Here is a 72,089-nt window from a genome sequence, read left to right as displayed (position 1 = left end):
TGTTTCTGAGCATCAAATTGTGTGACATAAATAGCCATATTTTTAGTTGAATTGACTTAGAAGTTTAAAATTTTTCCACCACCAAGGGACCATAGACCTTAATAAGTTACATAAATTTGAACTTGATACATCTACTCGTTCCTGAGATAAAGGGCTCTTAACAGTCTGACACACAGAAAAACAGACAACAAATCGATCCTGTAATGATTCCATTTATACAGACTGATGCAAGGAATCCTAAAAAGGAAATCAACAAGTCCTACTTTTCCTAGACAATGCAATCTGCCACTAGAAAGTGAAGTTATTAAATATAAAATTGGCTTGATTCCCACCAGGTACAACCAGCCTCACACAACCCATGGACCAGAGGGTTATTTACACATCCAGGTCCCATTATAGATGGTTATTGATGCAGTGTCTTATTATTAGTGTTGAAGAAATCAAAAGTGCATTTGCTCTTGCAAGGTCAGTTTCTTTCATGGATGCAGTAAATTGTAATGGACTGACTTGGCAGTATGGAAAATAAAGCCCAAAACTGCCACCAAGCTCTTCAACAAAATTTGGTTTGAAGGAGACGAACAAGATGCTACTGTACTCTTCGAAGCTCAAAGAAATGCAGCAGCAATTGCTGAATTAATTCAAATGCAAAATATTTCATGTAGTCCAGATAACTACTTTCAAAATGATGACTTTCTGTTGACTCAGTCCAATTTTACTTCAGCAACAGATTCAATAGAAATCTACAACATAGACAATAACGAGGTAGAAAAAGGAAGAAGAGGGAGAAGAAGAAGAAAAAAAAGAAGAACAAAATGTTGTGCATAGCAAAATTAATACACCTAAAGTAGCAGCTGCGTGCATGAATTATGTCACACAACATGCAGCACACACAAATACTTCCAATAACTAATATGTATGTACAACAATATACAAATTTAAAGTTACAGAGAAATACAGGCATGCCGTGTTATGCCTCAGTTAGTGTAATGGGCCCAGTCCAATGTTCTGTTGAACAATATACAGTAATTGAATGTCTATATGGAAGAGTAAAGGTGAGTAAATATGTGCATAATTACAAATTTATCCTTTTGAGCAAAGTGCTGGACAAATTTTATAGCGTAGTGTGTTTTGTGTAACCTGAAAACTAGTGTAATTTGGATAATTTTTTTATTCCCATGTGGTTCCATTCTGAGCAAGTTTTATTTTTGTGCTCTATTACTAGTCTTCTTTATTACAATGTCCATTTGTTGGAATGCCCTCCACCCAAAATCAAATTCCATCTATGCCTATGTGCTACATCATTTTTTGTAAATATCTAATTAACTTTGCCCCTCTACCATCCCCCTCCCCATGAACCATGACGTTGCTATTGGTGGGAAGGCTTGCTTGCCTTAGCAATACAGACAGATAGACCTATATCTCTGACGTCGATCTGTTGTAAAATTTTAGAACACGTTTTTTGCTCGAGTATCATGTCGTTTTTGGAAACCCAGAATCTACTCTGTAGGAATCAACATGGATTCCGGAAACAGTGATTGTGTGAGACCCAACTCGCTTTATTTGTTCACGAGACCCAGAAAATATTAGATACCGGCTCCCAGGTAGATGCTATTTTTCTTGACTTCCGGAAGGCGTTCGATACAGTTCCGCATTCTCGCCTGATAAACAAAGTAAGAGCCTACGGAATATCAGACCAGCTGTGTGGCTGGATTGAAGAGTTTTTAGCAAACAGAACACAGCATGTTGTTATCAATGGAGAGACGTCTACAGACGTTAAAGTAGCCTCTGGCGTGCCACAGGGGAGTGTTATGGGACCATTGCTTTTCACAATATATGTAAATGACCTAGTAGATAGTGTCGGAAATTCCATGCGGCTTTTCGCGGATGATGCTGTAGTATACAGAGAAGTTGCAGCATTAGAAAATTGTAGCGAAATGCAGGAAGATCTGCAGTGGATAGGCACTTGGTGCAGGGAGTGGAAGTGGAAACTGTCCCTTAACATAGACAAATGTAATGTATTGCGAATACATAGAAAGAAGGATCCTTTATTGTATGATTATATGATAGCGGAACAAACACTGGTAGCAGTTACTTCTGTAAAATATCTGGGAGTATGCATGCGGAACGATTTGAAATGGAATGATCATATAAAATTAATTGTTGATAAGGCGGGTACCAGGTTGAGATTCATTGGGAGAGTGCTTAGAAAATGTAGTCCATCTACAAAGGAGGTGGCTTACAAAACACTCGTTCGACCTATACTTGAGTATTGCTCATCAGTGTGGGATCCGTACCAGATCGGGTTGACGGAGGAGATAGAGAAGATCCAAAGAAGAGCGGCGCGTTTCGTCACAGGGTTATTTGGTAACCGTGATAGCGTTACGGAGATGTTTAATACACTCAAGTGGCAGACTCTGCAAGAGAGGCGCTCTGCATCGCGGTGTAGCTTGCTCGCCAGGTTTCGAGAGGGTGCGTTTCTGGATGAGGTATCGAATATATTGCTTCCCCCTACTTATACCTCCCGAGGAGATCACGAATGTAAAATTAGAGAGATTAGAGCGCGCACGGAGGCTTTCAGACAGTCGTTCTTCCCGCGAACCATACGCGACTGGAACAGGAAAGGGAGGTAATGACAGTGGCACGTAAAGTGCTCTCCGTCACACACCGTTGGGTGGCTTGCGGAGTATAAATGTAGATGTAGATGTAGATAGGTGCAACTACAATCGAGGGGTATCTGTTAAAAGCCCACACAAACATGTCATTCCTGAAGAGAGGCAGCAGCCTTTTCAGTAGATGCAGGTTCACCAGTCTGGATGATTGGCTGAACTGGCCTTATATTATCAACCAAAATGACCCTGCTATGCTGATACTATGAACAGCTGAAAGCAAGGGGAAACTACAGCCATAATTTTTCCTGATGTCATGCAGCTCTACTGTATGGTTAAATGATAAAGACATCCTCTTCAGTAAAATATTGTGGAGGTAAAACAATCCCTCATTTGGAACCCGAGCAGAGACTACTCAGGAGGACGACATTATCAGGAGAAGCAAAACTGGCATCCTGTGGATTTGAATGTAGTTAAGGTAGTTAAGGGAGATGAAAATTTAATGGTCATGGAGAACTAGAATTCACCAGTAGGAGAAGGAAGAGATGGAGAAATAGTAGGTGAATATGCACTGGGGCTAAGGAATGGAAGAGGAAGCCACATTGTAGAATTTTGCACAGAGCATAACTTAATCATAGCTAACACCTGGTTTAAGTATAGTGAAGAAGGTTGTATATGTGGAAAAGACCTGGAGACACCAGAAGGTTGTAGACTGATTATATAATGGTAAGACAAAGATTTAGGAAGTAGGTTTTAAATTGTAAAACATTTCCAGGGACAGGTGTGGACTCTGGCCATAATTTATTAGTTATGAACTGTAGATTAAAACTGAAGAAACTACAAAAATATAGGAGTTTTGAGGAGATGGGACTTGGATAAACTGAGTTAACCAGAGATTGTAGAGAGTTTGAAATGGAGCAATGAGGATCAATTGACAAAAACAGGAGAAAGAAATACAGTAGAAGAAGAAAGGGTAGCTTTGAAAGATGAAATAGAAGACAGCAGAGGATCAAGTAGATAAAAAGATGAGGGCTAGTAGAAATCCTTGGGTAACACAAGAGATATTGAATTTAATTGATGGAAGGAGAAGATATAAAAATGCAGCAAATGCAGCAGCCAAAAAGGAATATAAACATCTCAAAATGAGATCGACAGAAAGTGCAAAATGGATATGCAGGAATGGCTTGAGGACAAATGTAAGGATGTAGACGCATATATCATTAGGGGTAAGATAGATGTAGCCTACAGGAAAACGAAAGAGACCTTTGGAGGAAAGAGATCCACCTGTATGACTATCAGGAGGTCAGATGGAGAACCAGTCCTAAGCAAAGAAGGGAAAGAAGAAAGGTGGAAGGAATACGTAGAGGGTTTATACAAGGGAAATGCACTTGAGGACAATATTATGGAAATGGAAAATTGCATATGTTACTGCATGAAGAATTTGACAGAGCACTGAAAGATCTAAATCAAAACAAGACCCCAGAAGTAGGCAACATTCTGTTAGAGGTACTGATAGCCTTAGGACAGCCAGCCAGGACGAAACTCTTCCATCTGGTGAGCAAGCTGCATGAGGTGGTGAAATAACCACACACTTAAAGAAGAATATAATTATTCTGATTCCAAAGAAAGGAGGTGCTGACAGGTGTGAAAACTACCAAACTACCAGTTTAATAAGTCACAGTTGCAAAATTCTAACACAAATTCTTTACACACAAATGGAAAAACTGGTAGAAGCTGACGTCAGGGAAGATGAGTCTGTATTCCAGAGAAATGAAGGAGCACATGAGGCAATGCTGACCCTATGACTTCTCATAGAAGATAGGTTAAGGAAAGCAAAACCCACATTTATAACATTTTTAGCCTTAGAGTAAGCTTTTGGCAATGCTGACTGGAATACTCTCTTCCAAATTCAGAAGCTGCAGGGGTAAAATACAGGGAGCAAAAGGCTATTTACAACCTGTACAGAAAGCAAATGGCAGTTATAAGAGTTGAGGGGCACAAAAGGAAGCAGTGGTTGAGAAGGGAGTGAAGCAAAGTTGTAGCCTATCCCAAATGTTATTCAATCTGTAAATTGAGCAAGCAAGCAGTCAAGGAAAAAAAAGAAAAATTTGGAATAGGAATTAAAATCCAGGGAGAATAAATAAAACCTATGAGGACTTCCATTGACATTGTAATTATGTCAGAGACATCAAAGGACTTGGAAGGGCAGCTGAATGGAATGGACAGTGTCTTCAAAGGAGGATTTAAGATGACCATCAACAAAAGCAAAATGAAGATAATGCAATGTAGTCAAATTAAATGAGATGATGCTGACAGAATTAGATTAGGAAATGAGACACTTAAAGTGGTCAATGAGTTTTGCTACTTGAGTAGCAAAATAACTGATGACAGTCAAAGTAGAGATGATATAAAATGTAGGCAGGCAATGGCAAGGAAAGTGTTTCTAAAGAAGAGATATTTGTTAACATCGTGTACAGACTGAAGTGTCAGGAAGTCTTTTCTGAAAGTATTTGTTTGGTGTGTAGCATTGTAAGGAAGCGAAACATGGACTATAAACAGTTTGGACAAGAAAAGTACAGAAGCCTTTGAAATATGGTGCCACAGAGGAATGCTGAAGGTTAGACGCGTAGATCATGTAACTAACGAGGAGGTGTTGTAGAACTGGTGAGAAGAGGAATCTGTGGAACAACTTGACTAGAAGAAGGGATTGGTTCGTAGAACACATTCTGAGGCATCAAGGGATCACCAATTTAGCACTGAAGGGAAGTGTGGAGGATAAAAATCATAGAGGGAAACCAAGTGATGAATACAGTAAGCAGATTCAGAAGGATGTAGGTTGTAGTAGTTACTCAGAGATGAAGACGCTTGCACATGACAGAGTAGCATGGAGAGCTGCATCAAACCAGTCTTTGGACTTAAGTTCACAACAGTAGTTATCTCTGATAACAATTCCAGTCTCACCATTTTGTATATTTTCTACACATCATGTTCTTCAGTGACAAATCTAAAAGTGGCAAAAATATCTATGGGAAAGTGGGGCAAACAAGATACCTTAACTTTGAATTGATTATTTTCAATCCCTTAACTTTGAATTCATGGGTGACTGGAATTCGAGTGTAGGAAAAGGGAGAGAAGGAAACATAGTCGGTGAATATGGATTGGGGCTAAGAAATGAAAGAGGAAGCCGCCTGGTAGAATTTTGCACAGAGCACAACATAATCATAGTTAACACTTGGTTTAAGAATCATGAAAGAAGGTTGTATACATGGAAGAACCCTGGAGATACTAAAAGGTATCAGATAGATTATATAATGGTAAGACAGAGATTTAGGAACCAGGTTTTAAATTGTAAGACATTTCCAGGGGCAGATGTGAAATTGCAAAAAGGTGGGAATTTAAGGAGATGGGAACTGGATAAACTGAAAGAACCAGAGGTTGTACAGAGTTTCAGGGAGAGCATAAGAGAGCAATTCACAGAAATGGGGGAAAGAAATACAGTAGAAGAAGAATGGGTAGCTTTGAGGGATGAAGTAGTGAAGGCAGAAGGGGATCAAGTAGGTAAAAAGATTAGGGCTAGTAGAAATCCTTGGGTAACAGAAGAAATATTGAATTTAATTGATGAAAGGAGAAAATATAAAAATGCAGTAAATGAAGCAGGCAAAAAGGAATACAAACGTCTCAAAAATGAGATCGACAGGAAGTGCAAAATGGCTAAGCAGTGATGGCTAGAGGACAAATGTAAGGATGTAGAGGCTTATCTCACTAGGGGTAAGATAGATACTGCCTACAGGAAAGTTAAAGAGACCTTTGGAGATAAGAGAACGACTTGTATGAATATCAAGAGCTCAGATGGAAACCCAGTTCTAAGCAAAGAAGGGAAAGCAGAAAGGTGGAAGGAGTATATAGAGGGTCTATACAAGGACAATGTGCTTGAGGACAATATTATGGAAATGGAAGAGGATGTAGATGAAGATGCAATGGGAGATACGATACTGCGTGAAGAGTTTGACAGAGCATTGAAAGACCTGAGTCGAAACAAGGCCCCCGGAGTAGACAACATTCCATTGGAACTACTGACGGCCTTGGGAGAGCCAGTCCTGACAAAACTCTACCATCTGGTGAGCAAGATGTATGAAACAGGCGAAATACCCTCAGACTTCAAGAAGAATATAATAATTCCAATCCCAAAGAAAGCAGGTGTTGACAGATGTGAAAATTACCGAACTATCAGTTTAATAAGTCACAGCTGCAAAATACTAACACGAATTCTTTACAGACGAATGGAAAAACTAGTAGAAGCCAACCTCAGGGAAGATCAGTTTGGATTCCGTCGAAACACTGGAACACGTGAGGCATTACTGACCTTACGACTTATCTTGAAAGATTAAGGAAAGGCAAACCTACGTTTCTAGCATTTGTAGACTTAGAGAAAGCTTTTGACAATGTTGACTGGAATACTCTCTTTCAAATTCTAAAGGTGGCAGGGGTAAAATACAGGGAGCGAAAGGCTATTTACAATTTGTACAGAAACCAGATGGCAGTTGTAAGAGTCGAGGGGCACGAAAGGGAAGCAGTGGTTGGGAAGGGAGTGAGACAGGGTTGTAGCCTATCCCCGATGTTATTCAATCTGTATATTGAGCAAGCAGTAAAGGAAACAAAAGAAAAATTCGGAGTAGGTATTAAAATCCATGGAGAAGAAATAAAAACTTTGTGGTTCGCCGATGACATTGTAATTCTGTCAGAGACAGCAAAGGACTTGGAAGAGCAGTTGAACGGAATGGACAGTGTCTTGAAAGGAGGATGTAAGATGAACATCAACAAAAGCAAAACGAAGATAATGGAATGTAGTCGAATTAAGTCGGATGATGCTGAGGGAATTAGATTAGGAAATGATACACTTAAAGTAGTAAAGGAGTTTTGCTATTTGGGGAGCAAAATAACTGATGATGGTCGAAGTAGAGAGGATATAAAATGTAGACTGGCAATGGCAAAGAAAACTTTTCTGAAGAAGACAAATTTGTTAACATCGAGTATAGATTTAAGTGTCAGGAATTCATTTCTGAAAGTGTATGTATGGAGTGTAGCCATGTATGGAAGTGAAACATGGACGATAAATAGTTTGGACAAGAAGAGAATAGAAGCATTCGAAATGTGGTGCTACAGAAGAATGCTGAAGATTAGATGGGTAGATCACATAACTAATGAGGAAGTATTGAATAGGATTGGGGAGAAGAGAAGTTTGTGGCACAACTTGACCAGAAGACGGGATCGGTTGGTAGGACATGTTCTGAGGCATCAAGGGATAACCAATTTAGTATTGGAGGGCAGCGTGGAGGGTAAAAATCGTAGAGGGAGACCAAGAGATGAATACACTAAGCAGATTCAGAAGGATGTAGATTGCAGTAGGTACTGGCAGATGAAGAAGCTTGCACAAGATAGAGTAGCATGGAGAGCTGCATCAAACCAGTCTCAGGACTGAAGACCACAACAACAACAACTTTGAATTCATTAATTTCAATCATCAGTAAGTTTGCAAATATTATTCAGATTTCTCTCATATTCAACATCATATAGTAGTCCAGTTTCAGTATAAAATAAACCATTTCAGCATAAAACATATTAACCTCAGTAGCTACTGAATAGCCAGTTTTGTCCTATTCATGTGGTAAAATTAGGTATGCATTTAAAAGAATAGGAGAAACCTGAAAACAAGAAATTTTTTTTGTTCTATTGTAAAAGACATATGCCTTGATACAGAAACCCTTAAATATACTATCAAGAGATGATATAAATCTGTTTTTGTTACCAAGACTGTTTATAGCTAAGAACGGTAACCTGGTCTCAGTTGCAGATCTAATGGCTTCCAAGGACAACAAAACTTTCATTTTCAGTATTTCATATAATCATTGCATGAATTTAAAAAGCTGTTATTAGCTACTCATTAAGAGATATAATCTTTCGTTACATGTTCAACACAGTAAGATAAGTATTACAGTTAGAAACTGTGGGTATGGCTTGAGGTAGCAGAACTCCCATCACACAAATACCCACACTACACTCATGCAATATTTCAGAATGAGAACACTTACTGTTGTGTCGATTCCCTAAGGTCTCGACACAATGAGTGGCTAGGTGCACGCGAAACTAACGCAGACGGGCGTAAATTCTGAAACAGGAGACTGGATGAAAACTATAAAGAAAAGAAGAGAGATTTTAATATACTTAACTTTAATGTAGTCTTGTTCTTGTTGAAATACATCTCTTGCATAGTAGTAAGCAATTAGCAATGATACACATGGCGCCTTGCTAGGTAGTAGCGATGGACTAGCTGAAGGCTATTTAATATGTCTCTCGGCAAATGAGAGGAAGACGTGATACGTGTGGTCGCAAGCTATGTCGTCCGTACAACTGGGGCGAGGTCATGTCCGTGTCTTGTGACCTGCCATGTGGTGGCGCTAGGTTTGCGATTACACAGTGGCGACACGCGGGTCCGACATGTACTACAGGACCGCGGCCGATTTAAGTTACCACCTAGCAAGTGTGGTGTCTAGCGGTGACACCACATTCCTCCCCCGCAAATCGGCGAACGGTCGTGAGATAAGGCTTCCGCCCGCCGTGGGGAGGACCCCATGTTGACGTATGCGATGAGGTGGGGAGCCTAACAACAGGCGAGGCTGTGCCACCCGCACCCGGCCATTCGGTCCGAGGGGAGCTAGGAAACGCCTGCAAACCTAGTCCAGGGTGCACGTCAACATGAGGTGTATGCGCACGTAATGAGACAGAAGGGTCGACCTCCATGTGGTCGGAGCACCCGACGGGCGAAGACGACATCTGGTCCGGAGCGGGCAAGAAGTCCATGGCGGAGGACGGCTGGTCACGGGAAGCAAGCGGCGGCGCGTGACCCAGGGAGGCGCCATGCGGTTGCAGCGAAGCGGCCGCTGCTGGCGGCGCCGGCGGCGGCTGCGGCGGCGCGACGCCATGAGGCAAAATGGACGGCATCGTCGGTAACACCTGGGGATGAGGCGAGCCAGTAGATGGGTCCCCAGGGCGCTGACCGGACGGCTCCGTCGCTGAAAGCAGACGGGGAGCGGCAGAACCCAGGCGACGACAGAGGCGCAGCTGATTGAGATGCCGACGCACCTCACCAGAGGCCCCCAAAACCAAATACATCGCGCGGCCGAGGCAGCGAAGAATGCGCCCTGCGAGCCAACGCTGTGAACCGCGATAGTTGCGATAATAGACAACGTCGCCAGGAGCAAAAGCAGGAGTCTGCCGCTGCACAGGAACCTGATGTGGCGGATGCAGCAAAGACATCAGAGTTCGATGAGATCGACCATGGAGCAACTCAGCCGGCGAGCGACCATCGCGGGGCTGAGAGCGATATGAAGACAAAAAGAGCAACAAAGCGTCCTCCCGAGAATGCGACTCTTTCAACTTCAACATCTGCGACTTGAAAGTCCGGACCAATCGTTCAGCGGCACCGTTTGACTGAGGCGAAAACGGCGCGGATGTCAGATGTTGAATACCATTGGCCTTGCAGAACGACTGAAATTCTGCGGACATGAATTGTGGGCCATTGTCGGAAACAATAGTCTGCGGAAGACCTTCAATGCAAAAGATAGCAGACAAGGCTTGGATTGTGGCAGAAGACGTCGTGGAAGACATCCTGACAACAAAAGGAAAATTACTGAAAGCATCGACCACAACCAACCATCGAGCATTCCAGAATGGACCAGCAAAATCGATGTGCAAGCGTTGCCAAGGGGAAGTGGCTTTCGGCCAAGCAAAGAATTTCCGCGGCGGTGCGGATTGTTGTTCGGCACACGCCACGCAAGAGGAGCACATATTCGTAATCGCAGCATCGATTCCGAACCAAGTACAATGCTGACGAGCAAGCTGTTTCGTTCGCACTATACCCCAATGTCCTTGGTGGAGAAGCTTTAAGACAGCTGACTGTAACGAACGTGGGACCACGACTCTGGACTGATCATTATCAGAACGCAACAACAAAACACCACGTCGTACAAAAAGTCTCTCCTTGTGAGCAAAAAAACGGCGAACCAAAGGATCCTCGATCCGTGACTTTGACAAGGGCCATTGCGTAGCAACAAAACGCAAAACGGAAGCAAGGACAGGGTCAGCAGCTGTGGCTGTAGCTACACGACGAAAATCAATCGGAAACGATTCGACCACGTCATCGGTTGCCGAATCAATGAACATGCAAGCAAGTTCGGAAGAATCGAATGCTTTATCCTCAGCAACAGGCAAACGGGACAACGCATCAGCGTTGCCGTGCTTAGCAGTGGACCGATACAAGATATCGTAGCGGTACTGCGAGAGAAAAAGTGACCAGCGAATGAATTTCTGCGCTGTACGTGGAGGTACAGGCTTGTTCGGATGAAAAAGCGATGTCAAAGGCTTGTGGTCCGTGATTATGGTAAAGGGACGACCATACAAGAAGTCATGGAACTTGGTAACACCAAACACGAGAGCTAAAGCTTCCTTCTCTATTTGTGAAGAATTTCTTTGCGCAGATGAGAGCAATTTTGACGCAAAGGCAATAGGGCGATCATGCGAGCCATCCGTGTGCGCAAGCACAGCACCGATCCCGAAATCCGATGCATCAACCATCAACAAAAGGGGTTTTCGGGGATCGAATGGCGTAAGGCAAGTATTGGAAAGTAACGCCGATTTCAACTGGCGAAAGGCGCGTTCGCATTCCGTCGTCCAGACGAACGGAACACCTTTACGGCGTAATCGATGAAGCGGAGCGGAAATGGAAGAAGCATTGCGCACAAACCTCTGATAATAATTTACCTTACCCAGCACACTCTGTAGCTGTTTTAAGTTCTGCGGTGACGGCAAGTCCTGAATGGCACGAAGGTGCTCTGGACTCGGATGTATACCTTGGGCATTTATGACATGCCCCAGGTACGGTAAGTCACGAGCAAAAAACACACATTTGTCCTTCCTCAAGCGAAGACCATTCTGACGCAAGACCTGAAATAATGTCCGGAGATTCTGCAAATGTTCGGCTTCTGTCTTCCCTGAGATCACAATATCGTCCAGATAGTTCGCAGCAGTAGGGACCGACGCACAAATAGTTTGTAAATATTGCTGAAACAAAGCAGGGGCGGATGCACACCCGAATGGCAGTCTTTTGAAGCGATACAAGCCAAGATGCGTGTTGACCACTAAGACGCGCTGGGATTCTTCGTCCACAGGTATTTGCAAGTACGCATCTGCTAGGTCCAATTTTGAAAAATATTTTCCCGGGCACAGTTTGTCAAAAAGATCTTCCGGGCGGGGCAAAGAAAAGTGGCAGTCACAAGGTGTGGATTCACAGTTGCCTTGAAGTCCACGCAAAGTCTCAGTTTTCCGGAAGGTTTTGGCAAAATGACTAAGGGTGAGGCCCAGAGAGAAGCCTGCACACGTTCAATTACACCTTGAGATTCTAATTCGGCTAATGTTCTTGCGACCTCATCACGCAATGCGTGGGGAACATTGCGCGCTCTGAAAAATTTCGGTTGCGCGTTGTCTTTCAGTTCCAAATGCGCTTCATAGTTCTTAGCGCAACCAAGGCCCGGTGCAAAAATGTCTGCAAATTCTTCACAAAGACTAGAAACACTGGCGGAAGGCACAGTCTGATTCACTGATAGGACCTGATTTACAATAGACATATTAAACAATTGAAACAAATCTAAACCAAACAAGTTCACTGCACTAGAGGAACGAAGAACATAAAATGACACAAGTTTTGTCTGTCCCTTGTATGTTGCAATAAGGCTGCACTGTCCTAACACAGGTATATGCTGTCCTGAGTAACTAGTTAACGTAACATTTGCGGCACGCAATGGCGGGGCGCCCAGTTGTTTGTACGTGTCGTGATTGAGCAATGAAACTGCAGCTCCGGTATCGAGCTGGAATGGTATCACTTTTCCTGCAAAGTCTAAGTCCACAAAAAGTTTATTGTCGTGTTGACGACAAGAGCGACTGTCTCGTGCAATTTGAACTGATACAGGTCCAGAAGCACTTGCAACTTTACGGGATTTCCGGCGACGTCGACGCACACTTTGGGTGGGACGAACACAGTCACTGGGAGCTAAAGTGTCACTGGACGGGTGGGAATGTACTACATGGATGTCCATGGGTGAAGGTCCACGAGCCTGATTGTCCTGGGTTCGATTCCGGCGCGAAGCAAAAGGCCTGGAATTTGTGCGATTGTCTGATCTTAACTTTTTCCGGCAAACACTTTGTACATGTCCTTTCTTGTGACAGTAAAAGCAAATAGCTTGGCGTGACGGGCAATTTTCACGCGAATGTCTAATTGCACACCGCGGGCAAGATTTCACTGCATTTGCTTGCTTACGCGGCGCACGTGGTTGCAAGCTAGGCGGCCGCTGCGAAGTCGGGCGCGAGGGCCGCTCAGCGTCCCGTGCAGCGGGCCGGGCGGGCCGATTAACGTGACACACTGCTGGCGAAGTTTCAAATGATGCCTGAGCAAAGTCAAGTGTGTCTTGCCTGTCCAATATGTCTATCACTTGTTGCAGGGAGGGATTAACTAGTTTCAAAATCTGTTCCCTTATGCGAACATCAGAAACGTTCTGTGCAATTGCATCACGCACCATAGTATCTGAATATGGGAGGCCACATTCACAGGCAAACGCGCAGTCTCTAGTCAGTCCTTGCAAAGTTGCTACCCACTCCCTGTTAGTCTGACCGGCCGTACGTTTTGTACGAAAAAACGTATACCGTTTGGCAACTACATTTACTGTTTCTTTGAAATAGGCATCTAAAGCCGACAAAATTTCCTCGTAGGTCAGAGTTGCTACGTCGCGTCGGGGAAACAATTTCACTATCACCCGGTAGGTAGACACACCGACACAAGAAAGCAAAAACGGCTGCCGCTCTTTACCTTGAATTCCATAAGCAGTGAGGTGGAAGTTGAACTGATCGGCCCACTCAGTCCAGCTTTCGGTTGTGGCCTCAAAGGGCCTAAATGGCGGTGCGACAGCGTTGTGTGGCTGCGGTAGCGAAGAAGCGGCTGCCGCCGCATCGGTTTGCAGCGCACGTTGACCCTGGACGAGCTGTCCAAGGGCTTCCAATAACGCCTGCGTCTGCTGATTCTGCAAGCGAAAAAATTCGGACAGTACATCTGGAGAATGCGGCGAAGCCATGACACAAGCAAATTAGAGCAAGTATAACACAAAGACTGCAACGTGGGCGCGGCATCCCATCCTCGTCGCCAAAATATTGTTGTGTCGATTCCCTAAGGTCTCGACACAATGAGTGGCTAGGTGCACGCGAAACTAACGCAGACGGGCGTAAATTCTGAAACAGGAGACTGGATGAAAACTATAAAGAAAAGAAGAGAGATTTTAATATACTTAACTTTAATGTAGTCTTGTTCTTGTTGAAATACATCTCTTGCATAGTAGTAAGCAATTAGCAATGATACACATGGCGCCTTGCTAGGTAGTAGCGATGGACTAGCTGAAGGCTATTTAATATGTCTCTCGGCAAATGAGAGGAAGACGTGATACGTGTGGTCGCAAGCTATGTCGTCCGTACAACTGGGGCGAGGTCATGTCCGTGTCTTGTGACCTGCCATGTGGTGGCGCTAGGTTTGCGATTACACAGTGGCGACACGCGGGTCCGACATGTACTACAGGACCGCGGCCGATTTAAGTTACCACCTAGCAAGTGTGGTGTCTAGCGGTGACACCACACTTACTATCTTCCAACATAATTAACAAACAATTTCAAATGTTTATGCAACTTTTTCTCACTGACAGTCCCTTAAAATGAAGAAAGAAAAAAGTTTCCCACTTGCTGCTCATGCAGTTAAACTTCAGTGTTAGGTATGTGTTTTAATTTATTACTTTTTTACTACCAATTCTATTCACAACACATTTTGCCACTGGCAATTTGTGCAAAATTTAATCAATGTGTTACAATGTGCTGGCATAGTCTTTTGACTTACAAGGTCAGTAATCATAACTAAGTTGTGTGTGTGTGTGTGTGTGTGTGTGTGTGTGTCTATATATACAGGGTGATTCAAAAATGCATGTAAATATTTTAAGGGTGTATTTGTGAGGTAAATATAAGACAAAAATGTTCTATAAATGTTTTTCCATAAACGTTTAATTCCAGAGTTATCGTTAAATACGAAAGTCATGTCCGTATCAAAACGACGGCAGTGCAAGCAGCAGGATGCCATATTCTGGTACGTAATTCACATACGTATCTCCCAACAGTTGATTCGAAACTGCATGAATAGTGTTTGTTTTTGTTTGCACGTGATGTTTACTCCTACTGTACGGAAGATGGCGCTGATGTTGTTGGTAACGGAAAAGTACGTCCTGTCGTTCATTCATCGTCGGAAGGCTAAAGGTTTCGTGCACATGATGTACTCAAACAGTGAGTATGCTGATATGCACCTTGTGTATGGTGCAGCAGATGGAAATGCACTTGCAGCAAGACGAAGGTACAGTGAGCTGTTTCCAGGAAGACGGTTACCAAGTCATCAGACGTTTGTATCTGTGGACAGACGTATGCGGGAGTATGGCATTCGTCCTGGGCCACATTCAGGTCGACCACTTGAGCATGCAGTGAACGTCGAGGAACATGTTTTGGACCTGGTAGACCAAGATCCATCTATCAGTACGAGACAAATTAGTGCAGCTGTACGACTTCCACAATCTACTGTATGGCGGCTGCTTCGGAGACAACAGTTGCATCCATTTCACCTGCAAAAAGTGCACGAATTGACACCTGAAGACTATCCTCGCCGTCAGCAATTCTGCCAGTGGTTACAAGAGCGTCATTTGAATGATCCAATGTTCATTCGGCGGATATTATTCACAGATGAGGCCATGTTTACTCGTGCGGGTGTAATCAATTCGCATAATATGCACCAGTGGGCTGTCGAGAATCCTGGCGCGAGAATTGTGCGTGGATATCAACATCAATTCTCCATAAACATTTGGTGTGGTATTGTGGGGAATTACTTACTCGGACCTCATGTTCTGCCTCCAAGGCTGAATGGGCATGCGTACTGCGAATTTTTGGAGGGAGAATTGCCTGGATTGTTACAGGATGTCCCTCTTGCAACACGAGCCACCATGTGGTTTATGCACAATGGTGCTCCCGCCCATTACAGCCGCAACGTAAGGGCGTACCTCAATTCTGCGTATCCACATCGATGGATAGGTCGCGGAGGACCAATTGCTTGGCCAGCCAGATCACCTGACCTGAACCCTTTAGACTTTTATTTATGGGGCCGACTAAAGACATTGGTGTATTCTTCTGCAGTACCGAACAGAGAAGTGCTACAACAAAGAATTGAAGGTGGTTGTGAAATTATTCGTGGAGAGTTGAACGGACTGTGTAATGTGCAGAGATCATTGATGCGACGAGCACGGGTCTGTCTGCAAGTTCAGGGACAGCATTTTGAACATGCATTGCATTAAGATTTGTGCAAATACAGTACAGTACAGTACAGTCTGTAAAATGCTTCAATTTTCCTTAGTTATTGTGCATTGCTGTAGTTCAATCAACAGGACCTAAATTAATACAGTGTTCGCGAGGAATTGTTTCAGTTTGTTACGTCACGTTTATTTATCAGTTTGCGTTGTTAGTCCAAATGCACTGTAATTAAACTGTGAACTCTGGGAATTAAATACCTTACGTTGTATTGAATGTATTATCCTGTTTTGTTCATAACTCTGTAATAAGCCAAGTATGGAAAAAATTGTATAGAACATTTTTGTCTTATATTTACCTCACAAATACACCCTTGAAATATTTACATGCATTTTTGAATCACCCTGTATATATAATTTGGTTATAATAGAGGGAAACATTCCACGTAGGAAAAATATATCTAAAAACAAAGATGATGTGACTTACCAAATGAAAGTGCTGGCAGGTCGACAGACACACAAACGAACACAAACATACACACAAAATTCAGGCTTTCGCAACAAACTGTTGCCTCATCAGGAAAGAGGGAAGGAGAGGGAAAGACGAAAGGATGTGGGTTTTAAGGGAGAAGGTAAGGAGTCATTCCAATCCCGGGAGCGGAAAGACTTACCTTAGGGGGAAAAAAGGACGGGTATACACTCGCACACACACACATATCCATCCACACATATACAGACACAAGCAGACATCTCACAAGCAGACATATTTAAAGACAAAGAGTTTGGGCAGAGATGTCAGTCTAACGAGAAGAGAGGATATATTGAAGAGCAAGTTCCCATCTCCGGAGCTCGGATAGGTTGGTGTTAGTGGGAAGTATCCAGATAACCCGGACGGTGAAACACTGCGCCAAGATGTGCTGGCCGTGCACCAAGGCATGTTTAGCCACAGGGTGATCCTCATTACCAACAAACACTGTCTGCCTGTGTCCATTCATGCGAATGGACAGTTTGTTGCTGGTCATTCCCACATAGAATGCATCACAGTGTAGGCAGGTCAGTTGGTAGATCACGTGGGTGCTTTCACACGTGGCTCTGCCTTTGATCGTGTACACCCTCCGGGTTACAGGACTGGAGTAGGTGGTGGTGGGAGGGTGCATGGGACAGGTCTTACACCGGGGGCGGTTACAAGGGTAGGTTTTCAAAGAGAAATGGAATAATTTTAGTGCAATATTTACAGATGCTGTAGCATATTACCTCATGGTAACTGGCCACAACAGCATTTTGTGAACAGTACCCCCATATACTATTAAATGTGCCTCCAAAATTATATCACTTTAAAACTCATAGTTTCCAGAGATACAACATCATTAATACTGAGATGCCTGAAAAACTAGATTCCTCTTAAAATGGTGTGCAAATTACTCAGACTATACTGATCCAGAGTTTGATAATTAGAGTACTTAGTGGCTTTTGTGTGTATGTTTGTGTTTGTTTGTGTGTCTGTCGACCTGCCAGCACTTTCATTTGGTAAGTCACATCATCTTTGTTTTTAGATATATATATATATATATATAATTTTATGTATATAAACTGAACTTTTTAAATATATTTAAATTGCACAATTAATCATTTGATATTGTGAGGAATAAAATAAAATGAATTAATAAGAAGATGGTAGCTGCAGGAATGTGAGCTGCCTAATCCCCAGTCAATGTACTTGTCGACTGAGCCACAGCACCATTTCCTCAAATGCTTCTAAAAAAATCTCTCATAATCTATGCTTGCACAATACTTTACACAGGCAAAATACTGACTTAGTGCTGTGAGCAGCATAGTATCCATAGTAACAGAAGGGATGACATCACATCAGAGCCTGCACAGTTGAAAACAGACAACTGCATCCCATCTCCAAGGTGATTGTAGTGTGGCTGATCATTGTTTCAGCACTCTAGACTAGTGGTCAGAGTGCTACAAAACATGTTTTCATCCAATTTATTTGCATACTAACATGCATTCAAAGAGAAATGGCATAATTTTAGTGCAATATTTACAGATGCTGTAGCATATTACCTCATGGTAACTGGCCACAACAGCATTTTGTGAACAGTACCCCCATATACTATTAAATGTGCCTCCAAAATTATATCACTTTAAAACTCATAGTTTCCAGAGATACAACATCATTAATACTGAGATGCCTGAAAAACTAGATTCCACTTAAAATGGTGTGCAAATTACTCAGACTATACTGATCCAGAGTTTGATAATTAGAGTACTTAGTGGCTTCCAACAAACTTTAAACCTAATTTCAAGCCTCTTACATTTTTTCTCTCTTAAATGCTCAACACCAAATATTTAACACATTAACTGACTTGTAAAGTAATTGTAATTATATGTTTATGCTGCTTTTTGCATGGGAGTTTGATTCTTTAAAGACAGAGGGTTTTACTTGTGTTAATACAAGCTAAGTTCAACATTATTAAAGGCAGGAATCACAGACAAAGTAGCTGTCTTCTTCCTTAGCATTGGAACATTGCTCATGAGCCTTGCAATGACCAGACACACACTGGATCCATCCTTCCTTCAATAATGAGTCTGAATACATTCCCTCAATAATGAGTCTTGAATACAGCCCATTACAAAATATGTAAGTTTTGTCAGTTCCCCCTCCTCCTCTCTCCACGGCCCCATTCCCCTACCCCCCCCCCCCCCCAACCCCACCTGCCCCACCTGACATAGTCTACAAATTTTGTTCCTTCAATTTATTTTCAGCCAGTCTTCTCTTTCCACCTATCTTTTTCTGCTTCTTCACTTTCTTTATGTCTTAGCCCTTTTGGTTCTTCACCATCAAAGTTTTATTTTGAATTTTTCTTTTTTCTTTCTCTTCTGGTTGCAACTCATTCTTACACAAATAGGTCAGTATTACTGTCTTTGCTCTTTCTCCTAATGGTGTTTTTCTTTGCACTTTCTACAACAACAACCTTTGGGAAGACTTTAGAAGCTTATGTAACACAAAGAATGAAGATGACATGCCAGTAGTTCCAGAAATTGCAGCCAACATGCACGATGTCATATCAGAAATCCCAGGAACAGCTATCAATCCATTTTCTGATTGTGGAAATTTTTCAGCTGTAGAAGACCGAGAAACTTTATCTTGGAAAACACTGGCTTGAGGGGCATTATCTTGAAACTAATTTTGATACTTTCCCTTGTGATGCTTTGCCTTGCATTTTTTTTTCCTCCCTTAAGTACAGGTCAAACATGGTTGGCCAATTATGCCCTATCTGGTGCACACAGTTTCACCCTACAGTGCAAAACTGAACAAAGAAAGTGGCGTTGGAAATTTTTCATTCACATTATGTGCAACATACAAGCACTGAAATGCACTGAAAACCCCACTCGGTCAAAATAATTATTTACTAATGTTTTATCAGGCAATGTTTTTCTTTGAAACTCAAGTGGAAACATCTTAGCAAATTTCAACAAAAAACGTTGAAAAAGCCTAGAGAGAAAAGGGACAGGCACCTGCTAATGACAGGTATCTACAACTTGCCAAAAGGGTGGCTGATGCTAGTTCCGAGCACTTTCAGACCAATGGCGGCGCTGGTCTCAGAGGACTGTTCGTACCCAGTTTGACCTGCATACTTGGTTTTACCCTATTCACCCCTACTTTATTTTCCATTAACTAATGTTCAGAGACACACTGCTACTACAAAAGTGTCCCAAGTCTAATAATTTGTTTATAATAGACCAAATATTAATTTGTAATACCGTGAGTAGTTAATCTCTCTTTTTATTTTTCTGGAGGACATTTGTTACTTGTTACAATTTCTAGTTCCAGGCATGTCATTGTCACGATATCAAAGCTGCATCCCTTGTCGTTAAACTATTTGTACCTGGAAGTGATGTACCTGACAGACTCGTTATCCCTGTGATGTGTATCACACAAACAATAATGATCTGTTAGTATCAGCAGTACTCATTAATAGTCTCACACTGAATGGAACACAGTGTTTAAAAATTCATTGGTGTCCAGCTTAAAATGAAGTCCCTAATCAAGAAGCTCACTTCAGTGTGTTATGCCCTAAGAAACATCTCACACTGTGCTGACCTAGAGATAAAGTTGAAATTTGTGTTCACTTATTTTGAGTACAGTACTTTCTCACCCAGCTGTCTTACAGAATTACATTCTGGGTCAGTGCACCTAAATTAAATAAGGAATTTATTCAGCAGAAGTGAGGAGTAGCAATATTGTTAGTTACCTTCATGCTCTGTGGATGATTGCTAGGGCATTGTGGTGATTCGAGAATTTCTGAGTAAATTCTAGAACCACTCAGCCTTCTACCGTACACTGGACTCGCATTCGGGAGGACGACGGTTCAATCCCACGTCCGGCAATCCTGATTTAGGTTTTCCATGATTTCCCTAAATCGCTCCAGGCAAATGCCGGGATGGTTCCTTTCAAAGGGCACGGCCGACTTCCTTCCCCGTCCTTCCCTAATCCGATGAGACCGATGACCTCGCTGTCTGGTCTCCTTCCCCAAAACAACCAACCAACTAACCAACCAACCTTCTACCGTCTCGAACACACGATATTGTGGATGTGAGTGTGAGATGGTAGATTCATACCTGCTGTCCGTCACATGTTTGAGTGTGAGGGTTTACAATCAGTCGCGGGAAGAAGGTAGGCAAGGCGGACGAACGGCACAGACAAGTACAGTCTGCGCCAGGTATCTGAGAGCTTCGTGACCGTTACTCTGAAACAGCCGGATAGGCACTGCGCACGCACAGAAGTGTGCAGCTCTGCCCAAATACATTCAGCTGCCCTCAGTGTGCCATGTGTGTCTGTTGTGAGTATAGTACAAGTTCCACCTTTGTGCACGCCCGGGTTCCCGGGTTCGATTCCCGGTGGGGTCAGGGATTTTCTCTGCCTCGTGATGACTGGGTGTTGTGTGATGTGCTTAGGTTAGTTAGGTTTAAGTAGTTCTAAGTTCTAGGGGACTGATGACCATAGCTGTTAAGTCCCATAGCGCTCAGAGCCGTTTGAACCACATTTGTGTTCCTTTTCAGTATTTGTATTACTAGTGCGCAGTGACTTCATACTGAATATGACGTCTAGTAGTACTTCGAAACTAAAAGGCATAAAACTGAATAGTCAGTCTCGGGAGATTATACATAACGTTTTAATGTTTATGGAGGCTGAGTCCTCTCAGGGGATGAACATTCCAGGGGTGCAAGCTCAGCTGTGAGCTGAAGTGGCCACAGGCGTTTCATGTAGCACTATACAGAAAATTAAAAGGGAAGGCAAGCTATCGGAATATCGCAGGAAAAGGAAATTTGAAACTCCATATAAAAAACGTAAACACAAAAGAATTATAGATGTTGACAGTTTTGATGAGGCCGTTGTTAGGAGAATTGTTTATAACTTTTATCTGGCTGAAAGAAGCAGTAGACTTTCAAGGCAGCAACACTAGTGTAAGGCGGCTACTAAAGAAATTCAGTTTCCGCTGGAAAAAAGCAAAATCAAGTAGGCTGATACTGTTAGAGAGAAGCGATATTAGAGAAGAAAGAATATCGTATTTTTGCAAATAAAACAACGTAGGGAAGAAAACAAAGACATTGTTTACATTGATGAAACTTTTATTTTATCGTCACATGTAACTGGGAAATCATGGAGTGATAATAATGTTCATGGTCTCCTCAAACCGGTATCAAAGTGACAACGCCTAGTAATAACTCATCCAGGTGGCGAAAACGGCTTTATTCCTCATGCGCTTTTTATGTGAAAGTCAAATCAAGCAACGGGAGATTACCTCAACCAAATGAACCAACAAAATTGTGAGAAGTGGTTGACAGAAAAGCTGATTCCCAATTTAAAATCTAACTCTGTAATAGTTGTCGACAATGCGCCATATCACAATCTTAAAATAAAGCTCCAACATTTCACTCAACTAATGACGATATCAGAAAGTGGATAACAAAGGAATGTCTCCCATTCTCGGATGACACGTTGAGGCCCGTTCTCTATGAGCTCGTTCGAAGAACAAAGGCAACGACCTTTGAGTATTCCGTCGATAAAATCCTTGAAATTGCTGGTCACGTTGCTTTACACCTTCCTCCTTACCATCCAGAATTAAATCCAGTAGTAACATTTGGTCGATTGTAAAATGTTGGGTAGCTTCTAGGAACGTTCTCTGCAATGTAACATTTATGAAAAATTTGTGTGAGGAGAAATTTAAATCCATCAGTAAAGAAGACTGGATTCCATTGAGCGAACACGTTAAAAAAATTGAGCGAGAATACATGCAGAAAGAAATATTTATCGACAATGAAATGGATAAAATAATCATCATAGATTTAGGTGGTGCAGGCTGTGATAGCGGAACTCATTACTGTGATTCTAGCTCTGAAGATGGTGGAGAACTGGAAGGATTAGCTGTGCTACCTGATGATGACTGAAGGTAAGTGCTCGCATTCTAAGCTGATCAGGTTTCAAAGAGAAAAAACCAGGACACTTTTGTTTATACTTAACTTCATTACTACAGTTACGTCTTACTCTTATTTTTCGTGCCAGGTACCATGATATTTTGAAGCTGGTATTGGGCCCATGATGATGCTACACTTGAAGAACTCAATTTGTGAATTGGGATAGGAAATGTATATATTAGTGATCTGTAATAAGACACAAAATAGACATTTTATCCTAAGATTTACCTTAGTAGTATATATCAGAAGAATGAATGGATTTATTTTAGCCGTTCCTCGTTAGAAAGAAGATATTTTATTATTGATACAGTAGATACTGAGAAATACATTTCTCTAATGTCCTGCTACTAGGGAATTTAATTATCATGATTTTTAATTAAGTAAGAAATGTTACTGCACGCATTTTGTTTCTCGGTTAAAACTGGGACAATTACGTGTCCAGAGTGATTATCTCGTGACACCGGGACATTTATGTGAAAGCCGAGACTTCTGGTCAGCCTAGCGCAGTCAGTATTCTCAGCTCAGTGTGCTTACGCTTGCTCCGAGCTCCGCAGCAGTCCCCGCTGTGATGTCATCCATGCTTTCAGATATCTGGCGCGCAGTGTACCTGTCGGGCAATCCACAGATGTTTTAGTGAGTGTGTTAGGAGGAACCATGGAGTTTATATGCAGCTCGGTGCTTATTGTGTCATTGACTATTGTTATTAAAACAAAGACAGTTGAAAAGAACTCTTGAAAACCCTTGACACAAACTTGCTATAGGCAAGACTTATTTTCTGATTCATGTTAAGAAAAGTTATGGTATCTAAGGCAACTTTCTCTTAACTGTAACTCAATTTGTTTCTGACGTTTGACTGTACGAGAGACTTACAGGAAGTTATATATTTATGTGGAAAGTGAGATTTTTATTGTGTATGAAGGTCAAATGCATTGTTAACTGACGAAAAGTAAAGTTTGAATGTCTACTTATTTCATAAGTAGAAAGAGTCTAAAATTTCCTGTACCTAGCGTTATTTGACGTAGAAGAAGTCAAGAGGGTTTCCAGCAGCTGGCTAGCCACTAAAGAAGAGTAGCTGCACGTTCCAAGTAAGTCACCTCGTCAAGAAGTGGAAGGTGGTTTGGGGAAATAAACCGGTATAATCCAGATTCATACTCACACTTTAAGTCGTTAGAATGTTAGAACGTGGCGACCTGTGTGAAATGACCGAGAAAACAGGAATTTTAAGTCAAAACAAGAGAAGAAGCCATAGCAACCAAATATAATAAGACATGGGAATTACTCCTAGAAATTGGAATATGTTCAAGTACCCAATCGAGAAAATTTAAAATGGAAAAACGGTGAAGAAATTAAAAATTCACAACGATAAAACAGCAAAGATTTCGGCATATTTGTCTAAGAAGAAATACGCATAGAACGCTTCACCCAAGAAGATCCAGTGAAGAGTATACAGCTCTCACACACATCGTGGGGATGCATGTGCAGAAACCAACATACATCCGACACCACTGGTACCAGCTGCTGTTTACCTGTGCTGACCTGCCTCCACATCTGCTCACCTAAGCAACACGAATTCTACACCAGGTGAGTGTGAAACAAAACTTGATTACTTTAGTATGAAGTTGTACAAGATGCTGTTGAGTGAACTTTTATTGTGTAATTGTCATATTTAAAGTTGGTTTTAAATGCTTAAAAGAGCTAAGGCATATAAAAGTATGGAAGATATACAACAGGTTGGGGAAACTCAAGGCCCAGCTATGGCCAAGAAAATTAGCAAAGAAGTGCCTGACTGGGATGAGTTGATAAATTTAATCAAAGCTCAGAGTCTTAAGTTAAACTCATTAAATTCTCAATTAAATACCCAGATTGAAGGTTTAAATGCTCATAGTGAAACTCTAAATATTCAAACGACAAATTCAGGTTTGTTAAACGCCAAAGCCGACTCTCTAAGCAAAGAATTTAGTAATCTATGCGAAGGCATGGGAGCTTTGAAGACTGAGTTCGACACTATAAGTAATGAACTAGAGAATTTGAAAGTAGATTTAAAGAACAAATTGACAAATTCTTTGACCACTCATATAAATCATATGTTCACTGACCTTAGTCGGGAACAGAATGACACTTTTCAAGATTTATCGAAAAGGTTAGAACTTAACATTGAGAACAAATGTAATAATCTAGAATACGAACTTATTGAAAAGTTAGGATATTTTGAAAACGTGTACAATATTAAGTATAATGATGTTAGAACTTAACATTGAGAACAAATGTAATAATCTAGAATACGAACTTAATCAAAGTTAGGATATTTTGAAAACGTGTACAATATTAAGTATAATGATGTAAGGCAGGGGTGGAATACTTTGAAAGAGAGTGAAGATAGGCAGAATGAATTAATGCCAGTCATTCAATCGCAAATTACAGGTGTCAAAACACAGGTAAATAATGTAGAAAGAATTTTCAAAGAGAAAATAGCTAACTCTGATATTATAAAGGTAATTAGTTCGGAGAAACAATTTGGAGAAATTATAGTTCAAAAGGTTACCAGGAGAATAACATCCAGAAACATATGGCCTATTCTGTCTTCCGAACTCAATGATACCAGGAAGGGTATGGACAACCTGTGGAGAGAAATTAAGCTTATCCAAGATAAAGTAGAGAAAGGGTACCGTCACCTAATGTTGTATTAACTGTGAAACGGTGACTGATTTGCAATGGGGAGCTAATTCAGGTTTATCTAGACAATTCCTTAAATATAAGCCAGACAGAGATATACACCTGACCCATTTCTTAAAAGGATTTAACCAAGCTTCACAAAAAAATTGGGAAGATTCCAAGAAGATCGAATTTGCTTTAGGATACCTTCCAGGGGAAGGCTCAGAATGGGGAACAGTAAATATTGAGAATTTTTCTTCTTGGGGTGACTTCCAAAAGAAATTTAAAGAGAAATACTGGTCTGCCAGTGTTCAAGAAAAGTTAATATCAGATCTATGGGACCCAAAATGTTATAATAATACTTGAGGAAATATTTCAATTGGCATTTAACATGAGCAAAGTATTTAGATAAGCCAATGGAACAAGAAGGGTTAGTATATATTTTAATCAGATGATTGCCAATCTATGCGAGAAAAGACATCTATAGTGAATAGTTTTTTATTCGTCTCATAACATAAAATTTCTAATCATATGACTAGTGCACAGGAGACATGTCAAAAAAATGGATAACACAACTTGGGCCTAATTGGTACAAAGAATTTTAACATTAATATAAACTTTTATTTTTCTTTCCTCCCTTTTGTGGAAGACAGCTACATTTACTCACAAGACTATATGTAAATTTATCCTGCTCAAATGATCAGTTCATCCTTCATGAACTCCTCAACAGTGTAGTAGCAGCGTTTGACAAGTATATCATATAGCTTTGTTTTCAGTGTATCTAGGTTCATACTCAGAACCTTCTTTCCTTTTAGCTTGTTTTTAATTTTCATTGCCATATACTGAGGAGACTGGGCATATTGGTTTAAGTGATGAGTGGGAAGCATAAAATTGTCTTTGTTTCTCGTGTTATACGCGTGATTGAAAGAGTTTTTCTCGAATAATTCTAAATTGCTATGTGGAAAGATGATAATATCACAGATGTATAAGGAGGGAACTGTTAATAACTGTTGTTTTTCGAATAGTGGCCGACATGATGTCCTTGGATGGGCAGTACATATGTTCCTTATTATTCTTTTCTGTATCTTTAGTATGCGCATTATGTTGCTTGAATTTCCCCAAAAATTAATACCATACCTTACAACTGATTAAAAGTAGCTGTGGTATGCAATTTTCCTTGTATTCATGTCTGTTGCACCAGCTCATATTTGCATAGCAAATGCAAAGCTACATAATTTGTTTAACAGGTAGTCAACATGTTTATTCGAATTCAAATCTAGGTTTAACCCTAAAAACTTCACAGAATCTACTTCTTCTATATCCTGACTTTTATGAGTTATTTTAATTTCTTGGGGGCTTTGACTGTTTTGTTCTGAACTGGACCATGTGGGTTTTGGGGATGTTCAATCTTAATCCATTCAGTTGGAACCACGTTTCCAGTTTGTTCATTGTGTTTATTATGTAAAGAGGGATGTTTTCTGGCTCCTGATTTTCAATTAATTCAGATGTGTCATCTGCAAATAAAATCGATGGAGCATTTATATTGTTTGGTAAATCATTAACATACAACAAAAACAACATAGGTCCTAGAATCGAGCCTTGGGGGACATCTTGGGCTACTGTTTTCCATTTTGAATAGTAATTTGCTGCATTTGATGAGACAATCACTCTTTGTTTCCTATTTGATGAGTATGAAGTAAGCCAATTTAGAACATTACCCTTGATCTCATACTTGTCAAGCTTATAGATGAGCAATGCATGATTTACAGAGTCAAAGGCAGATCACAAAAGATTCCTGCAACTTTATTATGGTTGTCTAATGATGTACTGATCTTGTCGATAGACTTGTTAATTGCATCAGTAGTACTTTTGCCACGCTGGAAACCAAACTGGTTTTCCATAATAATATCATATTTCTCCATAAAATTTCGAATCTGCATAGCAGCAGCATTTTCAAAGATTTTTGATAGGACTGGAAGGAGGGAGATGGGACGATAATTCCCCATATCCTCTCTTGACCCTTTTTTGAGCAATGTTTTTACTTCTGCATACTTCAGCACCTCTGGGAAGGTTCCTTGTTCAAAGGATTGGTTTATTATTTTAGATAGTGGGTATCCTATTATTTTACACACAAATTTAAGGACTTTTGCTGGTATTCCATCCAAACCTGCAGAATTTTTTGTTTTTTAGTTTTAATATAATTTTTTCTACATCTATTGTTGAAACTTTTGAATTTTGTGAGGCATTCAGGAATTAAGATTTAGTCCTAAGGGACATATATTGTTCTCATAATCTGCAACATTAACCTCTGGTTGTACTACATTAATGAAGAACTCATTGAAGCATTCTGAAATTTGAGGCAGATTTACAATGATCTCATCTTCAAGCTTAATTGTACTAATTCCATGTCTAGAGGCTTTGATACCTAATTCGCGTTTTACAACTGACCACACTGCCTTTGATTTATTCTCATGTTTTTAAGATTAATTTATTATTTGTCATTTTCTTTGCTGCTTTGACAGCTTTCTTAAACGTACCTTTGTATCGTTTAACATATTCAATAAATTCAATTTTTTTGTTATGTCTTAGTTCCTTATGTAGCTGCGTTTTCTTAGCACTGACGACTTTTATACCTTTAGTGATCCATTTCAATTTTGTCATTTTATTAAAATAAGTTTTTTGTGGAAATATTTCATTGAAAACACTTAGAAAATCCCTTAGAAATCCTTCAAAATTTGCTGAGCATGAAATATTTTTAACAAAGTGCCATTCTGTCTCCTTCAGCTTATCATGGAATAGAGTCAAAGTTTTTTGGTTGAAGATCCTTTTTACATAAGCTTTTTTACATGGGACTTCTCTAATTGCTCTGGGTAGCTCAATGAATAATACTGAATGATCAGAAATTCCTAGATCTAGACAAAATTTATATCCATCTTCAAATATGTAATTCATTAAAATATTGTCAATGCATGTAGCTGTCTGCGCATTTTCTCTTGTAGATTCAGAAAAGTTTAATTTGAAGCCATATTTTTTATTAAGTCTGTAAATTTTGATACCTCACATGTTTCATCCAACACAATGACGTTGAAATCAGCAGAAACTACAATTTTCTTCTTCTTTTCTTTACTGAGGTATTCTAACAAACTCTGAAATTTACGTAGGAAATGCTTAGTTGTCACCTTCCCTGGGATTCTATAAATTGATATTATAACAACATTTAAGTCATTTAGCTCAACATAGCAACCCTCAAAAATACACTCTTCATTAAAACAGTTGAAGTCACATCTTACATGGTAATCTAAATCTGAATGAATGAGTATGCATGTACCTCCTCGTGACTTATTTATCCTACAACAGCTGGTAGCTACCTTGAAGTTTTCAATTTTATTTAAGATTTTTATGGTATCACTACTAAGCCAGTCTTCATTTAAACAAATTACTTTAAGATTTAGAATTTCAGATTAAAAAAAACTTGTGGTTCATCTAACTTAGAGCTTCTGTCACATGAGTATTCAGCACTTAAACCATTTATATTACAATGCATTATATAGTTACTACTAAGATCATCAATTTTATTTTTTAAAGACCTAATATTTAATAATGAGCCATCCTCACAAAAGGGTAGGTCTGGATTCTTCTGTAGCAGCCGATCAGCTTGCTCACTTGGCTTGTACATTTCTTTGTCACTTTGATATTGTGTACTAACATCCAAGGTTACATTCTTGATGGCACTGGATCTGGATGGTGCTGAAGTGATTTCCCTGCTGCCAGCCATAAAAAATCACTGTTCCTCTCTGGAGCTTTCCTTGTTCTGGAAGACACACGTACAGCAGCTTGTTTGTCTTCCAGTATTTTTGGAGCTTGCAAAATTTGTGCTTCATTTCTTTTTGGCTTCAACCATTTCGTAATTTGAGTTTGTTTCCCAGCTTCAATGTTACTTTCTGGCCTATTGGTTTTAAACCATTTCGTGATTTGACACTGACTGATGGCTATATTGTTCGCTGCATGAAGAGAACGCTTTGTTACTTGCGATCGATTTTCACTTGTCCTGGGTACTTCATTGCACCGCGAAATACGAGTGAAATTTTTTCCGTAAGTACCTCCTTTCCTAATGCATTCAAATGAAGACCATGAACTGTATGGAGCCTTCGCTCCAAACTGTTTATGTCAATAACGTCTGAATTTACGAACTGAGTACATACTTCACCGAAACTCTTGTTTTCGGCATGAATTTCACTGTTTACACACGACCACCTCGGTAAATCGTGATGGTTCGGGATATTTACAACGAGTACATTCGTTTGAGATAAATTATTGAGGCATTTTCTCAATTCTATGCTAGCCTTGAATGACTCATTTCTATATACGTCATTTGATCCTCCCAGCAATACAACAAAGTCATCCTTACACAAACTAGTTACTTCACGTAATTTTGTAAGGTTTTTCAGTTCACTTGTGTAGTAGTTGGAAAGCGATAGAAGAGTTGTCTTTTGTTGATGCACTGGATGAAATAAATAAGGACTGCAACGAAACTTTACACCAAAACAAAAGAAGCATCCACCTTCAAATTTAGATCCGGTGGCTTCTCCAGAACTTTTACCAAGTAACCATAAAACAAAGAATGGGAACGTATATCTCGTTTCGGTAACCAACCCATAATTAGTAGTAATGAGGAAAACATTTTTCGATCTGGATCCACGGCCAGGGTCCAGGTCGTGAAGATACATTAGGAGGCCTTATTCCATATAAGTATGTTAACTTTACACACAAAACACCCACAAAGGAATGTTTGCTGCTTGAAGAACCAACCCATAATAGCAGGAACAGTGGAAACTTCCGAAGTTAACATATTTATAGGTTTGGGGAGTGAGGTATCACTTATCTCAACGCATTTTTGAACTCGATACAGAATAAACAGCACTTACCGTTATTGCCAGTGACTGGAGTGTACATAATCGTGATAACGGGATGGACAGTATAACTCAAGTGAACTGCAGTAATGGAAATATGTTATTTCGTCAAACGCTATTAATAGTGGAGAATATTAACAGAGATGTACTGTTTGGTTTAGATTGGTTGTTAGAATTTAAAGTCACTTAAACTTTGACAAACATCATCTTTGTTTTGGTAGAGGGGCCAGTAGTTGCTGGACATCATTTGTGCCAAATAGCCACATTGAGGAACAAGCTACTGAGTGTCAGTGTCTACGATTAACAGCTACAGCAAAATTATCACCAAAAATTGATAATGTGGATCAAGTAACACATAGAACTGATATACAAGACAAAGTTAATGAATTCCTAATATTAACTGATCTATAAAGACGAGATTTGCATAAAATTTTAATGGACTATGAAGTGGTGTTTTCCGATTGTCCAGGCAACATCAGCGACTATATCTCTAAGTTCAAAATCAAAGATGACACTCCATTCTTTTGCAAACCGTATCCTATAACAGTGAGTTTGAAGGAAGCTGTTTGGGATGAGATTAACAAACTCTGCTGGGAAAATATGATTGACTAATGCTCATTAGATGACAAAGGAGTAGAAATTGGAGGAAGAAGAGTAGAGTGTTTGAGGTTTGCTGATACCATGGTCCTTCTAGCCACAGGGGAAAAAGAATTACAGGATGTGGTGGACACCATTGAAGCTAATGGAAAAAAATTATGGAATGAAAATTAACACAAATAAAACAAAAGTATTGGCACTAGAATGGAGAAATACTAGAACAAGTGCAAAATTTTAAGTATCTTGGAAGCAGGATAGACACCGACTGGAACTGCACCACAGAAATTAAACAGAGGATAGCAATGGCAAAAGAGGCATTATATAAGAAAAGGAGATGTTTGTGCAGCGGTCTGGACAAAGAACTCAGGAAGAGACTCATAAAATGTCTTGTATGGGGTGTTCTTCTGTATGGTGATGAAACAGGGATTTTGAGGAAAAAAGACAGAGTAAGGCTGGAGGCTTTTAAGATGAGGACATGATGGAGAATGGAAACAATAAGTTGGGTGGACAGAGTAAAAAATGAAGAGGTACTGAGAAGAAAGGGAGAGAAAAGACAGTTACTAAATGTAATAAAAAGAAGAAAAAGAAATTTGATTGGGTACATATTAAGAAAGAATGACGAATTGATAAAAACAGCTTTAGAAGGTTATGTAGAAGAGAAAAGGAAGTGAGGAAGGAAGAGACTTCAGATACTGGAAGACTTGATGGACAGTACAACATACAGCAGCCTTAAGAAGAAAGCAATGGAGTGCAGAAAATGGAGAGGCAAATGACCTGCTATATAGCAGAAAACTGATGATAATCATAGCAAAATGATTGATAATAATATTATAGAACAAAGTTCCAGTGTAATGAGTGGTGAAGAAAGCTACAGGCAGGATACGATTAGTCTTAAATGCTCGTACATTGAATTGACATACAGAAACGGTTAGAGAGCGACGGATTAATATCAACGAATTGTTATTCAAATTTGAAACGGCAAGATTCTTTGGCATTATGGACTTGACCGCGGGATATTGGCAGATAAAAATACATTCAGAATCCAAAAAGTATACAGCTTTTTTGTTTGATGGAAAATCATATCATTTCAATGTATTGCCATTTGGACATAATATCTCTGTGTCTGTATTTATATGTGCATTAAACGAAGTAATAGGGAAAGACATGTTGATGGATTTGATAATATATGTAGCCGATATCTTAATAATACCAGTTACTTGGGAGGAACATTGTCTAACTTTGTGCAAGATTCTGAAAAAATTTAAAGAAAAAGGTATTACAGTGAAGCTGTCTAAATCGTTTTTTGCGCGCCAAGAACTTAAGTTGTAAGATCATATTATAGGTGTAAAGGGAATTAGACTGGACCCTGAACGCATACAAGATATCAAAGAATGTCTGCACCCCAGAAATGTAAGACAATTAGAAGGATTTATAGGTATGGCAAGATACTACCGACGGTACGTACAAGGGCAAAAGGGAATTTTACGTTTATGTAGAAAGGGACTACCGTCGACTTGGGATCACGGTGCAAATGATGCGTTTGAAAATGTTAAAAGAGCACTTGTTGAGGCACCTATATTACATCGTCCAGTTATGGGCGAACCATTTAAATTTTCGAGAGATGCATCTTATTACGGTGTTGCTGCCGAAATTTTCCAAGAGGAATGGGATCCAAGTAATGTACAACACAGAACCATAGCTTTTGCTAGCTGTAGCCTAAATAAACACGAACTAAATTACACAGCTACCGAAAAGGAATTATTGGCGATTGTGTGGAGTATTCAAAAGCTTCAAACACTAGTATAGGGATGAGAAATCGATATTTATGCAGATCATCAAACTTCGTTTCTGATGAGCAGTCGGTTACTACACAGTAGGTTGATGCGATGGATGCTTTTCCTGCAAGAATACGATATTGTTGTTGTTGTTGTTGTTGTTGTGGTCTTCAGTCCTGAGACTGGTTTGATGCAGCTCTCCACGCTACCCTATCCTGTGCAAGCTTCTTCATCTCCCAGTACCTACTGCAACCTACATCTTTCTGAATATGTTTAGTGTATTCATCTCTTGGTCTCCCTCTGCGATATTTACCTTCCACGCTGCTCCCCAATACTAAATTGGTGATCCCTTTGATGCCTCAGAATATGCCCTACCAACCGATCCCTTCTTCTAGTCAAGTTGTGCCACAAATTTCTCTTCTCTCCAATTCTATTCAATACCTCTTCGTTACTTATGTGATCTACCCATCTAATCTTCAGCATTCTTCTGTAGCACCACATTTCAAAAGCTTCTATTCTCCTCTTGTCTAAACTATTTATCGTCCATGTTACTCTTCCATACATGGCTACTTGATGTTAACAAATTTCTCTTCTTCAGAAACGCTTTCCTCACCATTGCCAGCGTACATTTTATATCCTCTCTACTTCGATCATCAGTTATTTTGCTTCCCAAATAGCAAAACTCTTTTATTACTTTAAGTGTCTCATTTCATAATCTAATTCCCTCAGCATTGCCCAACTTAATTCAACTACATTCCATTATCCTCATTTTGCTTTTATTGATGTTCATCTTATACCCTCCTTTCAAGGCACTGTCCATTCCATTCAACTGCTCTTCCAGGTCCTTCGCTGTCTCTGACAGAATTACAATGTCATCAGCGAACCTCAAAGTTTTTATTTCTTCTCCATGGATTTTAATATCTACTCCGAATTTTTCTTTTGTTTCCTTTCCTGCTTGCTCAATATACAGATTGAATAACATCGGGGATAGGCTACATCCCTGTCTCACTCCCTTCCCAACCACTGCTTCGCTTTCATGCACCTCAACTCTTATAACCGCCATCTGGTTTCTGTAAAAATTGTAAATAGCCTTCTGCTCCCTGTATTTTACCCCTGCCACCTTCAGAATTTGAAAGAGGGTATTCCAGTCAACATTGTCAAAAGCTTTCTCTAAGTCTACAAATGCTAGAAATGTAGGTTTGCCTTTCCTTAATCTAGCTTCTAAGATATGTCGTAGGGTCAGTATTGTCTCATTTGTTCCAACATTTCTACGGAATCCAAACTGATCTTTCCCGAGGTCGGCTTGAACCAGTTTTTCCATTCGTCTGTAAGAATTTCGCTTTAGTATTTTGCAGCCGTGACTTATTAAACTGATAGTTGGTAATGTTCACAGTCGACACCTGCTTTCTTTGAGATTGGAATTATTATATTCTTCTTGAAGTTTGAGGGTATTTCGCCTGTCTCATACATCTTGCTCACCAGATGGTAGAGTTTTCTCAGGACTGGCTCTCCGATGGCCATCAGTATTTCTAATGGAATGTTGTCTACTCACGGGACCTTGTTTTGACTCGGGTCTTTCAGTGCTCTGTCAAACTTTCACGCATTATCATTATTGTATCTCCCATTTCATCTTCATCTACATCCTCTTCCATTTCCATAATATTGTCCTCAAGTACATCGCCCTTGTATAGACCCTCTATATACTCCTTCCACCTTTCTGCTTTCCCTTCTTTGCTTAGAACTGGGTTTCCATCTGAGCTCTTGATATACATACAAGTGGCTCTCTTTTCCCCAAAGGTCTCTTTAATTTTCCTGTAGGCAGTATCTATCCTACTCCTAGTGAGATAAGCCTGTACATCCTTACATTTGTCCTCTAGCCATCCCTGCTTAGCCTTTTGGCACTTCCTGTCGATCTCATTTTTGAGACGTTTGTATTCCTTTTTGCCTGCTTCATTTACTGCATTTTTATATTTTCTCCTTTCATCAATTAAATTCAATATTTCTTCTGTTACCCAAGGATTTCTACTAGCCGTCTTCTCTTTACCTACTTGATCCTCTGCTGCCTTCACTACTTCATCCCTCATTCCCCCATTCCTGCCAATTGTTCCCTTATGCTCTCCCTGAAACTCTGTACAACCTCTGGTTTAGTCAGTTTATCCAGGTCCCATATCCTTAAATTCACACCTTTTTGCAGTTTCTTCAGTTTTAATCTACAGTTCATAACCAATAGATTGTGGTCAGAGTCCACATCTGCCCCTGGAAATGTCTTACAATTTAAAACCTGGTTCCTAAATCTCTGTCTTACCATTATATAATGTATCTGATACCTCCTAGTATCTCCAGGATTCTTCCATGTAACAACCTTCTTTTATGATTCTTGAACCAAGTGTTAGCTATGATTAAGTTATGCTCTATGCAGAATTCTACCAGATGGCTTTTTCATTTCTTACCCCTAATCCATATTCACCTACTATGTTTCCTTCTCTCTCTTTTCCTACTCTTGAATTCCAGTCACCATGACTATTAAATTTTCGTCTCCCTTCACCACCTGAATACAATATTAAGATACAATATGTAAAAGGTTCCGAAAATATTGTACCTGATGCTTTATCGAGGCTACCCATAGGAATGGAAGAACTTAAACGTATGGAAGGGTCCAGCGTTATTTTTGCCATTAATTTTATATCAGCAGAATATCCTAACATCATGGTAAAGAAAGTGGCTCAAAGAATAACAGGGAATATCACTCATGATCCTTATTTCACAGAAATATTTTCTATCAGGACCCAGGACTCGTTATCTCCTAATCAATTAGGAGAATGGATCATAACTTGTTTTGGAGAGACATCATAACATCCACAGCATTGGCGCTTATGTGTCCCGAAGGTGATGGAAGACGAACTTGTGTGGTATGTTCACACAGGATATAAACACTTCGGAATCAAAAAATTTATATCCCACATGAAAAAAATTATTATTTCAGGAAACAAGGTCATGAAATAGCATCTTTGATTAGAACCTGTGAAACATGCCAGAAAGTGAAAGAGAATAATACTCACATGAAATACAAATGTAGCCTATTATTCCTAAGTCATTACATGACCACACAGAGATGGTTTTTGTTGGCCCAATTCCACAAGGAAAAGGAGGAGTATCATATTATTTGGTTATCATAGAATGCTGGTCAAAATATGTTAAATTAAATCATATTAAAAGAGCAAATACGCAGATGGTTATACAGTGTTTACAACAATACTTTCTAGAAGTAGGTAAATCAAAACGGTTTCTTACGGATAATGGACCACAATTTGTGAGTAACGAATTTAGAAAATTCCTAGCATGGGAAAGTATTCAACAAGTGTTAATATCCAATTGTAACCCATCATCAAATCCATGTGAATGAGTAATGAAGAAAATTGTGTCGTAATTACTGCCATGAGAAACATACTTTTTGGGCAACGAAAATTAAGGACTTTGAACTTATCCTGTGAGTAACGAATTTAGAAAATTCCTAGCATGGGAAAGTATTCGACAAGTGTTAATATCCAATTGTAACCCATCATCAAATCCATGTGAATGAGTAATGAAGAAAATTGTGTCGTAATTACTGCCATGAGAAACATACTTTTTGGGCAACGAAAATTAAGGACTTTGAACTTATCCTTAATGAATTACCCCATTTATCAACTGCACTGACACCTTTAGAAGTTATAGGCAAATCTTTTATAGAAGAACCTCTAATTAAGTGTTTTAATTGGCCTGAACAACCTATTGTGAATTACAAAGCAAATCAGGAAATAGTTTCTAAGAATTTAATTGAAAAGGTGCTACAGAGAGTAAGTAAGTAAGCATAACGAGCAGGCTGTGGAACCTCAGTACCAAGTCGATGACCTGGTTCTTATAAAACAGCATCTTCACAGCTCAGCTCTGAAGAAAGAGACGTGTAAGTTTTTCCAAAAATATGAGGGACTGTACTGGGTACAAACGGTCATCCAGCCTAAGATGTTATTTTTAGTAGATCCCACTACTGGATTAGAGAAGGGGAAATGCAATATGAAGGATGTAAAATTGTGTACTGCCCAGAGATGTTAACAATCTGAGTTAACAGGTGGAGTAACGGAGCAACAGATCCCGAGTTGTTTTCAGTGTTTTTTCCAAATAGTTTCCTACACCGAATTTTTTTAAAATCTTAAACTATCTTGTCATCTATCCCTCAGGGATGTTAATGTCCGGAGTTGACGGGCGGAGTAACGACTGTCGGATCCCGAGTTGTTTTCGGTGTTTTATCCAGAATAGTTTTCCTGCGCCAAATTCCTTTAAAATCTAGAACTATCCTGAAATCTTAGTACTTCGAAAACTGGATATGACTGTAAAATAGAGAACAACTTAAGCGAATCACAGAAAAAGTGATATCTACATGAAATAAACTGAATTGGCTATTATATTTGTGGAGAATATTATATGATGTGGCTAGTTGAACAACTGTTATACTCCAGTGTATATATATTCTATTTTGTATAGAGTATTTTATACCTTTTATGAGATGTGATACTGATGTGAGGGTTTGTATAAATTTCGAAAGGAGTGGGCATTGTAGCTAAAAACATGATTTACAAGAACAAATAAATCATGACTAACACAAAACACACATCACATCTTTCAAATAATCCTCACAAACAAGTGTGCCCGATTTTTCATAATTTGTCATTTCCATCGGGTTGCTAGGATTTCCTTCGGGGACCTCAAAGGGTGAAAGTGGGAAAGTCCATTCTGTAGGGGACGATTTAACACCAGGCCTCCTCTGGCATCTCACCCAAGTACCTGAGGGGTAGGGGTCCTAGGAAAGGGGGTTTGGAAGGGTTTACTGTCTTTGGGGCTATCTTCTGTTTCTTCTTCGATCGTAGCATCCACATCTATTTCTTTCTTTTCTTACTTCTCATTTGAGGACCAGTCTATTTTTTCCCTCTTTTCATATTCACAAACTTCTATCGCTGAAGTCCTTCCTTATTTCCATGTTTACTAGAAACCTAAATATTATCTTTAGATAAGAAGGCCGAAAAGTCAGACTCCACAAACACACATCCACATATACACAAATATACACTTCTACACAAACATTAAATAACGTAAGACAAAGCCTGTCACAATGTGAGAACTGCCAGCTGTTGTAGGGGAAAATGTGTGTACATATGGAGGAAGCTATGACGGTTCTACATCGAGTGTACATAAGAAGGGGTGCACATGAGATTAGATTAGATTAATTATTCATTCCATATACCCACAAAAGAGGGGATCCTCCTGGGTGTGGAACATGTCAGATAAACACATTACAAAACTGAAATTAGAAAAACTTGAGTTTCATTAATTTTAATGATCCTCAGTCAATAAACAGTAAAATGATGTACATGAATTAAAATTAAACTTCTACTATTTACAGGTTTAATACTTACATCCGCTTTCATTAAATCCATCATTCACACAGTAGCTCGTTACTTGGTTATTACAACCAAGTATTGTCAAAAATTAAAGTAAATTATTCATTTCAATGATCCTCAGTTAAGAACAGTCATATTATGTACAAGATTTAAAATTAAACTTCCACTATTTACAGACTTAAGACTTATATTTACTTTCCATACGTCCATCATTCACACAGTAGGTAGTTACTTGGCTGTTACAACCAAGTATTGTCAAAAATTAAAGTATAATAAAACAAAGAACAGTGGCAGTTCTAAATAGAGATTGGGAGAGGTACAATGAACTCACGTGCAAAGAGAGACAAAAGCATGTAAGTTTATGGAACGAAAATGCTACATAATGAACAACTATAAAGTAGTAATAAGTAATGGATAAATAAGAAAAAGGCGTGAGCAAAGAAAGAAAACGAAAGCATGAGAGGAATTAGTCATGTTGATCATTAAGAAATGTCAGTGTAATAAATACTCTAATGAATTGAACGATAGAGGGACGAAAATAGTATATGAAGATATAATATCTATTGAAAATATAGAAGATGATAAGTAGAGGAGGACTCTAGGGAGTAAATGATATATTAAAGAATGAATGCGAAGTTTAAGATAGATTTATATTTTTACTAGAGGATACTTAATTATGGTATACATGAACCATGAGGCCTACTCAGAAAGGACAAGGGGAGGCGTACCCAGCATTCACTAAGTATAAAGGGCAGGCGTACATACATGGAGATAGGACGATCTGTGGTCTAAAAAATAGGGATGTTTTGTAAGGGGCGTACCTACTAGAATGGAAAGAGGAAGTGCTCTCATAAGGTCAACCCACAAGCGAGGAACAGGTGCTGACAAGTCACAAATTTTATAGGGATTATTTTAGGAAGTGTGAATTCTATGAATGACCAGCATTATTATGTTTTGTGGAAATAAATGAGTGTCAAAAGAACACTTTCATTTCGTCCAGAGTTCCTTCAAGCTACAAATAATGAAAATAGTACATAATAGGAAAAAGGTAGTACAAAAGATAAGAATAGAAAATAGATTACACATGTGTCATAAACACCTGAAGTTTATGATTGAAAAAGAAAGGAAATAAAGAAAAGAAAGAGAGTCCTCACAATTCCTAAATATTAGTAAAGCAGACTAAAACCACAAGTAAATTCTCATGTCTTAATAACAAAGTAAAATAAGAAAAGAGTAGAAAAACAATAAGCAAAAGATTGTTCAAGAGAGGACAGAGAATTGTTATTGAAAGGAAAAATGTGTATATAAACATATGTAGGAAATGTAGACTGTTAAGGTATGAAATGTTATTATGAGTGATATTATTTGCATAATGATTATGTATAAAGTAAATTCTAGAACCACTCAGCCTTCTGCCGTCTAAAACACACAGTATTCTGGATAAGAGTGTGGGATGGCAGAATCCTACTGACTGCGCGTCACATGTTTGTATGTGCAGGTTTAAAATCAGTCGCGGGAAGAAAGTAGATGCGGCGGACGAACGGCATCGACAAGTACCTGTCGGGCAATCCGTAGATGTTTTAGTGAGTGTGTAAGGAAGAACCACTGAGTTTATATGCAGCTCGATGCTTATTGTGTCATTGACTATTGTTATTAAAACAAAGACAGTTGAAAAGAACTCTTGACGTAAACTTGCTATAGGCAAGACTTACTTTTTGATTCATGTTAAGAAAAGTTATGATATCTAAGCCAACTTTGTTTTAACAGTAACTCAATTTTTCCACAGATTGTCGTCTTGCGGTAGCATTCTCGCTTTGCAAGCACGGAGTGACGGGTTTGATTCCCAGCAGGGTCAGGAATTTTCACCTGCTTCGAGATGACTGGGTGTTGTGTCGTCTTCATCTTCATCATTCATACCCATTACGGTCGGAGGAAGGCAATGGCAAACCATCTCCGCTAGGACCTTGCCTAGTACAGCAGTGCGGGTCTCCCACATCGTCCCCTATGCTCTGTCAAGGACTATGGGACTTCATCATCTTCATCATCATCACTTTGTTTCTGGTGTTCGACTGTACGAGAGACTTACAGGAATTTACACATTTGTGTGGAAAGTGAGAGTTTTCTTGTGTATGGAGGGCAAATACATCATTAACTGACAAAAAGTAAAGTTAATGTCTACTTATTTCGTAAGTAGAAAGAGTCTAAAAATTCATAAGTAGAAAAATTCATAAGTAGAAAGAGTCTAAAAATTCCTGTACCTAACAGTATTCGACGGAGAAGAAGTCAAGAGGGTTTCCAGCAGCCAGCTTGCCAGTAAAGAAGAGTGGCTGCAAGTTCCAAGTAAGTCACCTCGTAAAGAAGTGGAAGGTGAGTCAGGGAAATAAACCGATATAACCGAGATTCACACTCATACTTTAAGTCGTTAGAACGTCTCGCTGAGATACAGAACAAGTCAGTTTCACAATTATGTAATTCCTTCTCACCAGAAAATGGTGACATTTTTTAACTTTTTTAAGTAGCTAACTGTATATCTTGTAAAAGACTTAATTGACACATACCACTCCATGGGTGTGACGTGTATCCCTGATTATAGTAACAAATGATACTTGCAGCAAAAGTAATTTATTTAGTAGGAAAATTATAATGTGAAATAATGTCTAATATACTCGTAAACAGCCAGATACAGTGGTCTGGTTTTATTTTTTGAATATGTGGGAAGCCATCTTGAGAGTCAACATACATCTTCAGCACGAGACAGGATTTGCAGCAACGTAGCATGAGGAAATACGTGCTTGGCTGTGGAAATAAGAATTCAACAGATCACCTTCCTGTTCTGGAGGTGCAAAGACCTCCCCAGAACAACAATATGGACTGTACTGAGATGCTGTAAAGGAGGCTACAGGAACTTTTGAAAAAGAAATAGATCTCATATTCAGAAGCATGACCATAATGTATCAGTTATCAATATACACTCCTGGAAATGTAAAAAAGAACACATTGACACCGGTGTGTCGGACCCACCATACTTGCTCCGGACACTGCGAGAGGGCTGTACAAGCAATGATCACACGCACGGCACAGCGGACACACCAGGAACCGCGGTGTTGGCCGTAGAATGGCGCTAGCTGCGCAGCATTTGTGCACCGCCGCCGTCAGTGTCAGCCAGTTTGCCGTGGCATACGGAGCTCCATCGCAGTCTTTAACACTGGTAGCATGCCGCGACAGCGTGGACGTGAACCGTATGTGCAGTTGACGGACTTTGAGCGAGGGCGTATAGTGGGCATGCGGGAGGCCGGGTGGACGTACCGCCGAATTGCTCAACACGTGGGGCGTGAGGTCTCCACAGTACATCGATGTTGTCGCCAGTGGTCGGCGGAAGGTGCACGTGCCCGTCGACCTGGGACCGGACCGCAGCGACGCACGGATGCACGCCAAGACCGTAGGATCCTACGCAGTGCCGTAGGGGACCGCACCGCCACTTCCCAGCAAATTAGGGACACTGTTGCTCCTGGGGTATCGGCGAGGACCATTCGCAACCGTCTCCATGAAGCTGGGCTACGGTCCCGCACACCGTTAGGCCGTCTTCCGCTCACGCCCCAACATCGTGCAGCCCGCCTCCAGTGTTGTCGCGACAGGCGTGAATGGAGGGACGAATGGAGACGCCAGCAAGATCTCCGGATCTGTCCCCCATTGAGCATGTTTGGGACTGGATGAAGCGTCGTCTCACGCGGTCTGCACGTCCAGCACGAACGCTGGTCCAACTGAGGCGCCAGGTGGAAATGGCATGGCAAGCCGTTCCACAGGACTACATCCAGCATCTCTACGATCGTCTCCATGGGAGAATAGCAGCCTGCATTGCTGCGAAAGGTGGATATACACTGTACTAGTGCCGACATTGTGCATGCTCTGTTGCCTGTGTCTATCTGCCTGTGGTTCTGTCAGTGTGATCATGTGATGTATCTGACCCCAGGAATGTGTCAATAAAGTTTCCCCTTCCTGGGACAATGAATTCACGGTGTTCTTATTTCAATTTCCAGGAGTGTATTTATATTATGAGAAGGAAATTTGCTACTCACCATATAGCAGAGATGCAGACACACACACACACACACACACACACACACACACACACACAAAACTGCAGTCTCAGGCAACTGAAACTGTATTTGAAAGTACTAATTACAGATGATTATGTCAGAAGTATACGGTCAAATTACTGTTATACATTCCTAAGAGCAATGGCTAAATCACACTTATAGCACCCAGCTGCAGGACACTGTAATATAGCAGACCAGGACAACCTATAATGAAGAAACCATTTATGCAGTTATGATATTACATGATCCACATTTTGATTTGTTCACAAATATGAAAGTAATTGCATGTTGATTATTGTGGTGTAACATATCGCTTTGGTAAAGAGATGTGGTGCACAGCATCTATAGTACTTGTACTAATGAATGATGGGCAATGCGATAAAAATATTTTTTAGTTTTAATAGTTACTTTAAACTTTTATATTGTTTTGGAGTTTTATTTGATTTGTGCATGTAATCTGATCTGGATGGATGCAGCATTTCTGAGAAGTGGATTGATGAGACTGCTTCAGCATGCTTTGTGGTACCTATTGGTAGGGAGGTTTACTCCATGCAGACCATTCCCAGCTCAGAGATGTACCATACAATAATGAGTACTGTTACATTCAGTGTTACATCAAAGTAAAAGAAGAAGCTGAACTGTATTTAGAATCTTAGAGATCTGTCGCTCATGTCAAATGGATGCATGTAATACTGTAAGGTATGTATTATTACAAATTATTATGATGTTTTTCCTGGTTGTAAAGAAGACCCAATACATGTTTCCAAAGAACTGGTTTAGCTCATTTAATAGAGCTGCAGAACTGAGAAAAACTTTTCAGCTAACAGTGCAGAAGAGGAAGCAGAGGCAAAGAAGTCAGCAATGGCTAAGAATGACACATGGTTATTCTGATCATTGAAGCAACAGGTGGAAGGTCAGAATTAATAATTAACAGCAATCATATGTTTTTATTCCATCACATACACATTTCACATAAGAGTTGATGTAATTTCTTGTAAGGGGAACGAAATTGAAGGTAATTCATGTAAACGTTTCACTGAATATATAAAAACTAAATATGATTGCAATTAGTCCAATTAAATACCAGATATACCTTGCAAAAGGTGGGGTAGAAGAGTTTATTTTTTCAGTACGTTTATATGGTTGGAAAGATTAGAAAACCGAGTTTTGCCAACAAAATTTCGCTTGGGAAAACTTTCTGCAGTCAAAAAACTTGGAAAATTTCGTCCTTTTTTTCAGTTTCTTCAAAATATCTCCGTTTTTTTGCCTCTATCGTGTTAACGTCTATTTTCTTTTTTAAAGAGCACAAAATTCTCTAAAAATTTGATTCTTGCCATTTTTTTCTACTCCGAATATCTAAGGCACTATAGCGCCTCAAAAAATACCAATTTTTCAAATTTTGAGCATAGTGGCAAGATACCTTATTTTTGAACACTATTTTTTCACTTTCTGTTTGTGTAGTATAAATACATTATACATCATGTTATATGTAGGAATTTACCACCTCACTTTCAGGTATTCAATTTCTCTGTATGCAACATGAGGATTGCTGGGCACCCAACTATTGTGATTCTTACATCACTACCTGAAGTTAACTATGGGCCACCTCAGCCCTGGTATTTGTAAAACTTTAAATATAAAAATACATCATTAAGACACACACACACACACACACACACATGCACACAAAATAATTTGTCTCAGGAAACTGAACTATTATTAGCAACAGCAGGAGAACAGGTTACTATCGCATTGTATAGTGGAGGTGTCAGCAGTTCCCACACACTAGACCATTTGCGATACCAGCTATTCGCCAAGTCTGCCACAAAAAGCAAACAATCTTTCACCTAGGCAACCTAATTAGGTAGGTAATTATTCTTGTGGGTAAAAGCCACACAATTGACATTAAAAATAAGTAGCTTTATTACAATTAAAATGCATTGTCAGTTACTAAAAAATGTTGACAGTTCTGGGTGTGTAATACTTGTAATATCGCACTGTAGCGCACTTGAGACAGATATGAGCATCACATCCAACGTTTTGATGGGCCAGGTTCCTCAGTGTCACCAGAAATACCTTGAGTTACGGATTCAGGGTCTGTACATAGAGTTGGTCCCAGATTGACCTCTTCTTTAAACAGCGAGTCAGCCTCAGCAAGTTCGTTGATTTCGTCAGCAGTTTCCTCAACATCCTCCATAACATCTTCTTCACTGTCTTCATATAAAAATTTTGGCACTTTTTCTTGACCCCAATACATTTCTTGCAAATTGGAGAACATTTCAAACCCGCTTTTCTGCAGGAGCACGCTCCGCCACAGTTTAGCTTGCATGAGCATGAAACAATGTGAAGAAGTGCTTCAGGTGCTGGATTTTGGCTCATTATAACGGGTATTGGACCGTGGTCACTGTGATTCCAGCCCCATTTCTCAGGAGGTTTCCAGTTTCCCATCCAACTTCGGACTTGTTGATAAGTCCGCAACGAATGATGTTGTGCAGCATCTTGTGTAGGTGGCAACCGTGCAAGATTCAGTTTGCTTTTTGTGGCAGACTTGGCGAATACCTGGTACCGCAAATGGTCTAGTGTGTGGGAACTGCTGACACCTCCACTATACAATGCGATAGTAACCTGTTCTCCTGCTGTTATTATTTCTTCACGGGTAGCATGTGATTTACTGAACGTGCAAAGCGCTGAGGTTAGGTGTTCATTTTTCGCCAAAATATTGCAGCACTTAATTTTTCCTTGACCACAAAAAACGGATGTTGTATCACATCCGCTAAAGGCATTAGTGAACAGAATATATTCACTGTCAAACTTGTAAGATGCAGTGGAAAACCACTTGTCTTTTGCATTTCCTCTTTCTGGCTTTAAGAAAAATAAGTTTTCGATGCCTTGCCCCAAACCGGTGATGAGCACAAGCAGGTCAACATCTTCTCCTACAATGACAACAATTCCAAAACCTAGGGTTTTTGAAATGGCGGATGTTACAATCATAACGTCAGCATCTTCTTGTGCCTGGTGCACTTCAATGCTACACCCAGAAATTCCTTTTCAAGAAGTGTGATCAAACGCATCTTGTTTCGTTCGTTGTACACGAACTTGTCCTGAGGGACTTGGTTCACCATCTCTGATTCAACCACAATGTCAACCGAAGAATCCTTTTTGGACCTATGAATCCTCTCAACACTCTCTGTGCTACATTTGTCTCCCTCACATGGATACCCATCAAATACAATAGCAAATTGAGATCCAAAATGATGTTGCAGGTAAGAAACATAGCTTTGGGCTATTGACTTGAAGCAAACATTTCGCGTCCAAGTCACTTTGTGGATAAGGTACCCTCCATCAATGACAAAAAATTTACTCGGCCCACCTGACTTCACATCTTCCACTGGAATGAAGGCATTGTAGAATGAACATTTTGTTCCTTTTCGCATGCCTTTTTCTGAGAATAGGGACATTGTGTAAGGAGCAAGTTCATATTTCAGAAAGGCTTTTAACTCTTCTTCACTTTGTTTCATTAAACAAATCCTTTGGAAAAGAGTTAAAGGATCAACAGGCGTAATTTTTGTGCTCCCAGCTTTAACAGAATTGAATGCGGAAAGGACAGTCACAACTTTGTCTTTTCTACGGAACTTTACATCGTGGAAATTGTCACCAACTATTCTTTCCACGCCTTTTTCCCCCTCTTCATGACACATATGACAATTAACATCCTCCGTTCCGACAACACCACTGCTGATAGACATTATAAAAGGTAGGAGACGAGATACTGGCAGAAGTAAAGCTGTGAGGCCGGGCGTGAGTCGTGCTTCGGTAGCTCAGTTGGTAGAGCACTTGCCCGCGAAAGGCAACAGGTCCCGAGTTCGAGTCTCGGTCGGGCACACAGTTTTAATCTGCCAGGAAGTTTCATTATAAAATGACTTTCAGGGAAAGGATAGTGCATTGAAAATCAATCACGCAGCTTACGCAAGTCTATGCCATCTCGTTCAATGCGACAACTTCTTGCATCTACATGCTGTTCTGATGGTTCTGCGCTCACTTCGCAATACGACTCAATTTATTCACAAATGTTCTGCATGTGAATCATACCCAATGTCCATCTGGTTAATACACTATCCGTAATTCCTCGGCCAGAAGTAAGTCCTCCAGAACTCTTCATGGTTCTCATCAATGTTTGTTCTATAGTCATGTCAGAAGGAACCCCTGACCAATACTTTTCTGATCGCCGGATTGTAAAATGTCTTTCGTTGTGAACTTCTGATATTCTGATAAATCCATTTTTTCCTCGAGTCTCAACATATCCTGTAAGTAGAGGTGGCAACTTTTAGTGTACATAAAATGTCCAGCTGAACGGAAGCAGGGAAGCATTTTTCGCACGCTTTCAAGATGAAGTTTCCAATTGCCTGATCGATCCACTTCAATAAATTGTTTCATGAGAGTGACCATCTTGTAGTACTGAACCCATAATTTTGCTGTGGGTCCCTTACTTTCAATCGTTTTCAGGGCAGTTACAAATTTTTTTATGATTTGTTCCCTGAAAACACTGGTATCCTGGCCAACTGACAGTTCTGACTCACCACAAGGAGAAGACATGTCATTCAATGTCCCACGTTCATCTTCTGTTAGCTCAATGTGATCCCACACTTGACAGGCCAAAGCAAGGTGACACAATAAATGCGCTTGCACAGCCCTGGAATATGCATGTCCTGACAAAAACTTTTCAACGCTGTTTTCAGCAAATATTACACCAAGTATGCCCTTTAATCAACTTCCACCCATGATCATACCGATACGTCCCATGAACGACATAAGGAAATGGAAACCTCCAAGTCGGACCTCCACATTATGAAATTCAGGAAGGTCAATCTCCACAATATCCCTTGCCTTCCAATACAGAGGCTGATCAAATATGACGAAGCATGTTGTGTGATTATGTCTTTTACATGCATCTCTAGCTATCATCAGAGCAGTATATATGGTGTCATAATGGGTTTGTGATGAATTAAGAAATGGAAGACACTTTATTTCAGAACGTTCATATTCTTTGCCTGCTGTCAAGCGTTCCATGTATCCATTCCATCCTGAAACAACTGCATTCTGAGACCATTTACAATACAACCACGTAATTTCCGCTGTTGAGATGACGATCTCACCTTTTGCAGGAGCAATTATGTCCAAATCTTCAATTTTTATAGCCTTCAGTCCTCCAACTTGTGTTCTGTGGAATGTCTGTATGTCATTTTTTCCAGCTTCACTAACAAGTTGAGCTGAGGGAGGTTGATTCAACTTTTTAATTGCATGAAAAGTACCAGTTCCATATAGGGTGTTTACATTGAAATCTGCATTATCAAACACAAATTGGCAAAATGCGTCACTTCGTTGCCTTTCGTTGTCAAGCTTAAGGATTGAAGACACTTCCAATAGGGCAGCTCCAGTATAAGATGTTGCAAAGCCAGGGGAAGACAAAACCTGGATTAGATGTTTTGAGCCAAACTTCTGGTACAAGTATGCACTAATAGCAGTCAGAAGTGATGAAATAAATGAACGTGGTCTCGCATCACTTATGAGTGCATGAGCAAGAGAAACACATATTTTCCCCATTTTCTGGGAGACCGCTTAGGTTTCAAAATTATAATTTCAAAGAGCAATCTTACAGATTCTGGTATGACAGACTCATCACATAAAAAATTATCAGAGGGAGGGTACTGTTTTACGTCGTACACTACTGATCTTAAATCGTCTAATATATTTGCAACTGCTTTGCAATTCGTAGTCTTTCTTGCTGAGGATCTGAATTTCTTTTGATGTACCAGTTTTCACTGAGTAGTTGGTGCCTAACATTCTTGAAACATACGACTGCTGGCATTGAAGCTGTTTCAGCTATCACCACATCGTCACCATATTTCTGGAAAAGGCGAGCCTTGAAAGTTCGAGTATCAGGACGTGGTGATGCGGGTATTTGCTCTAACAGATCGTCCATAGAAAACTGACACTCTTCCGTATTGGTTTCCAGGTAGGCAAATATAGCCTCCATGCCTTCATCTACTCGGTAACCTCGTTTCTGTCCAGTAGCTGAAACACGGTGAAAGAACTTTCTGTAGCAAAATCTGTGGTACCACCCATCTGCGGCAATCAAATCATTTACATTTTGAATCCGCTCTATCACTTGTTGACCAAATTCATCACGTCGTCGTTTAGCCTGTTCTAATACTGTCGATTGCACTTCCAATTTCATTACTTTGTAAACAAAATTTCGTTTGGCATATGGCAATCTTAACTGCTTGGTTAAAAAGTCATCAGAATTCCCTTTTGCACATAAGAAGCATTTCTCTTTGAAATTGAACTGACCTTTTTCCTGCGACCGACGTAGCACGCCTGTTGGTTCCTGAGGATGACGAAGGCTATAGTCCGTCAGACGAGTGATTGGTACTGACAGTTCCGGCGGGCAGACGGCGCTGTTGCCGAACGTGGCTCACAGCACGCGGCGCCCTGCCTGCTACACGCATTCTCTAGCAGCAGAAATAAAAGCGAGACAAAATACAAGTCGTATTGGTACGCGTGAATTTATTTAAAGTTGATGCTTGAAATATATTAACTCGAAAACTGATAAGAGCTATTTAGTACAAGTATCTAAGATGCTAAAACATAATAAAGTTATTTGTTAAACTTCACAACTGAAATGAAAACTATTTTCGCAAATTGTTGAACATTAGCAGTTTTGGTTTCCATTGTTAAGTATTAGCATTATTAATTTGTTCTACTACAAGCTACAGAATAATTGGTCAGTGTATTAAGAGTTATAATCTGAAGAAAGTACTCACAATATGATGATATGGTTGTAGATCGATAGCAAACTCCCTCCTTACATTCCTGAATACATTGTAGTTACTGTAATGGAAAAACACCACTCACATCACTGTCAGAATCTGATTTGACATTGTCTTCCTCAGCACTACTCGAACTATCACTGCTCTCTCCCAGATGTATAATTAAATTTTCGATGCATTCTTCCACAACCCCTTCGGTTTTGGCCGCCTCTCTGATGGCACTTGCAGTGCTGTTTACAATTTTAGCCCACGTCTCGCTTGTCACTTTATTGATAGCTGCTGGAAGGAGAGTTTCCACTTCAGAGATCGTGAATTTTTTATTGTTTGCAGCAATGTAATTTTTTATCTGCGCCCACACTCCTTCAATTGCATTGAAGTGACAGTGGTATGGAGGAAGCCGAACGATTTCATGCCCGTGCCTTTTAGCAATCTCGTCAATTACATATGTTGGAAATTGGGGTTTCTTTTGTGCCACGATTTCGAGCAGTTCCGCCTTCCTTAAATCTTCTCTGAAATCTACTTTTCGCCGTTTCAACTACTGAATGATATCGTCTTTTTTTGTTGCCAAGGTTGGTGCCTTATCGTGAACAACGGAATGATAAGGCGCATTGTCCATAACAATCACTGATGGACTTGTCAGATTCGTCATAAGCGATGTCTCGAACCATTCTTGAAATACTACACTGTTCATTTCTTCATGGTAATCTCCCGTCTTTTTTGACCGAAACATTTTCAAGCAGTTTGGCATGTAAGACAATAATACGCCCTCCTTTGCCAACAGGCACTGCCATTGTCCCCTCGGGCGTTCCATCATTCCAGCCTCTACGTAAAGAATGGCTGGCATTGACCCAAGTTTCATCTAACCACACTATACTTTCGAATTCCACACCCATGATCCTGCGCAGAAATCTGCACCGCCATGCAACTACATCTGTCCTTTCCATTAATATTTTGCGTCCGTTAAACAGTGAATAGCTGAAGCCTATGTCTTTCAACACTGTAGGCAATGAAAATTTGCTCCCTTTAAAAAGATCGTCTTTCTGAAGCGACACCTGTAATTTAGATAGAGTGGGATGTTCCCTTCTCTTATAATAGCTGTATATATGACGACGAATAGCGTCTTTCTGAAAATCGTCCAAAGCTGTCACCTGCTTATTTCTCGGTCGGTTCTTTCCTGGTGTGTGCAGCTATGTTGTGCCACTCTCGTCACAATCTACACTATACTGTTCTTTCCCTATCTTTACAACAGTGTTCTTACTTTTTTTCAATGCTGCTGCAGTTCTCTTCACAACCTGAACAACAGAAATTAAGGGCCCACCTTTGTCCGTTTCTTTCTCAAAGTTATCCCTCACAGAACACACGAATTCACGGGCCTGGGTGTGTAGCACACTTTTCTTCCTCCGTTTCACTTCTTGTGTTGGGCTGGTACTACCCGCCGCACTAGACATTGTTTACAACGAAACATAAACAAAGAAACACTAAAAACAACAAAAACGAAATAAACTGCGAATTCAACTTCAGACAAACGACGAACGACCGCACCGCCTGCACGCGAGACACTGGTAAGTTTCATAAGCGCGCGCGACCGGGTTTCAGAGCGGCAACGTGGCCCTTGCTACCCGCTCAAAGTCAGGCCGTCATTGGCTGCCTGCCTGCTGTCGCTAGGCAACGGAAAGACGCTACCGAGCTGTCAATACCAAAGACTCGTCTCCCAGACTATAGCTGCTATCATTCTCTCATTAATGTACTTCTTGTAGCATGCTTCATGCACCATCACTTCACTGAGCGTTTTCAAAAAACGGGTGTGAGCAGACTCCCTGCGTTTAGCACTACAATCGTTAAGTGTGCTCAGTCCTTTCTTTTTCACATTGCGTCCACCACCCACCACAGTGTTTTCACAAATGAAACACAAATTCATGTCACACATACTCATTTTCAGCACCACAACATGTACTGAATTGAAGCGACTCCAAACTGTAGGACCCTCATTGTTGTGTGCTAATAGCGTCAGCGTGCTGTGAACAATCACCAGAGATAATTGCCTTCCGACACCAAAGAATAAATACGCTTTTGTCTGCTAAAGAACAATTCCTGCATACATTTTCTTATAACTGATCACTAACGTCAATCAACTGCAGAAAATGTACGGCACCTGCATGAAATCGTATTACATATTGTAATACAAATAAACTTCACGCAATCCGACGTGAATGTGTTCGTAGTTACTGAATATGATGCTGTTTGTCCTGGCCCTGCAGCAGAGTGAGATGGTAAATTCCAGTGAATAACATGATGAGTAATATGTTTATACTACACAAATCGAAACTGAAATAACAGTGTTCAAAAATTAGGTAATTTTCCACTTCGCTCGAAATTTGAAAAATTGGTATTTTTTGACACGCTGTAGCGCCTTAGATACTGGGAGTAGAAAAAAATTGTAAGAATCAAATTTGCAGAGAATTTTGTGCTCTTTAAAAAAGAAAATAGACGTCAAAGCGATAGGAGCAAATGAAACTGAGATATTTTGAAAAAACTGGAAAAAGTCCGAAATTTTCGAAGTTTTTGGACTGCAGAAAGTTTTCCCAAGAGAAATTTTGTTGGCACAACTTGATTTTCTAACCTTTCCAACAATATGAACGAGTTAAAAAAATAAAATCTTCTACCCCACCTTTTGCAAGGCACAGGCTTTTTTCTGACAGTTTCACTGGACTAAATGTAAAGAAAACAATATTTTCTGTTCAGATATAACATGTGATGATATCTTTCACATTATACACAACTAGTTCAGACACCATGTAATATAGGTACTAGTAACATTGGTCATTTAGTATTTTGCATTGGTTATTATCAAATTAAATTTAAATATTTTTATAGTCATGAAATGTTTCAACTTTCACTTTTTTTATTATTCTGTGTAATAAATTTATGAATACTCATTATTTAGTTCACCAAATAGTTTGCAATTAATTTGAAGCAAAAGTTTGTAACCATAATTTATTAAAAATTGTAAATCCAATAATTCTTGCAGAAATCATGATTGTTGAAATACATGTTGAAAATTGAAGTTATAAATGAGTACCTAGGTGCAACAAGAGTGTTAGGGAAAAATGCCATATTGTGATAAATGGCCTCAACGTTTCGAAAGTTTAGGAATCATTTAATACAACACACACTAAGAGGCAGATTTATTATCAAGAATATGAAAATGTCTAATGTTTTGGCATAACATCCAGTCATATTTAATGATGCAAATATATATATTGACATTTATAGAAAGTCAATCAACACAGTTATGGCACTGAATATATACTATACAGCCTCATTGTTTTACGAATGTTCAAACTCTTATTTTTAGGGTTACTGCACAATCTTTAGTTCTCAGATTCTGATTCAACATCTGACATGTTAATTGGGGCATCATTAATAACACATTCTGTGTTTAGCACACAAGTAAGCGACTCAGCATTTCAAAGGTTTAAAAAATTTACATAATGATAATATATCTCTCTTTTTTTTTTTTTTAACACGATTTACTCGTGTTATAGGCCCATTTCTCAAATTAAGATCAGTGAAAAATAGAAAAGGGGAACTATGATTGAAGATAGTAAATGGTCGATATAGTAGCATATATGTATGTGATTCTGATATCACACTCCTTAGAGAATAGTGTAGACGATTATACTTCTGAATGCTAAATCTGTAACTGTTGGCATGTGGTGTCTTAAAAAACATTGGAGCAAGAGCTTTTGACCAGTCTTATCAGGGAAGCAGCATTAATGCCATTTAATGGTTTGGGGTACACCCTACTTTCTTCCATCATTTTTACATATTCAGTAGGCACTTCTAAATTTTCAACATTCTTTACCAGTGCAGTGGCGGATACTTATGAAGGGACACGTGCTGCCCCCCCCCCCCCTCATTGGTGAATCCGCCCACATTGCCACGCGTGCTGCCCCCCGCCAGTCAGCCCAGATGGTATTCGTTCATTTCTTTCGTCAGTTGACTCGACCGAATTGAGTTGTCGAGTAGTTGTACTTTCCTATGCAGCATGCATGTCCATGTCATCGTACTTTATACGTTTCTGTCTGGCACATAGATAGCTAAAACATACCTACGAGAAAAGTTGCGGTCATGTTATTCTGTCTAGCATTTGTTATTTTACTGTTTTCTTGTACAGATGATAATGATGATGATCATTGGTTTGTGGGGCACTCAACTGCGTGGCTATCAGCACCTGTACAAATTATCAACCTTTGCTCAGCCCAGTCTCGCCACTTTCATGAATGATGAGGACTACACAAACACCCAGTCTTCTCGAGGCAGACGAAAATCCCTGACCCCACCGAGAATCGAACCCAGGAGCCCGTGCTCGGGAACCGAAACCGGGAACCCATGCTCTGGAAGCGAAAACGCGACTGCAAGACCACAAGCTGCGGACTTCTTGTACAGAAAACCTTCGATACATAGCATTATAAATAAGGATTATTTACTGAATAGGACGCTAGTTTACATACAGAAGCGGAAATATTAAGACTGAAGAATGAATAAGTAAAAAGTCCCAGTTGCAGCACGTGCCAGTGTGAAGATTAGTCAAGTGTGTGAGTGATCAGTTGATTGTGAAGTATTAATGTGGTGTGCGTGCTGTAAGACTTTCGGTACACACACCATCAGATTATTTGACTTGTCGCTCTAACGAAGTAGGCGAGTGTCAGCAATATGTCTCGTGGTCTTATCGTGGCGTGTTTAACTTCTGCCGTTAGGTCAGACGATAGAAATGCCGCTTGCACGCTTAGAGTAGCAGATTGACGGTGACCAACTTTAAACAGAACTTGATTAATTTTCACACACATTTATTAAAATAATGAAAATCATAGACATTACGTAACTTGATTCTGGATGCTGTTTACAATAAACAATCTGAAGTTCCTTTGGTCTTGGTACGTTAATCTTATTCTCACATATCTCTGATACTTGACAAAGTGTCTATACATTTCGTTTCATGGCTATGTACAGGAATATGATAATTTTATTAGGCGGAGACTGAAACTTGACTATAGACTGGTACAGACTAATGCCGACTGGTGCAGATAAATGCAGACTGACTAACTGGAGGTCTGTACACTCGTTATAATACCTCGCACGTTAATGTATCACTGCGCGAGTGTGATCCGCGAGGAGAAAAGGTTCTCCGTTAGCAGCAATCTCATTGGCTGCGTTACATATTAATACACGGATCGGCGGAAGCAGAATTTGGTCCGTCTCTAAGCTAGTGCCATCTCGTAGTGTTGTGCTTAGCAGGGCGCACTCTAGTGGGAAAGTTGTGTACGCGCTGACTACGAGGATCTCTGTACACAACAATTAATAAAAGTAATTTCTCGGTAAAAATATTGTTTCGAGACCTGTATGGGAAACTATTGATGCGTAATAGTGACTTTCGAGAAGATTTCTAAAACCACATTGTTACTCCATAGGCCCTCTATCAAATGCACTAGGAAGGAACGGAATCAACAATAAAAGTTCCACACACATAAATTGCTGGACGATGTTGTCATTGTAAACTCGCCCTTATATTATACGTTGTAAGGTATACATTGGCTTTTCGTTTTCACAGTAGGTACTTGTTCACTCTCCATAGAAGTCTGGAAGCGAACATTCTGGTAGCGAATGTTCTTGAAACAACTGAGCCACATATATAAGGGAAGCAGAGACGCTGCCAGGTAGTCAGTTTGAACGCTACAATCGTCACGATAGCTTGGAAGTGATAAAAAGTGAACAACTGTGGTTATTGGCTACTACCACGGACGTCAGTCAGTGTTGTGCTTAGTGATAGAAATATGTGGTGTGTGACCGTGTGTTTTAGTGCTAAGTGTACTAGCGTTGCATTTTTCAACGCAGATAAAGTGTTTATTCGACAATAATTGGCATCTAATTTACCTACGTCGTAACAATATACGAAAGTGGATTGCTATGTGTGGTGTCACCGCTAGACACCACACTTGCTAGGTGGTAACTTAAATCGGCCGCGGTCCTGTAGTACATGTCGGACCCGCGTGTCGCCACTGTGTAATCGCAAACCTAGCGCCACCACATGGCAGGTCACAAGACACGGACATGACCTCGCCCCAGTTGTACGGACGACATAGCTTGCGACTAGACCTACCAAGTATTCCTCTCATTTGCCGAGAGACAGATTAAATAGCCTTCAGCTAGTCCATCGCTACTACCTAGCAAGGCGCCATGTGTATCATTGCTAATTGCTTACTACTATGCAAGAGATGTATTTCAACAAGAAGAACATCATTAAAAGTTAAGTAGATGACAATCTCTCTTCTTTTCTTTATAGTTTTTCATCCAGTCTCCTGTTTCAGAATTTACGCCCGTCTGCGTTAGTTTCGCGTGCACCTAGCCACTCATTGTGTCGAGACCTTAGGGAATCGACACAACACTATGTAATAAGGAAAAGGAAAACAGAAACATCTGAAGATTCCGGTCACAATTCAACCGCAAAAACACCACCAGATGTACAGGCAGAGCCCAGCCCTTTGTCGAAACTTCCACAACGAAGTTCATTGACTGATTCCATTAATCCCATGGATATTGGCAATTACTTGTATATATAAGCATCACGAAATATTAGTGACGATATAAAACACAGGCTTCTCACAACTCCAAGGAAACCCGAAAAAGGTTATATCTTTCCTACTTCTGAGCACAACAAGAGGTGACTGGTTGAACACAGACAAGTGTACAATAATCGCTTTGAACAGTATCCATTGCTGGTGTTCTGACACGTTAAAAAGGGACTTCTTTGCATTATCTGTTCGATTTTTGTGAATAATAAAATTGTTTGAGGAAAGAAATCCATTATCACCAAGAAACTTGTGACTGAACTACTAACAAAGTTTGCCAAACTTACTGGTAAAGATAGTTACCTTGAGACCCACTCTCAGCTCAAGTAAGACGTTGAAGCGTCAACAGATGCAAAATTATTTTTGGCGACATGAGACAACCGCGAACTTGAGGTCGTAAATCAATTGTCAAGGCAGAGAATGGAAAGCATTAGAGAAAACAGAGACTGTTTGTACCTATAATAAAAACAAACCTATTTCATGGAAAGCAAAATATTCCTCTGCGAGGTCATAGAGGTGATGGAAGTCTACTATAAAACGAAAATAATCGTGAATGTACAGTGAGTAACGAGGGTAACTTTAGAGCTCTTTTAAGATTTAGAATTGACGCTGGAGACTTGCAACTAAAAGATCACCTTCAGACCACTAAAGTGAACGCCACTTTCATAAATAAAACAATGAGTAATGAACTTATTTCATACTGTGAAACAGTGATGTTATCAAGAATAATGGGGGAAATCAAAGATTCTCGTTATTACAGCATAATCTTCAATGAGACTACGGACATAGTGCACATTGCCCAACTGCATTTACGTGCAACGTATGTTGATGGTGATGGCAAATTACACGAAAGATTTTTCGGTTTCGTTGACATCCATAAAAGCAATGATTGCAGTGGAAACACTGATGATGAACCTCAAGAGAGTCATGATGAAGAGCGTAGCATTACTGGTGAAGTATTAGATACTATGATTCTAAGGAGAATGGAAAGCCTTTCGTCTGTCGCTGGAGAACTGTGTGGGTATAGGCTGTGATGATTGCTCAGTTAATATGTCAGAATTGAAAGGAGCTTTGGCTACAATAAAAAAGAAAGCTATCAACGCGCAAGTAACACCGTGTCGAAGTCATCAGCTCAACCTCGCTGTCTCTTGCAGTTGCCGGGTTACAAGTGTGAGAAACTCACTTGGTACTATTGAAGAAGTAGTATTGTTCTTTACAGCATCTAGCAAGCAGTTTACAACATTGAAGAGTCACCTAAAAACAATCGCAGCAGTCACATTGTCAAACAAGATAGGCTGAGCGACATGATGCTGTCATTCAATTCGCAGCTGATCTCCGAACAGTTTGCAAAGTTCTTAAAGAAATACAGTGTTCGGGGATAGAACAACTGCTGCCAAAGCCAATATTTTCCTTAGAGTTCTCTAATTGCGAGTCTATTGTTACTCTGTTTACACTGAGTGACATATTATGACCATAACACATCCAGTCAGCTAAATCTTACATGACCCTAGTTTGGACGTCGTGATGGAAAAAGCAAAATTATATTCAATGCTCAAGGCGTACCACAGCATGAGAGCTAATGCTGTAACCCCATTGCTCGCACTGTTGAAGAGGCAAAGGTAGTCATAGAAGAGTTATACATGGAGATGAATGTTCCTCGTCTTTCAGGCAGACAAAGACATAGGGAAAACTACGATCATAATAATGATGCTACGACATATTGGAAAAAGAACTGTTTTTATTCCAACACTGGTCCATGTTACGACTGACATGAGAGAACATTTTGCTGAAGAAAATATTTTATCATTTAAAATTCAACATACTTTTGCCCTCACAACTACTGAAACATGACCGTAATCATCTAGCATATAAATTGAATCAGTGCTTAACTGAACTACCATTCTTTGAAGAAGAATCACTCTTTGTGACTAAAAAAGAGATTAATGAGAGAGATTCTACAATATAAGTTAATGATCGTGATTCTGTTATGCAAGTGTTGTCTGTTTGTCCTAGATCTGATTATGATCTTTCCACTTGCTGTGCAAAATATTTGCTTACCTGCATCTATTCCTACAGTATAAAGAAGTTTTTCAACACTGCAGTGTACAAAGACATGGTAGAAGTCGACAGTGGAGGAGGATCAACTTAATGGCTCAGTTCAGTTGAATACTCACCCTGACGATGATTGTCCTATTGATGATGTAATTAACTAATTTGTCAGGAAGAATAGGAGCACAGAATTCACCATTTAAGGAAGAGAACCATAAATCTAAGTTTTTTTTTTTTTTTTTTTGTATTGGAAGGCGGCATTGTCTTGTATATATGTATAATCAGTTGAAATAAAACTTTCTTCTGAACTTTGGATGTGACCTGATTATTTTTTGTTACAGTCAAAGTAAAGGTAACTGAAGATATCTCTAGGGCCCCCTCCTTGAGGTTTTTCTGTATCTGCCATTATATCAGCATACCATATTTTCCAAAATTTTTGTCACATTTGTTGTAGGAGTGACCGCTAACAGGGAAGATATGTTCAATTTCAATCTTAATATCTTTGGCCGGGCATAATGAAAACATAATGACAGTAATATTTTTGTTCTGTCCAACACATCTTTCTTCACATTCACATATATGGCAAACATTTTCTTAATAAAATCATATAAACATGAACACACAGACTGTGGGCTATCTGTTGCTTCTATTTCCAAGAAACGGTAGAAAGAGCCAGTACCAACATCATGGCAATGAATATTAAAATTATACAACCAAATAAGTTGTTTGTAAAACTGTGACGTTATATTCAATTTAGGTACGAACACGTTCTGGGCATAAGCAAATTCTAGAAAAAGAATCCTATCATCAGAGACAAATTTAATCTGCCTTCAAAGATTGATATGCTTTGGCATGTGCCTTATGTATGTTATAGTTAACTTTTACATTGGTCATTATGATCTTTTGCCAAAAGCACATCACAGCACAAAAACCACACCTAAGAGAATATTTGTGTGTTTCCTCCAATATCCGTGATAAGTGCTGTACTTTATTTTAAGTGGCTTCCCCTCCAACTCATAAAAATGTTGCCTAGAGCACAATAAAGTTTATGAATGGTTAATTTACGATTGTCACAATACATCCTTTTAATTCTGGCACGCTGTAGCGGGACTCCTTATGAAGGAACTGGGACCAATGTGATTCAACAAAGTGCCAGACGTTTTTTCCTATCTTATTGGGCCGATTATGGTGTTTACCCCTTTGGTCTTCAGGAATAGCACCTGGAACATAGGAGAACCACCCCAAATAATTTTTATTTAATCTGATTATTGAAGACAATATTACAGATCTTAAAACAATATTTGTGACATAGATAAATCAGTGTTAACATAACATACCAATCTTTATTGTACTTTGTACTGATCTCAGCCTCATTTCAGAAATCTGCAGCACAGATCGTAAATATTTCTGGCAAACTATTTTTATGAACCCATTATGTTTTATGGTACACATCCAATAATAGTTCCTTTTGTGTGTGTCAGAATTGAAAGATGTAGGTTTTTTCTTGTTTTAATATGTATTCCATCAAGATCGCATCCTGTAGTTCTTTGTCACTATTATCCCAAAATGCAACACACAATTGCTTCTGTTGATTGATTTGTAAACTCTGACAGCACCTACAATAGATTGCAACAAATATAGACTATGATACAAAAATAAGCAGAACTGTATAATACTAAACTTTGTCCACTTGCAGATATGGCACAGAAAAATGAACAAATAAAACTTACACTTCTTTTTCAACTGGCTTGAACTTATTGGCTGGTATTTTCTTTCCTACGTGTACAGATGTATACATTTTGCCTGAACTTTGAAGCTTCTTAGCAACATTTTGTTTCCACCCTCCCAAATTGTGTTGTTGTTTTAACCCTAACACTGTTACTGTCATTCTCATCAGCAATAATTTCTACTTCCAAAGTAACACATTCATCACAAGCGTCCATCTTCACCATGTAGGTGCACTGCACGTGTGAACAATTAACTAAAGTCGTGCATGCAAAAAAACTGTTGTATGTGATCTTCTTTCCAAATAGCTCCTGCCATCTAGTGACATGTCATATGGAACTAATTTCTTTGTAGACGATGTTCAAATGTTTGAAGAATGCAATGTGGACACTTAGGCAATGACAGAGTTAGCCATTTAATGCTCTTGTTGCACCTAGGTACTCAATTCAGAATGTATTTTCACCTTATTACTATTCATGTGTGAGATACGACAATAATGGGACCAAATCAGTTTTTCGATTAAGAGCAATTTTCAGTTTCCTCACATTATTGATGAAAAGAGTTGAGTATTATTAGTATGACCTTCATATTTCACTATGTCATATAAATAGTTGAGTTATAAGCTTCATCCCAGATAATTAATTGAAGCACAACATGAAATCAAAATTATCATATTTAAAACTTTTACATACATGGAATATTACAATGTGAATTTCGGAATAGGTGGAATACTCTAACCGATAAATATGTTTTTGACGAAGAAGAGAAAGTAATTCCAGTAATAACTGAAACTCCCTGGCAGATTAAAACTGTGTGCCCGACCGAGACTTTGCCTTTCGCGGGCAAGTGCTCTACCATCTGAGCTGCCGAAGCACGACTCACGCCCGGTCCTCACAGCTTCACTTCTGCCAGTATCTTGTCTCCTACCTTCCAAAGGTCCCGAGTTCGAGTCTCGGTCGGGCACACAGTTTTAATCTGCCAGGAAGTTTTATATCAGCGCACACTCCGCTGCAGAGTGAAAATCTTTCTCCAGTAATAACTATTCATTCTTTGAAATAAATAGAAAATTTGCATTTTGAATGAAATTGCAACGTAGGTTGTAAAGAAAGATTATATGTGAAGAACATTAAATAAAATTAACAGGTAAGTGTACCAAAGCAACTACGTAATAAGGAAAATATGTTTCTCATTGTGAACTGTTGTGAATATGTTGGGATGTCCATAGTAATTGCTTATGTTAAACTAAGCGACAAAGCTTTACAAAGACTTTTGCACTGACGACCTGTAATTAGAGGTGAGAGTAATATCCAACCAAAAATTTTTCCAAAAGAAATCAGTATGAAAGACAGACAGCGGATTATTGTAGTGGATGGTGACCAGTGAGCAAATGGTCACTATTCAATGGTTTCCCAGATCCAAAGTCTATAATAGGGGTCTGGACACCAGTGTTACCTGTGGTGCCACCATACTGGGGCACAAGCAGATGATACAGTGTAATATGGCTGAGAGAAATGTATTTGCTTTTGCAGTAGGTATCACCTTGAGGAGTTTTGGACTATAAATTGCACTGTCGTGTTTAAAAATATATCATGGACATTATACCAAGCTATCAATAATAATATAGTTGGAGAAAAAGGAAAACCACAATATACAATTTTATTGGCTATATTCACACCCCAGAGCTGTACTGTCAGAATTATTAGTGCAGCACTCGGATAAACCATTGTGAATATGGTACACATTGTTACTGCACATTTTATGCCGAGAAATTTGTGTAAATGTTCATGAAAGGGGAACGCTTGCAGGCGATTATATAGTTTCTCAGCTATTCACAAAAAATAAACTTCAAGTGTAACTTAGGAGTTTTATTACATTTATATCCTTTTCTAGAATATTGACATATCATTCACAAAAAGAGTAATCGATACCTGGCAAGTCAAATGGTCTCAGAGCTCATGGATAGAAAATATAATAAATAAAATTTTTTAAATTACATCTTTACAGTCCTCAGAGTAAATGGTACACATTTCACAGTTGTATGGGATCTGTGCCATATAAAATATACTGCCCATGATAGATCTTATAGGCATAGAATTCCAATACTTTTTGTAACTCATAGTACTGTGGCTGAATTAGGCATTGGAAGACACAGAAGGATAACCTAAACATTGAACCTCAACAAATATTCTTTTAGAGAAAGCAGAACAAACAATACTGTTAATGTAACAATCAAAAAGGTTTTTCTACCACTTGAAGGATACAATTCACTGGCTATAACTTTTCCAAAAGCTGGAAACAATATGCTATATATTTATTAAGATGGTATCTGTTCTTTCGGACATGTCCGAAAGAACAGATACCATCTTAATAAATATATAGTTAAGGCTCACCGGCCACTTGACCATCTTCTTCTTCTTCTTCTTCTTCTTCTGTGTGAATGCACAAACAGAGCCCGAACTCTTGCGGGAATCGACAATGCGACGCGAGTAATGAGTATAATGGGCGGGGGCACTACGAATGTAGTGCGGGACAATACGTTGAGAATGTGGGTTTTGCGGGCGGCGTACCAGAGATAAATCCCTGTAGTCGCGCTGTCCTCTGTGGCTCAGATGGATAGAGCATCTGCCATGTAAGCGGGAGATCCCGGGTTCGAGTCCCGGTCGGGACACACATTTTCATCTGCCCCGTTGACATATGTCAACACCTGTACGCAGCTAAGGGTGTTCATTTCATTATAATTACAATATGCTATTCCCAATAATTAGTATATTCCACGGAATTTCATAGGAATGGGATCTCATTTTAACAGTTTCCTTCCCTCAGTTCTTTTCATCTTGAATGGTGGGTCTTCAAAGTAAAGTTTAATCAGATCGTATGTACTTATACTCTATGGAGAAATTTTGTATTTTAATTTTGCCTTACAAAACTTGTAGGTTTCCATTTGCCTCTCCTACAAATTTTTAACTATTTTGCTATCCAAATGTTTTCTGTAGGAAATCTGAATAGCCTGACCCCTTTTGCTCAGTTGCTGCAACAATTTGGTGCAACACAGCATCCCATTTCAAAGGTTTCAACACCAGAAATTTACTTATCATTTTGCTATTAAGTCTCATCTGCTTCCAGGTTTCAATAATGAAAGATTAAATATAGAAATCAGTGATAAAATCGGTCGACTAACTTTGAAACTTGGTGAACAGGCTGAAGCAATTGGGAAAAACGAACTCTAAATTACATATAATGAATTCTAAGATAGAGAGTCACATAAAAAAGCTGCAGGAACAGATTGTACAGTCTCGTCAGGAAAGGACTCAGATAACTCTAAAAATATCAGACTTAAAGAAAAATGCATGAGACTTTGTTAGGAATTAAGTAGGTGAACAGGTTAATGACATTAATAATCAAAGAATCCACTGAATGGAAAATTATGGAAATGCAAAAACAGATGTCAGACACAAGCACAAAATTAAATATTTAAGTATAACTTACAGATCCAAATGAAATAGGTGTCTCATGTTCTACTTGCACTGTACTGGAGGAATGTATGATAGATTTAAATGAATACAAAGTTCGGCAAAAGACGGCAAGATCTGTTAGTTCACCTCGTTCTTCGGGTGACTCCAAGTAAACAGAAATGGTGTTTCGAAAACTTTGGGTGGAGGTAGCAAAGGCTGCAGGAGATGTGAAACGAAAGAAATATACTGAAAATTGTGATATTCTGATAGAATCATCTGAAGAATTTTATTTAGAATCCAAGGCAAATTTAAATAAACAATTCCCTATATTTATATCTGAAGAGGATACACACACTATTTACTTTCTAGAAGCATTTGCAAATTCATTACCAAGTTTTGGAATGATGACAAACAAGGGCATTTTGTTCCCAGTTATTCGGAAGCAGACTCTTCCAAGTGGGAGCTGCTTATTTGGAAGAATTCACTTTGTAGAATGACTGTCAAGAAAAGTTTAAAAAGGTATAATGGACACCTAATACACATGAAAAATTAGCACTCCGGTTATTAGATCCTCAATATTATAATAGTAACTGGGATAGTTATAAGTATATACAATGGAACCTTACAATGTCGAAGTATTTAGAGGAACCCAAAGAGGAAATCATATAGTAAAAATGTCGGCCTGTCATCTACTTTACCAGGGGCGCAAAAAGATTGGTGTCATGATTGGACAAATGTTAGTTACATTGCTACATTGACATCAGTCACCACATGCAAGTTAAGTGTTCAGCAAAATGTCGGCTGAGATGGAGATAGAATCGTTAGCTCTAGTTATGCGGAGCAACAAGCCCTACCTTGGATGCAATAACATATTCCAGAGAATTGATACTGCAGTTAAGAGCTTGTAACAAACAAAGTGGAAAGAGGACCACTGACCACTAGTGAAGAAGCAGGCCACATTTGGTCATAACAAACAGATCTTCACATCATTATCTCCTGCCAGTCTTCATAAACACCATGGTTCTCTTGCTCTGAAAGTAGCCAATCATTAAGACCAGTGAAATTCGTACCAAAGCACTCTGTTCATGATTATCATGGTGTAGTGATATCCATGTGTTCCATATTCCAGCACTTCTTGTGAACACGCTCCACTCATGGGACTCTGCATTGCTGGCGGAGGACTAAGTATCTTCTAACACCAGTACATCCACAGTGCTTATTGCACTAACATCATTGTCATGGCTGGGTAAGAAAGTCATCCGTTACCTGATCATTGCTGCAGGCATTTCCAGATGCCAAGGGCCTATCTGTCTGGTGTTCTAACAATGTGGGGCATACTCACATGCTATGGGTTTTCCTGCAAACTGTGAGATGGCATTCTGCAACACTTTTCCCAAACTACTGGACTAGCAGTCTTGGCGACCAGCCAGGCTCAGCCAGCAATAGGAGTAAGTGGAGAATTTCACTGTGGCACTGATTCAAGGTGTCATGAGAGGCTTATGAGAAGATACTTGCTAATCACTTTTTATTAGTGCTGAAAGATAATATGTATCCACAACAACATCCTAGACAACACAGGAGTGTCCCCCCTTGGCACCACTACAATTTGGCACCAGAAGTTGTTCTTCAGCAACATCAATATGACACTAATACCCAGAAGCAGTTGATGCAACAGGATTGGATGTCGCATTATAAGAAATAGCTACCTGACATTTCTAACACTGTCCACACACCTTAGCTACAACTGCAGTGTTGAGAGTATAAAGAGCATTTTCTACTGGTCTTTTTATTTTTGTTGTTTCATATGGCCATGATTGGAAGTAGAGATTTACATGAGGCATAGGAAGTGACATTTGTCAAACCTGGAGATCTGCCAATTTAGAGAGTCTTGTTGTGAAACTTATTTGGTACTTGTGAGATGCGAGAATTGTAATTTAACTGGTCATAGTGTGCCATTAGTAGAATGGTACCCACAACATGCACCACTTGTAGGAATTGCGGTCATACAGCACACGATTGTACCAAGTGCCACTGGGCAATTATCAGATGTAAGGATTAGTTAAGATTATCTGTATGAGTTTTGGATGTGACTATGTCTGTTGAGTTTTTCTATTACTTTTAGAAATGGAAGTGTTTCCTTCATATTAGTCTTGTGAGTGTAAAAGTAATAAAAAATTGCACAAGGTGTTAGAAACACAGTCAGTTAATGTGAGAGATACTGTAGCTGCTCTGATGGAGCAGGTATCAAAATTGTTTGAGAGCAGTAAGCAGCAGAAGTTATATAATGATGAGTTAAGAAAGGAACTAGAAGCTTTGCAAGCTGTGCAACAATCACAGTCTGGTTCAGATGTGGTTATGGCAGTAGTGAGTGTATCCTCCTCCTCTAAAGATCCTTCGGCTGCTAACATAACATCCTTCTTCTGCAAGACAACAGAGGAAAAGACAGTATTCATAAATGATGTTTTAGGCACGGCTGAACTGAGTGGTTGGTCAGATGAGCATGTGGATGGCCATTAAACATCTAACAGGTGAGGCTAAAATGTGATGCATCACAAGACACTTAGCAAAGCTCACATATTTCAGCAATCAGAGGGTTTACAGCATAAATGCCATAAACAGGAAAGAACTGGATATTTTCAAGAGAAGTTAAGTGGATTAGTACAGAAAGTCAACGAAACTGTCAAAAACTTCTCATAGAATTAAAAAAATGAACTTGCGGTTGTACGAGTCAACAGAAAATCCAGAAGAAGGTGCAGCCACGGACAGAGAATTGCAAAATAGGGCTCCAGATGTCATTCTGCAGAGGATTCCGTTGGAATTTTCACGTATGCTCTGTATGGTATATGCAAATAACTTAGCTGCAGCACTTCGCATTGTCGCGCACTTCCAGGAAATCAACATGCTATGAAAATATGCAGTGATCGACAAATGTTTGCTTCTGAAAAAGGTTTCAATTGTGGGAAGAAAGGACATTTTAAGGCACAGTGTCACATCAACAGTGTTATAATTGTAAACGCATTGGCTGCAAGGCACAGGAACTGGAGTAGGAAATGACAACATGGAATCACTGGGGGACAAAACAACTCAGTTTTAAGATAGGAACTAATGGATTTCGTGACCACATACAAGATCTTCCGACTGTGGGGTAAGGATATTCCACGATTCTCACACTTTACTTCCTGGACTGGCATTATGCTAAAGTTGATCATTGGCAGCGTACAGTTGAACTTAGCAGCAATTCATTTACCAATGAGGCAACAACTACAAATGTTTTAGTGTCACTAGGCACACCAATTCCTAAGGTGTCACCAGCTGAACAGCTAACACGTGCCTTACAGATTGTTTTGCATGTCAAAGTACAAACAGGTACAAGGAAGTTGATTTGGGCAACTGTGGATGTTGATGCACTGAAATGGTGATTCTGTGTAGTTGATACACTGACAAATGATGAAGCATTAGATGAAGGGCATGTTTTATATGAAGAAGCGTAGCATGTGCAAGCAATGCCAATGGAAAATTTATGTTTCCAGTAAGGTTGGATAATTATGGGGTGAACACGAGTCTCCTGAAGTGATAAACAGCAGATATTCGATGAGGATGATATTGATAGATCAACAGAGTATCAAAGCCCTCAAGCAAACTGTCAATGCATCTGCACTATGTGCCAAGGTTCGTCACTTGAAAACCAGTGAATGGAAAATCATGGAAACATTGGTATTAAAATGCCCAGACTTTTTTTAAAACTCAGATGGTCCATTGCCAGCAACACCTGCAATGAAACATTATATTCCAGTGGCGATAATATGCCAGTCTACAAGCAGCCACATAAAATGCCAAAGCAACTACAACTGCTTGTAGATGAATTTACAGATCAACAGCTAACTGAAGGCATTATCCAAGATAGCAATAGCCCCTTGTCAGCCAATATCACTGCACCAAAAAAGTCATTCAACAGAATCAAAAATACAGGATCTGTTGTGACTCCCATTACCTAAATGAATGCACTATAACAGATGTGTATTTTGGTTTATTGGCTTTTCCGGTCTGACTTGAGAATATCAGAGAACAGACAAATAACAGATAGTGATAGTAGTATGTGATCAGAGTATAAATTTTTAACGGTGCACAATACAAACTTTGGGCGCTTGACAATAGCTTTTTGGTTAAGGTCCATTCATTGTAAGTTTGACCACGAGTGACTCTTCTGAAAATATTTATTTATCAGTCTTCGTAGATGTAATAATTCCTAAGTTTTGGCTCCTGCTGGACCGTTCATTAGATTTGTAACACGGATCCTTTAGCCATTACAAGACACCGTTTAAATGGTACAATAACTTGCAACATAAATGAAATACAAGGTTAAATAATATCACTGTATTCACAAAATATTATACTAAATTAAATTACATACACACTTACATTAATTCTGTTGCTGTGTGTAACTAAGAGTACACCTAGTGAGATTGCATCTCAATAAAATAGAATAATGGCAGTGTGCCAAATAATTATCTGCAGCGATGGCAGATATGTGTCCGATCTGGATCACTACAAGAAAAAAGAAGGTGCCGTCTTCTCGATAAGACAAGTGGACTGCGTAATTATTCTAATGTTTCAGCGGTTTCGTGCCACAATTGATACAACCACTTACACTAATTAGTATCTTAAGTAATTCTTTATTTATATTATCAAGTTATATCTACATTTTTGCAATATATCAACGCCCATCCTGTAAATGCGCCTTTAAATTGCCCTCTGAATTGTGAGGCAAAAGGATGCACCTGCAGGCGAGCAGTTCACCCTAAAGCATATTCAGTGCAATATTAACATACATATTCAAATACAATTCACAGTATACAGTAGTTGAATGAGGTGCGTGAATGTTGGTATTGCGGCTGCCGTGCAGGCGCAGTCGCGTGTATTTCATTGTGGAAGTAGCTGTTAGAGTGTTAGTTGAACTCACAACACCGTGATCACAGTTTATATATAGTTCCTATGTGCATGTGTGCAAGACATCACTGTGACAGCACACTCCATGAAGTTTTTACAAAAAAATATGCACTAACATCTAAAACAGGCACAGTAATCTTAAAACTACTACATATGCTAAAGCAAAATAAATTTCATCATTGTCATTGTCTCTCATGGACAGTATTGCATTTAAAATGTCTTTCTGCTTCATATTAGCTGTCTTTGCATGACGTGTCATCGTTTTGCAGTTCATATTCATATTCATAACACATACAATAATAATGCAAAGGTAAGCATTGTTTTGGTAGCTTGCATAATGTAATTACTGCATGTTCACTTGTTGCACTGTTTATTTTCACTGATAACACTGTTCTTCATAGGTTATGCATCATGCGATTGAAGACCAGTTGATTTCCTACAACATTAAGTTCCATGAAGGCATGGATGCAAGAATTTGGACAGCAAAATGCTGGCATCGATCCTCAATTTGTCCAGGTGAGGGTGGCTGTCATATTCCGAGAACATTACATTCCCTGAAGTCCCATCCAAAATTCCTTCACCCGTGGAATTGTCTTCAATGCTTCTGTGCATTGAGACCTTAAGTCCAGTAGTTTACACGTTCCTTACTTTGCACAGTTGCATACCAGGAAATGTCATTAGGTGATGCAGTACAAATGTCAGTTCCACTGTGCTCACAGTTTATTTGGCGATGTACAAAGAATGTTTGTTAACAAGTTTCTACATAAATATTTCATTGCAATCATTCTCATGGCGACATATAATGAATAGTTTTTAATAATTTTGCACACATACTTCATCTCGGTTGCAGGCATGGCGATGTATGTAGAATGTCTTTAAACTAGTCTCTTTTGCATAAATCTAATGGTTTTACACATTTTGATACATATTACAAATTCTGATCACATTTACATACCAACATATTACATTCTGCTTTATATCAATATAGATAATTACACATTCTAAAAACAAAGATGATGTGACTTACCAAATGAAAGTGCTGGCAGGTCGACAGACACACAAACAAACACAAACATACACACAAAATTCAAGCTTTCGCAACAAACTGTTGCCTCATTAGGAAAGAGGGAAGGAGAGGGAAAGACGAAAGGATGTGGGTTTTAAGGGAGAGGGTAAGGAGTCATTCCAATCCCGGGAGGGGAAAGACTTACCTTGGGGGAAAAAAGGACAGGTATACACTCGCGCACACACACACACATATCCATCCACACATATACAGACACAAGCAGACATATTTAAAGACAAAAGGTTTGGGCAGAGATGTCAGTCGAGGCGGAAGTGAAGAGGCAAAGATGATGTTGAATGACAGGTGAGGTATGAGCGGTGGCAACTTGAAATTAGCAGAGATTGAGACCTGGTGGATAACGGGAAGAGAGGATATACTGAAGGGCAAGTTCCCATCTCCGGAGTTCGGATAGGTTGGTGTTAGTGGGAAGTATCCAGATAACCCGGACGGTGTAACACTGTGCCAAGATGTGCTGGCCGTGCACCAAGGCATGTTTAGCCACGGGGTGATCCTCATTACCAACAAACACTGTCTGCCTGTGTCCATTCATGCGAATGGACAGTTTGTTGCTGGTCATTCCCACATAGAATGCGTCACAGTGTAGGCAGGTCAGTTGGTAGATCACGTGGGTGCTTTCACACGTGGCTCTGCCTTTGATCGTGTACACCTTCCGGGTTACAGGACTGGAGTAGGTGGTGGTGGGAGGGTGCATGGGACAGGTTTTACACCGGGGGCGGTTACAAGGGTACGAGCCAGAGGGTAGGGAAGGTGGTTTGGGGATTTCATAGGGATGAACTAACAGGTTACGAAGGTTAGGTGGACGGCGGGAAGACACTCTTGGTGGAGTGGGGAGGATTTCATGAAGGATGGATCTCATTTCAGGGCAGGATTTGAGGAAGTCGTATCCCTGCTGGAGAGCCACATTCAGAATCTGATCCAGTCCCGGAAAGTATCCTGTCACAAGTGGGGCACTTTTGTGGTTCTTCTGTGGGAGGTTCTGGGTTTGAGAGGATGAGGAAGTGATTTTGAGGAGGTGATTTTGAGGAAGAGGGTGGGTCCCGCTGTGATGGAGGACGGAACTGTTCCAGGCAGGGTTCAATTTGGATAGTGTCTTGGGGAGTTGAAACCTTAGGCCCCCTACAAAACCTTTCACCTGACTCCATCAACCTCCTGACCCCACCGACACCCCGCACCCCTACCTTCTACCTAAAATTCACACTCTCCAAACCTTCCAGGAATTTCTGACTTCCAGCCTTGCCTCTCAATCCTTCTTAAAAAACCTTAATCCTACTCCCAACATCACCACTGCTGAAGCCCAGGCTATCCGTGATCTGAAGGCTGACCGGTCCATCGTCATTCTTCCGGCGGACAAGGGTTCCACGACCGTGGTACTTGATCGTCGGGAGTATGTGGCTGAGGGACTGCGTCAGCTTTCAGACACCACCACATACAAAGTTTGCCAAGGTAATCCCATTCCTGATGTCCAGGCGGAGCTTCAGGGAATCCTCAGAACCTTAGGCCCCCTACAAAACCTTTCACCTGACTCCATCAACCTCCTGACCTCACCGACACCCCGCACCCCTACCTTCTACCTTCTTCCTAAAATTCACAAACCCAATCATCCCAGCCGCCCCATTGTAGCTGGTTACCAAGCCCCCACAGAACGTATCTCTGCCTACGTAGATCAACACCTTCAACCCATTACATGCAGTCTCCCATCTTTCATCAAAGACACCAACCACTTTCTCGAACGCCTGGAATCCTTACCCAATCCGTTACCCCCAGAAACCATCCTTGTAACCATTGATGCCACTTCCTTATACACAAATATCCCCCACGTCCAGGGCCTCGCTGCGATGGAACACTTCCTTCCACGCCGATCACCTGCCACCCTACCTAAAACCTCTTTCCTCATTACCTTAGCCAGCTTCATCCTGACCCACAACTTCTTCACTTTTGAAGGCCAGACATACCAACAATTAAAGGGAACAGCCATGGGTACCAGGATGGCCCCTTCGTACGCCAACCTATTCATGGGTCGCTTAGAGGAAGCCTTCTTGGTTACCCAGGCCTGCCAACCCATAGTTTGGTACAGATTTATTGATGACATCTTCATGATCTGGACTCACAGTGAAGAAGAACTCCAGAATTTCCTCTCCAACCTCAACTCCTTTGGTTCCATCAGATTCACCTGGTCCTACTCCAAATCCCAAGCCACTTTCCTTGATGTTGACCTCCACCTGTCCAATGGCCAGCTTCACACGTCCGTCCACGTCAAACCCACCAACAAGCAACAGTACCTCCATTACGACAGCTGCCACCCATTCCACATCAAACGGTCCCTTCCCTACAGCCTAGGTCTTCGTGGCAAACGAATCTGCTCCAGTCCGGAATCCCTGAGCATTACACCAACAACCTGACAACAGCTTTCGCATCCCGCAACTACCCTCCCAACCTGGTACAGAAGCAAATAACCAGAGCCACTTCCTCATCCTCTCAAACCCAGAACCTCCCACAGAAGAACCACAAAAGTGCCCCACTTGTGACAGGATACTTTCCGGGACTGGATCAGATTCTGAATGTGGCTCTCCAGCAGGGATACGACTTCCTCAAATCCTGCCCTGAAATGAGATCCATCCTTCATGAAATCCTCCCCACTCCACCAAGAGTGTCTTTCCGCCGTCCACCTAACCTTCGTAACCTGTTAGTTCATCCCTATGAAATCCCCAAACCACCTTCCCTACCCTCTGGCTCGTACCCTTGTAACCGCCCCCGGTGTAAAACCTGTCCCATGCACCCTCCCACCACCACCTACTCCAGTCCTGTAACCCGGAAGGTGTACACGATCAAAGGCAGAGCCACGTGTGAAAGCACCCACGTGATCTACCAACTGACCTGCCTACACTGTGAGGCATTCTATGTGGGAATGACCAGCAACAAACTGTCCATTCGCATGAATGGACACAGGCAGACAGTGTTTGTTGGTAATGAGGATCACCCCGTGGCTAAACATGCCTTGGTGCACGGCCAGCACATCTTGGCACAGTGTTACACCGTCCGGGTTATCTGGATACTTCCCACTAACACCGACCTATCCGAACTCCGGAGATGGGAACTTGCCCTTCAGTATATCCTCTCTTCCCGTTATCCACCAGGCCTCAATCTCCGCTAATTTCAAGTTGCCGCCGCTCATACCTCACCTGTCATTCAACATCATCTTTGCCTCTTCACTTCCGCCTCGACTGACATCTCTGCCCAAACCTTTTGTCTTTAAATATGTCTGCTTGTGTCTGTATATGTGTGGATGGATATGTGTGTGTGTGTGCGCGAGTGTATACCTGTCCTTTTTTCCCCCAAGGTAAGTCTTTCCCCTCCCGGGATTGGAATGACTCAACGTCAATGAATGAACGGA

The sequence above is a fragment of the Schistocerca nitens genome, chromosome 8 (assembly GCF_023898315.1).
Source record: "Schistocerca nitens isolate TAMUIC-IGC-003100 chromosome 8, iqSchNite1.1, whole genome shotgun sequence".
Classification (NCBI taxonomy): domain Eukaryota; kingdom Metazoa; phylum Arthropoda; class Insecta; order Orthoptera; family Acrididae; genus Schistocerca; species Schistocerca nitens.
Note: the sequence above shows the minus strand (reverse complement) of the source record.